General features: G+C 30.9%; 7 protein-coding genes across 9 annotated transcripts; 1 reads left to right on the forward strand and 6 right to left on the reverse strand.

Annotated features, from left to right (window-relative positions):
- Positions 1–4,141: 4,141 nt before the first annotated feature.
- On the reverse strand, positions 4,142–4,960 carry LOC125421098 (uncharacterized). The gene has a single exon (XM_048468882.2). The coding sequence runs from the start codon at positions 4,917–4,919 to the stop codon at positions 4,341–4,343; it is 579 nt and encodes a 192-aa protein (XP_048324839.2). The 5' UTR covers positions 4,920–4,960; the 3' UTR covers positions 4,142–4,340.
- Positions 4,961–12,766: 7,806 nt separating this feature from the next.
- On the forward strand, positions 12,767–15,914 carry LOC107411521 (CBL-interacting protein kinase 18). 2 transcript variants are annotated; one of them, XM_048469130.2, is made up of 3 exons: positions 12,767–12,952; positions 13,117–13,196; positions 13,729–15,914. In XM_048469130.2, the coding sequence occupies exon 3, from the start codon at positions 14,147–14,149 to the stop codon at positions 15,593–15,595; it is 1,449 nt and encodes a 482-aa protein (XP_048325087.1). In that variant the 5' UTR covers positions 12,767–12,952; positions 13,117–13,196; positions 13,729–14,146; the 3' UTR covers positions 15,596–15,914. The 2 variants fall into 2 exon arrangements, with proteins under 2 accessions (XP_048325087.1, XP_048325086.1); XM_048469129.2 differs by lacking the exon at positions 13,117–13,196.
- Positions 15,915–16,962: 1,048 nt separating this feature from the next.
- Positions 16,963–19,540, reverse strand: LOC107411517 (uncharacterized). The gene is made up of 4 exons (XM_048469131.2): positions 19,257–19,540; positions 18,773–18,911; positions 17,837–17,970; positions 16,963–17,727 (listed from the first exon to the last, which is right to left on the reverse strand). Exons 1-4 carry the CDS (start codon positions 19,418–19,420, stop codon positions 17,076–17,078), a joined length of 1,089 nt encoding a protein of 362 aa, XP_048325088.2. The 5' UTR covers positions 19,421–19,540; the 3' UTR covers positions 16,963–17,075.
- Positions 19,541–22,149: 2,609 nt separating this feature from the next.
- Positions 22,150–23,481, reverse strand: LOC107411522 (uncharacterized). The gene is made up of 2 exons (XM_016019121.4): positions 22,836–23,481; positions 22,150–22,729 (listed from the first exon to the last, which is right to left on the reverse strand). Exons 1-2 carry the CDS (start codon positions 23,022–23,024, stop codon positions 22,625–22,627), a joined length of 294 nt encoding a protein of 97 aa, XP_015874607.1. The 5' UTR covers positions 23,025–23,481; the 3' UTR covers positions 22,150–22,624.
- On the reverse strand, positions 22,920–29,253 carry LOC107411523 (uncharacterized). Of its 2 annotated transcripts, XR_009634638.1 has the most exons (13): positions 29,094–29,253; positions 27,750–28,543; positions 27,293–27,405; positions 27,041–27,160; positions 26,830–26,917; positions 26,182–26,273; positions 26,000–26,104; positions 24,996–25,105; positions 24,658–24,745; positions 24,520–24,555; positions 24,324–24,419; positions 23,800–24,143; positions 22,920–22,987 (listed from the first exon to the last, which is right to left on the reverse strand). XR_009634638.1 is itself a non-coding variant. In XM_048469128.2 (12 exons), exons 2-11 carry the CDS (start codon positions 28,480–28,482, stop codon positions 24,336–24,338), a joined length of 1,569 nt encoding a protein of 522 aa, XP_048325085.2. In that variant the 5' UTR covers positions 28,483–28,543; positions 29,094–29,253; the 3' UTR covers positions 23,628–24,143; positions 24,324–24,335. The 2 variants fall into 2 exon arrangements, 1 of the variants encoding a protein (XP_048325085.2); XM_048469128.2 differs by lacking the exon at positions 22,920–22,987 and having other exon boundaries at positions 23,628–24,143.
- A 19,637-nt stretch (positions 29,254–48,890) lies between these two features.
- Positions 48,891–51,060, reverse strand: LOC107411520 (CBL-interacting serine/threonine-protein kinase 11). Its single transcript, XM_016019119.4, has one exon. It carries the CDS (start codon positions 50,769–50,771, stop codon positions 49,449–49,451), a length of 1,323 nt encoding a protein of 440 aa, XP_015874605.1. The 5' UTR covers positions 50,772–51,060; the 3' UTR covers positions 48,891–49,448.
- A 13,271-nt stretch (positions 51,061–64,331) lies between these two features.
- On the reverse strand, positions 64,332–66,977 carry LOC107406587 (EPIDERMAL PATTERNING FACTOR-like protein 6). The gene is made up of 3 exons (XM_016013729.4): positions 65,904–66,977; positions 65,734–65,777; positions 64,332–64,938 (listed from the first exon to the last, which is right to left on the reverse strand). Exons 1-3 carry the CDS (start codon positions 66,040–66,042, stop codon positions 64,687–64,689), a joined length of 435 nt encoding a protein of 144 aa, XP_015869215.2. The 5' UTR covers positions 66,043–66,977; the 3' UTR covers positions 64,332–64,686.
- Between the last annotated feature and the right edge of the window lie 5,112 nt (positions 66,978–72,089).

Consider the following 72,089-nt stretch of genomic DNA (forward strand, 5'->3'; position numbering starts at 1 on the left):
CTTTAATATTTTATTTAAGAAAAAACAAAATATAAACTTGAGAGTGCTCTGGGCAAGGAAAATTTAAACAAATATTGTTTAATATTTGTTATTATAAACCCAAAGATATTTGTCTAATATTGCTCATCCGAATACTCCTAATGATTTTTTTACCAAAAATATATGTATACATATATATATGTACACGCACTTCTAATGATCTACTTGCTTGAATAAGTTTGTTGGTAAAGAAAACGACATCGAGATGTGCCCTGATAGGCTGTTTTAAGATTTGCGTAAGAAAAAGAAAATTAATAAACGATATGTACATTTTTTTTCTTTAGTTTAGCTTACAATTTCCTGCTTTCCATCAAATCAACGACCGACTTTTTTTTTCTTCAATTTTGGATATCCCAGAAAATGTGACAGAGAATTATTTATTAAGAATCGAAAAGAGACTCTGGATTGAGAGCAAAACAAGAAGTGAAATCAAATCAATTTGGTAAACCATATAATTTTGCCCACGTGTATATATTACTAGTCTTTGAATAGTATGTATTTGAAAACTATATATATCCATTTATAGCAGTTAAAAGCTCCAACCCAATATATATCATGACCAAATTGAAAAAGCTTCTTCACCTTAACCAATTAAGCCACGTTCCACAGTATCTGTTTTAATTAGGTGAACAATATATGTTGAATCCCTCATGGAATAAAAGTGTTGAAAACATGCATCGATCGATAACTTACACTTACAACCGAAGCAGTGCTTCATCATTTGCCGTAGTTGTATTAATATAAAGAATACTTTTAAGGAATTAATCATCCTCTTAAAAGCTACTTCTCTTACCAATTTATATTTGTCCACGTAAGAGTTTAGCCCTAATCAATTAATTTAAAAAAGCACTCTGAAATTGTAAGTCTTACATTCGCATTATATCTTCTTATCTAGTCTCTAGTTCTCTTTTAATATAACACGATTCAATATTCCAGATCATATAAAAAATGTATTGATAGAATTAAGCTTTATTCTTTTAAACAATATGCGCAAGTCCAAAAACTTTTAAACAAATTTCATTACACTGAATTATTTATTATTTGAATGATTAAATTGATTTGTGATAAAAATGATGAAGCACTATATATCATCCATATGACTCATATATGCATGTAGCTAATTAAAATGCATTTCAAAGCAGGGTTACTTAACTTGGAGAGTCTAGCATAGTTTAAAACAGTACTATAGGCTTAAAGACGAGCTGCAGGAAATATAGCCTAACAAGGCACGTAGCTAATAAGGTAGCACCAAACCCAGAAAACCAGGCAGCAATGTGTGTATATATATATATACATATAGATTCATCGTTCATGTATATATCATGGTAGGTAAAGAAAATGAGGGAAACCTAAAAAGGGTAAATTTGGATTATCTTATTTTAATTTTTATTTCCTAAACAAACATGCTTAAAATGCAAGCAAGGGTACCATCAGTTTCTATTCTGGCATGGCAAAGAGGGAAAAAATTGTGTTATATAATATGGAGTTCTTGTTTGACCCGTTTTCTAAGGCTAACTAGTTGCAACCCTCGTATTTTAAATTTCACGGCTCTTATCCCTCGTATTTTAAATTTCTTTAATTCTATTGCAATCTACCTAGGCTTTTGACTTTAGTGGTTCATGAAGATAAATTAACCACACACTTGAGCTTTGTTTTCCCAGGGTATAAATATATACTTTTTTTTTTTTTTTTGGGAATTTGGGGTTGATTAATTATCTTCCATGTTCCAAGAAAATGGAAGTATAGAACCAATGCGTATTAGTAACCTCAACAAGATTCTTGTGTCCAAAAAAAAAAAAAAAAATCAACAAGGTTATCATTTCACTAAAGGAAAAATATGGCCTTGGCATTTGAAACGGACCATCCCAAAAACACACATGGAAATAATAACAAATAAAAAGAAAGTTTCCTGCCGGCTTTACCCAATTTTGTCTTCAAAATTATTATTGTATATGAAAGGCGAAGAAAAAAATAATAATAATCTGAGATTTAATTCAAGTGTTGAGTGCCACCTGCTAACATACTAAAATATCAATTGCATCGGGACTTTATTATTTAATTATTTATTTTTTAGTTGAAGAAAAAAATTATTTTAGTACACAAAATTAATGGCTATTATTCATGATAAAAACAACCAAATTTATACTCACAATTTTAGATTAAATAATATTAGATATATCAATAAATCTATTAAAATGATGTTTATTAATATGATATGGCAAAACGATATTTTATTATTATTTTAATTAAAAATTAATATAATCTAAATATACATAAGTAAGTTTTTTAAAAAATAATTTTAAATTAATAAATTAATGACACTTCAATAAATATTGTGGTAGATGTTTTATTATCTCCTAGTATTATTTAGATGTTCCATCTTTTAAGCGGCTTTCTTGCTTCCAACTCTTGGAGAAGTTACCTTCACCCTATATTGGCGTGGATCCATGAAGTTTTCTACCCATAAAAATGGCGAACCCATATTCATTTGCTGGGCTATAATGTTGGACTGGATTCAATAATTAGCTCTTTAATTACGAATAACTTTTGTTTTTCAAAATTTTGAATCTTTGATTTGGTTAAAATTATTTTACCCTAAATTATGATGTCTCTCACACTTTTCCTTCTAAATTGTAAAAATTTTCACGCTGCCCCTCTTCTTATATCTATTGTTTTATGTAGTCTACTCATGTAAATTTTTTAATATGAATTTGTTCGACGAATTAACCATACTATATACACGACATAAAAGTAAAATAGAATAATTTCTCAACGAAAAATTTAGATGGGTTGTAAACTTGTGTATGACTGATATCATTAAATTCATCTATAGAAAATATTGCAAATTAGACTAAAATGATCCAAAAACAACAGTTCAAGGCAACGTGAGAATTTGGAGGACTAATTAGAGTGTTAGATAAATAAATGTACATATATATATATATATATATAGGTATATATATACATATATATATATATATATATATATATGTACCGAACTAATTCTATGGAAAACCTAATTGATTCCTCCTTTTAGCAATTGCACCTTACTTTAATATTTAATGCAAAAAGTTTTTGAAAAAAACGAATAGAAAGCCTTAGCAAATAGATAAACTAATTACTAATTTCAATTAGAAGCAAAGCATTTTTTATTTTTTTCTTGGTTGAGAATCATACTTAATTTTAATTAGTTATAGTAATTAATGCTTTCCTATTTGTTTTCAACCACAAAAGCATTTCTAATGTCGTAAGAAGCTTCCATTTATCCTTATTTTATGTTTTCTTCGTTTTCCCAACTCGTGCATGGCTTACAGGGGGAAGGCAAAAAGAGAAAAGAAAAAAAAAAATTAAAGATATATTTTTAAGTTAATAAAGTATTTATATATGAATTTTGATTCGATGAAACTAATTAATTAATTAGTTGATTTTCCATATATATTTAACACTTTACCCTTGTATATTATAAACTTGTAATTTTAATTTCCCTAATTTATTGTCACAATTTTTTATCATTTATAAAAAATCTTTCATATTCAATATTTCAAATCTACAATTTTATAAATTATGTAAATCTAAATGGTATATCAACATAAATAACTAATCTTATTTGATAAATTTATTGCCACAATTTATATAGATTAATTTGACCTTAAAAAGCAGGAAGGTTTTTTTTCCACTAAATTTATTTCTTTATTTATATTTTAAAATGAAATACGTCCTATAATGATGCATAGGGATGGGATAAAAAATAAAATAAAATAAAAATAAAAATAAAAGAAAATTACACTTACACTATACATACACATATACATAAACATATATAAATAAGCCACTATTTTGTACCAAAATAAATGTAAGCGGCTTTCGTACGCAGTTGGTAGGGACTACGGCATGCATCATTTTGTACCGACAATTTAAATAATAATAATAATTAGACTCCTATTTGCTTGATTACGTAGCTAATCTAGATTGCTACTGATTCTTAATTACATATTTATGTATAAATGGTGCCTATATATATATATATATATTCATAATACGTAATGCATAACAAGGAACGGAAAATTAAAGATGTCGGTATAAGCTTAATAACATATGCAATTGACTTGTCCAAAATATCAAAGTGGTATAAGTTAATTATTAATAGCTTTTTGAATGATCATTGGTTTCGTTACCAATTCAAACAAAAAATGTTACAACTAATTAACTTGATCATGACCACCAAGAGCTATAGCTTTTTAGTAGATCCGCACAAAACGACTTCAATCATAATTTACTGAAAAAATTTCAATACCTCATAATCAAGGATGAAGAGCGGCAGCTCTCGACCTATTATTGTTTTTATTATTCGTCCCACGACCAAACAAGCACAAGCTTGAACGGTGTTCTTCATATTGATCATCATTAACCATTCTCGAATCAACCGATAACCTCCGGCTGGCCATTTTACCCCGACCTCGGAATTTCCATGGTGTTATTGGAGAAGATGGCACGGAATATGATGTTGACCTAGTGGAAGACGAAGATGAAGCTGAAGATGATGATGATGACAAGGCCGGCGATGAAGGGAGAGGAGTAGTACTATTTTTACTTGAAGCATGTCGCTTGGGGAAAATAGCTTGTAAGAGGGTATATGACTTGGAGGGCTTTCTAATATTGGTGCTTTTTGATGAAGTGCTATAGCAATAGGAAGGTGGAGGAGTTAGAGGAGGAAGAGTGGTTTCTCTGAAGTGCCCAACCTTCGGAGTTCCTGGTTCAGATTCCCACATGAATGGAACTGAAACAGATGCTTCTCCATGGTAATAATATTCTTCATGTGAGAAGTTAGCCATGGACAATTCTTTGGTTAGGCGCTTTGAGAACTTGTTTTTCTCAGTCATGATTTTATGGGGTTTATAGGGTAGATCTGAGCTACCTTTAATCATTATTCTTTTGCTCTCAACAAATCAAGTGCCAATTGAAAGCTGACTTAATGACATATATACAAAGGAATTAGGCAAAAAAGAATCACATTTTTTTTTTTTTTGTGGGTAATTTGAATAAGGTATTAATTTAAGACTTGAAATTTGCCTACTTTTTCTTACATGTGATTCTCTAACATGCAGGGTATGACTTAAATTTATTAATTAAGGTCTTCAATTATATATAGAGAAAAGATAATTAATATATTTTTGTTATTCCAAAATCTAAAAAAAAAATTAAACACTTTGTCAACTTGCTGCCATATGAAAAGTGGATTGTGACTAGCCAACCTACTGAGTTTTTCTGCATATACTAATTTCAAAATCAGCTTTATGCTATTATATTTTAATTTGCTATGTTTTATGAAGCTTTCAAGGAATTTAGCTATATTAATTAATTAATTGATTGTGGAATTTGAATGAAATTCTACTTCTCCTACCTTTGGATGCCTGGCAATCAGAGAGTATGGGTGAAAGTAAAACCAACACTTTAATCTGCTCTTCTTTAATTTCTAGCTATAAAGAATATGTTCATGTGGCACACCAGAATATTAAAATAAACAAAAGAATTCAATAAGGAATCACTCATGCATATGGGTTTCATATATATGGGCTGCACCATAGATCCTACATATGGATTCCATATATAGCGGTAATAGAGTAATATATATATATTATCTCCCCTGAAGTTTGGTATAAATTCAAACCCATCTCTATATATTTGAAAGATTTTCAAATACTTCCCCTGTTACATTTACACCCCGTAAATTTTTAACTATTCTTTATAATTAAAAGCATATAATTGACATTTTTTTAAAACCACAAAGGATTTGATTGAAATAACTACGTCAAACGACCTCAATGGATGTGGTACCAATCAATTAAGGCAGTTTTTATGACAAGTTTAAATGAGATTGTCAGGAAATAGTGCCATTGATTACCAGAATAATTTTCCTCTAATTTGTTCAAAATCTTGTATCATATTAATTTAGTCATGAAAAACTGAATAGAAAGGCAGGCTAGCCGGCCGGCATGATATATATTTATTACCAAAAGTCAGCAAAGAAAAGAGAGAAAAAGAAACATGCAAGTGATTGACTGGCATTAAATTGCCTGATCTTATGTATCTGAAATTAATTAGTAGAAAGATGGATGAAATTAGTAGTTTAGTACTACTCAACGCCATATATACTCGATCAGCAAGAAATTCGAGCTTAAGGGCAGGCACGTGTAGCTCCCTCTTGATGCATGTGCCCCATATGGTCGCCCTGCAGGGGATGACTAATTGGAACTATAAAATTAATTTGATTGGATCTTTTTTTCCTTTTTTTTTATCCTTTTTTTCTTTTTTCTTTTTTTTTTCTTCTTTTTTTGGCTTGGTGTTATTATATATATGTTGCATGTGAAATAATTTCTTTTCCCTTTGTGTTTCCTTAAAGATCGCTAATAGGTAGGTGATTAGTAATTAATCTAATCCGTCATAATCATCATTAAATAATTATTTTATTACTACTAAAAATAATTGCCCTAAACCCCTATTCTATTTTTTATTTTTTCCCTCATTTCTGAACATGCCCTAAACTCTATTCGGCCCAATCGAATGGCAGGGGTTAAATAATATTATGGTAGGCAGTACACTTAATTATTGGAAGTCATCGAAGTCTTTTGTAATTAATATAATTAGCATGATACGGCTTTTAGGTCCTTGTAATCGTACTACTCATACAACCTAAAATTAGGTAAATCAATTCACCATAAAACATAAAAATTCTGCAAACCGGGATTCCTCTAAAATTTTTAATTCCTTGCTTTGAGAATTAAGCTACATGAAATATTTAAATCGAATCACACTGACCTCAAAGCACCAAAATTCCTGTATATTGGCAAGTGGTAACTAGCAAGACGTGGGAATTAATGACCTTTAAGACTACGTACTAATATTAGAATTTTTTATTTTTTACTTTTCTTGATGAAACTAACATTAAAAATAAGTTGCTTTAATTGGGGTAATTATCTATGGTACCATATATATATACATATATATAGCTTAATTAGTATAAAGTTATATATAAAAATGTAAATATATAAGCATGCATATAACCTAGTCAGTAAATTCGTGAATAATACGCGAATAATATACGTATATATGTATTTTTGAAAAAAAAAAACTTTGATTTTCTGTATCAATTTCAAATATAAAAAATATATATATTTTTAATCGAAAAGTTCAAAATACGTATTATTGTATTATATAAATAAATAAATAAAAACACTTAGTAAATTCATGAATGTAAATATATGTGCATATATATATATATATATATACCTAGTTTCTAAATTCGTGAATAATGCACGTATATATATATTATTTAAAAAAAAAAAAGAATAACCTACCATTTGTTTTTATCGATTTCAAATGTACAAAAAAACAAAAAAAAAACATGTATTTTTTTAATTAAAAAGTTTAAGACAAGTATTAAACATATTATCGTATTATACAAGTAAAAAAAAAAGTATTTTTGAAAAATAAATATTTTCAAAATTTTTCCCTCTTTTATAATAACATTAACAATGTATATAAAAAGATTTTTCATTTTATCCTTTTATTTTTTTTTAGTTATTCACTATTTTTTTTTTCAATATATTAAACTATTATTATCTTAGTAATAGTTATATTTTTATCATTTATATTAACATTCATTGATTTTAACACATATTTAATGCTCGTATTTTTAGTTTCGAATTTTTTAATATATAATGTATTATATATGTATGTACCGAATTTATAAACTCTTCTTTTACGTATTTTTTTTACCAAATTTTCATTTATATTTTTTAATAAATTAAATGATCTATAACCATATGTACCTTTTTACATATTTTTATCGTCTCATAATTAATTAATAATTATGCGCATACAATCCTCATAAGTCATAATATGTTTATTAATTCCAATCCACATCCATCTGACCATCTCTGTTGTTAGGCGGTAGAAAAGAATCATTCACAGAGTAACAACCAAACAAAAGAAACAGAAATTAAGTAAAGCATGCATAAAATATCCTCAATAGCAGACATACTAGAACATATATAAAAACATGATTTTTTAAATAGAAGAGAATCTCCTCGGCGCCAACTTAATTTGACACAATTACTTGTAGCTGCAATTACAGATTGGATAAAGCCCCCCCCAAAAAAAACAAAAAAAAAAAAACACTATATTGTTATGTATAGCATTTATATATCCTCGTTCTGAATAAATTAAGACAATGGAGAAGGAACAATGGGAAAGCATAAAAGTCATAGGATTATTGGTGGGAATGACACATCATACACCTAAATGGCCTTACGACCCTGTTTGGAATGCACGATGGAAATTGAATAAGAGATATTTCAAATTATGTCTAGCCAAAATTAATTGGGCCCGACTCAAAAAAAATCCAATCCGATCTATATTAGTTTTACATCTCAAATGGGCTACCATATATCTGTCTAGGGAATTTCTTTTTACACTGCCTTTTTACTTCTCCTACTACATCAATTTTTCAAAAATACCTTTTATTCATTTAAGAAATAATTAAGTGTTATTAATTACTGTTTAAATGTTTGGTAGATTCTAGTTGAAAAAAATTAAAATATTCAATGTGCATCAACCAAAAGAATATAGAAATGTTTAGCTAACAAGAACTAAATATACTTTTGACTTTAGAAAATAAGAATCTTTTTATTGTAGAAACATAGAATATTAATTAATTCATATGTAATATTTATATACATTTATGTAAAATATATTTGATAAAGGATATTTAAATATCCTTTAGAGCTCCAATCTTAATCATATTTTCCATAAAAAAAATTTTACCAAATATGTTTAAGGTTTGAATATTTTGTTGACTCATTTTTCATCAAGTATAATAACAAATAACTTAGCAAAAACAGATATAATTATATTTAAGACAATTCAACGAAGTTTAATGTCAAATTATGTTCAGTTATAATTAATTGAACATATTTTTATTTTATTGTCCGATTGATGCATATTGAACATTTTAATATTATTACGTTGGAGTCTGAAATTGAATAATTTATTTTAAATGAAAAATGAACTTTTAGAATTTATGTAAAACCCAATGTTGAAGAAAAAACAGTTAGTGTAAAAAGAATGCCACTTATATTTACAGCTAAATGAGAAATATTTATGTGATAAGCTTTTTTTTTTTTTTTTTTTTTTTTTTGGTGGTAAATAAAACTGCATTAAGCACAAAAAGGAAGGGGAAAACAGAAAAGAAGATTCATCCTCCAAAACAAACAAAACACTCCTCAGAAAGGATTTGAGAAACCAAAACGGGAGGACAGTTAAAAAGAAAATCATTAGAGCAAAATAAAGTAATATTGTCCTTCAATGCAGCCTTTGCCGCAAGATCAGCACATTTATTGGTCTGTCTTGGGGGTCCAAGAAACAAACCAATTCTTCTCCTTCAGCTTATTTTTGATAGCTGAGATGATCTCTCAAGATTCCCATTCGCAAGGTTCTGAGGGGTCTTTAAGCTGGTTGACAACTGAAAGAGAATCACAATACCAATCCACGTTAAGCCAAGCAAACTCCTCAGCAACAGTTAGAGCCCATTGAATGGCTTTAAGTTCAGCTATGTGTTCCCCTTGTCTCCCCTTGTCGTCCCTAGCTATTAAAGCAATAGCAGATTTACCAGTAATGCAGGCAGCATCGGTGTTGATGCTATGTGGTAAGTATTTAGTCATTGAATGCATTGATAACTATTATATTTACAGCTAAATGAGAAATATTTATATGATAAGTATTTAGTAATTGAATGCATTCTATTATTTGAATTTAAGTTTAAAATATGAGATATGGAATCCATAGCTTGTTTGAGATACTGGACTGGTCTACAGCGGACTATTTGAAATTCAACCATAATCAAATTTAATCAAATATGTGTGGATAAGACTTCAAATAATCTAGTCCTGTCCACAGGAAGCTACTTATAGATAAACATCCCCTATTAAATTGAAAAAAAAAAAAATTGCTATTTTGTTAGCTTGGGTTGGGTGTTGGAGCATAGTGAAACCTACATATTACATGGTTATTTAATTGATAACTATTAGAAGGTCCATTTTCAGTGATAAATTTTTAATATTAAATAATAAAAAAATTAATATCTCTAATTAATAATTGGCACATAAACAACAATTTATTGATAATGATTATTAGTAATAATAAATAGCAAAATTTTTAATAAAATCAATATATTCTTAGCTTTAAAAAAAAAAAAAAAAGAAACTCATATTTGGGAATATATGTGTGTTTTAGTAGGAGGGCCTCAACAATGCATCACAATATATTAATCCTTTAAGAAATATGTTATACTACTATTCGTTGAAAAAATGCCCATTGAATCAAGAAAATCTATTAAATAAGATTAAATCAGCTGGCATTTTTGTAGGTATACACTTATACTATGATTTGAAATACTAAAACAGAGAATTGTTGTAAATGAGAAAGAAAAAAACTTATAATATGATTTGAAATACTAAAACAGAGAATTGTTGTAAATGAGAAAGAAAAAAAAGAAAAAAAGAAAAAAAGAATGAATCAAGAAAATCTAAACGTTATGCAATCATGAATATTTATCTCTTTACAAATATTTTCTGAACAGACTCTTTAAAAATATGAAATATTTAGTCTAAAGGTACATGATACATGGGCATGACCTAAAAATACATGATATCTGGGCCTGACCTTTATCACTTTATTTAATCTCTAGTTAATTTGTTTAACCTCATGTCGTTTTATCACTTTATCCAATCGCTCTGGTTAATTTGTTTAACCTCCACAATATTGTCGTTGGGATAATTTTTTTTTTTCCTTTTTTGCTAAATATGTTGGGATAATTTTTAATTCCAGAGTCTATATATATATTATTTAATTAGGGATTTTTCCAATTTCATTTAATCTTTTATATATGATAAGTATTAAAGATTATTATAGCATGCTCAATGGCTTTAATAATTGCCGAAGAGCATATTTACCATAGTTAAAAAAATAAAAAAAAACTTCTCAATGGCTTTGCCTGTTACACTGATAGATGAAAAGACTATCTATTCTAGTCGATATATTAGACAGTATAATTTATTAAAACATTCCTTATAAGATATATTTTCAAAATGAAAAAAATAGATAAATAAATTATTATTATTGTTTAAGAAAAAATACATAGATACTATTAATTAACTAAGATTTAAACAGAATCATTAGAGAATGATTTTTAGAGCATTTCCAATAAAATGGATATTGGCTCTGTCCATGAAAAAACCTTTGCTATAAATAGATAGTTTTTTTTTTTTTTTTTTTTTTAATTTCTCTGGTGGTGCTTACAAGAGATCTTTATGGTGAGATGGTAAAAAAAATAAATAAATAAAAGATATCTAATAAATTTTCTATATGGTAAAAAAAAAATAAATAAAAAATATCTAATAAACTTTGTACTTATAGAAGGATCGTTATACGGTGTGAATCATACATTCAACATTTTCTCTTTTTTTTTTTCCTCGTCAATTGGCAGCTTCTTCTCTCTCCTCTCTTCTCTCATCTCCTCTTTTAGGGTTCATTATTTTATTTAAAATTTTAAACATTTATTAGAAATAAATATTGTTTATTAATAAACATTATATCTCATAAACTTTAACATATTTCAAATCATTTGCCATATAAATTCTAATAAATAGATTTGAGATGCTCTTAGATTAAATATACATTTATATTATAGATTAATTTTTTTTAACTTATATGTCATATCGAAAACAAATCACGAACCATTAGAAATACTCTTATCATATACATGTAAATACATATGGATTCCACGTTCCTATCCCAATTTTTCCACCTTCATCTCCTGGTTTCCTTTCTTCTAAAATTTAAATTATTTATTTTAATATAAACAATTATCATTCTTATCTAAACTAGCATTATAAATACGATAACATTGAGTTATTATATTTAAAAAAAATTGAGTAATATTTTATTTATTCATAATGAGGTGAATTTTGGAAAAGCCTACCAATAGATAATTTACAAACCAGCGAAACCACTAGTAGGAAGTACCCGATCAACATGATAAGACGGTCGAATCATACTGGGACCCCTCACCAAATTTGGTAATGTTCAATTAATCATATAACAAATATATTTCTATTTCCATTCTGGAAAAATAAATTTTAATGGAATCTTTCCTATTTATATGTTAACCAATTGGTCCGTTTATTAGCTTAGTTCCTTATCCAATATATATATATATATATATATATTTCTTAAGAAAAAACAAGGTATGCATATACAACCATGATATTATTGAAAAACAAAAAATAAAAAATGAAAAATTAGTAAGGTCTCTCACTCTCATCTACTTGAATTTTTTAAACAAAAAATGGAAAGAAAGGAAACTTATAATCATATTCATACTTATCTCTTTAATTTTCTTCCCTATATATCTATATTCTTATGTTATTATTTATCTTATACTTAAAAAGTAAAAAATAAAAATAAAAATAGAAAGACAGAAAACCAAAAAAAAAAACAAAAATAAAAATTGCCAAGATTGTAGTGTAATACGGTGCGTAGTCCAATGGGCTTGAATGACAAGGCCAGGCCCACTCATTTAAACGTAGTCTACAGTTCCTTGTATGAAAGGGAATTATTTTTGGATAATTTATTTTATTTTTTACTAATCATATATTTTATTTTTTTGATAAAATTGTATGAAGGAGAAGTTTCATCAAAAACAAAATGTAAAAGCTGCTTTTATTTATTATTATGTTATTTAATAAAATAAAAAATCTCTCCGATTAATTTAAGACCAGAAAAATCTCTCTCTCTGTTTGTTCGGCTTCTGCTTTGGAGATCCACACGAACTTCTTCCCTCCAACCATACAAAAAGGTAAAAATTTCCTAAATGTTTTTCTTCTTTTTTTTTTTTTTTTCCTTACAATTTTTTTTTTAAAAAAAATTCGTTAGCATTTTAATAAATCTTCATCTTCGTTTGAATTTTTCTGTCTTAGAAATTAATCCGGGATTAATTGTCTAATTAAACACTCATATTAGGTTACGAGCTGCGGTCTCGTTCTGTGTTCGTTGCCGAGCATTGAATTTTTTTTATTTTTTTGGGCATTCCAAATATTTTGGTACGTGAATTTTATTACCTCAACAATCTTATTTCTAATCGATTTTTCTGTTTGAAAATTTGTAATTTCTGCTCATATTCAGAAAAAATATAGGTGATCGAATTGCTTCCCTTTCCTATTCGTGTTTGTTGTTGTTCTGCTAATTCAATTGATTTCTACGTGCTTATATGAAAATTTGCGATTTCCAGAGATGTCTTTTTTATTTTTTTATTTTATTTTTCGGCGGAATTTTTAATTTTGGAGAGACTTGTTCTATAATCACTATGCGAAAAATTCTTGTTTGCTTGGTTTTGGCAACAAAAACTTATTATTTCTGTTATCGTATTTCATAAAAAGCTCGAATATGTCGTAGATTAAAAAAAAATATATATATATATATATATTCAATTTTATTTGGCATTTATCTTTTAGAATTTGATCATCATATGCAATTATGAAAAATCACCAGGTGAAATTGCAACTGTTAAATGTTCAATTTATTAGAAATTTCACTATTAATTCTTATTTTGTTATTATTATTATTTTTTTAAAGGTTCGGAAGTTGTGTGCTGCTGCTGAATATCCTTTGAGCTAGAAACTGCATTTGGGTTCTTTCAGCATTCTCTAATCCATATTGGGTAAGAGAGAAAATCCAGGGAATGCTGAAAGATGTGCCTCAATGCTTGGGACTCTGCTTTTAAACTCGTGGAGGCTGTGACTTTCATCGAACTGGTTTTCTATACCCTCCATGAGTCTGGGCCTATAAATCAGATTTTGTTCTCTCACAGTTCCCAAAAGCATTGTGGGCCCACAAATAGATATAAAATGCCTCTGGTGTTAATGCATGACCGGTGTGAAGACGGTTGAGCTGCTTTTTGGTATTATTTACTCGTACCCTGTGTATTATATATATAGGCGGTACTAGAAGAACCACCTAGTTTATCATTGTGTATTAGGATTTGAAGTTTGGAATGGAAAATAAGTCGAATGTGTTGATGCGAAGATATGAATTAGGGAGATTACTTGGCCAAGGAACCTTTGCAAAGGTTTATTATGGAAGGAGCATGGAAACTAATCAGAGTGTAGCCATCAAAGTTATAGACAAAGACAAGGTGATGAAGGTTGGGCTTGTTGATCAGGTCAAGCGGGAAATATCTGGTATGAGGCTGGTTAAGCACCCTAATATCATAGAGCTTTATGAGGTCATGGCTACCAAAAGTAAGATCTACTACATCATGGAATATGCCAAAGGAGGTGAGTTATTTAACAAAGTTGCTAAAGGAAAGCTGAAGGAGGATGCTGCACGGAAGTACTTTCATCAGCTAATCAGTGCGGTTGATTTTTGTCACAGTAGAGGAGTTTATCACCGGGACATAAAGCCGGAGAACCTATTGGTAGATGAGAATGACAACCTAAAAGTCACTGATTTTGGATTAAGTGCTCTTGCTGAATCCAAGTGGCAAGATGGGCTGCTGCATACCACATGTGGCACTCCTGCCTATGTTGCTCCTGAAGTCATTGGCAGGAAAGGCTATGATGGGGCAAAAGCTGATGTTTGGTCTTGTGGGGTTGTGTTATATGTCTTATTAGCAGGTTATCTTCCATTTCATGATTCAAATTTGATGCAGATGTATAGGAAGATTGGTAAAGCTGAGTTTAAATGCCCTAATTGGTTTCCTGCTGAAGTACGAAGGCTGCTGTTTAAGATCTTGGATCCAAACCCCGGTACCAGAATCACCATTCCCAAAATTAAGGAAAGTTCTTGGTTCAAAAAAGGATTTTACTCTAAAAGTACAAAATCTGATGTGAAAAATGAGGATCTATCTTCTACAGATACAGATACAGATATTGGTGCTTCAGGTCCCCGCGAGAATGGTAATACAGCTGCTGAGACAAAACAAGATTCTGTCATACCTCCAAACTTAAATGCTTTTGACATTATTTCCTTTTCTGCTGGGTTTGATCTTTCTGGCCTGTTTGAAGAAAATTCTGAAAGGAAAGAAGCAAGATTCACTTCCAGAAAATCTGCCTCAACCATCATCTCCAAGATAGAAGAAATTGCAAAGCGATTGAGGATGAAAGTGAAGAAGAAGGATAGAGGTTTGATGAGATTGGAGGCATTGAAGGAAGGTCGAAAGGGAATTTTGTCCATCGATGCAGAGATCTTTCAGGTCACTCCGACTTTTCATTTGATCGAGTTGAAAAAATCAAACGGTGATACGTTGGAATATCAAAAGATATTGAAAGAGGACTTGAGACCTGCACTTGCTGATATAGTATGGGTTTGGCAAGGTGAAGAACAACTGCTGCCATCCCAGCAGCTCCAGCAGGTACAACAACAGCAACAACATTTACAGCCTCAAGATCAGCTGCAACAATTACAGCAGCAAGACCAGCAGCCAGCAGTAGCAACGAATTAGCATCTTTCCCATGATATCTGACATTTGTTTGTACATTTCAGAAGTTTACTGATACCAAACTATTTTATCTGTTCCAGTATGCATTATGTCCCCCTCCTTTAACTTGCTTCTTTTTGCCCCTTAAGAATCGGTTCTTTTCTTCCCCCTCCCACCCCTCCCCTCCAGTTTTTCCTTTGTCATGTCCTGTAATTATAGTTCTTGCAAGTGTGTGTTGATGTCCATGTATTTAATTTTCTATTTTCCATCTACTTAAATTTTATAAATTGACCTTACAAAAATCATTATAAATGAAACAAAAGCCTATGCTTAATTCCCTTCTTGTTAGAGAATTATTGGTCATTAGATGTGTTGAAGCTTGTATAACCTTTTTTGTCTACCGAGCAAGAAACTTGTATAACCTGTCTAATTGTTAAATATTTTCACTTTGTCGCACCCATACACATTGTAATTGGCTCTACATACTTCAGCTTTTGTGCAAATCAAAAGTTTCCCTGTCGAATGCACATTTTTTGGCCGAGTCATGATATATAGTATTAGCTGATTACCCATCATTAAGTGTCCAGTATATGGTTTGTTATGTAACTGACTTTTATATCGTTTTTCTGTCTCAAAGATGTCGAGATTTGTATCTTGGAACCCAGGAAAGCCATACATAGAATTAGTCATAATTTTTTCTTCTCCTGTTATGATTCTCTTGGTCCAGAAAATTCAATCTCCCAGTTCTCTGCCTGAGCGAGAAGACAATACGAAGTATGTTTCTATTGTTGGCAATTCATAGGTTTTGTTTTCTATCTTTATGCATATGAAAAGCGTCTAAGAAGTGCAACAACCAAGCCTTTTTTGTTTAGGATAAAGTCAGATTTCTGTGAACATGAGTTTAGAACACACACAAATATGAACAAGTGTTGTGCCTTCGTGTCAGGTAAAGACAACTTGCTCGTGACAATCAGGTATAAAGCAGCCTCAGTTCTTGGCTCATATTCTTGGCGTTCGGGAATGAAAGCAACACACAAGTCCTATAATCACGTGATTGATTGTTGAGGCCAGTAATATCTCCAAATGTCTTTCATTCTTTAAAACTGTTTGTGAAAATGTTATTGTCGCCTGTGCCGTGTGTGTGGTTTTGTTCAATTAGAGATTAATAAAAAAGGCTAAAGGACTGACTTCACTGCTTGGACCAAAAAGGCAAGCCAAATCTAAAGGTTATTTGAATTTGAATACCCAAATCGTAAAGTTCCCTAATATATATATATATATATATATATATATATATTTTCCATATTAAAAGAAAAAAAAATGTTTCTTTCAGTAATTTTTTGCCCTTGGACGTTTCATAAATCATGTAATATGTTAGGAATTGTAGTAAGTACACACAAATTATTCTTGCTTTCCTTAAATTAAAATTTACAACGAAAAATAAAGCATTTTTTCTTTACTTGTTCCCAGTAAAATACTGCTGTTACAATATCTGTCCAACGTTCTATAATTGGACAAAAGTGGGCGATTTAGTCAAGTCGATGATCTCAGGAAAGGTAGTAGAAACTCTTCTCCTCTTGCCAAACGATGTAGTTCTGCATAAGGGAGATGGCGTCGTGATATCTATTATCTCAACATCACAAGGTACGATATGGACACTGCTTGGTAATTGACTATTATCAGCAGCAATTTGGTGCCTTCCAGATCGATCCACTTCAACGTTGCTGCTGCTGTCTTTAATCAATCCAGATATGCTTCTATCTTCAGCAACTTCTATAACAGATGAGCTACTAATATTTGAAGATGATCTCACTGGAAATGCAGTAAAAGTGGGATGCTCTCTACAATCTTCTCTCTCATCAATCGATCCATATTCTGTAGTCATGTTGCCAATAACACTGTGATGATCTACGGAATTGTTATTAATGATAGAATCTGATGACCTTTCTTCAGAAAATTTACTAGAACTGCTTGCTTCATCACATTCTTTGTTATCCAGATCATCTTCTTTTTCTGAGAAACTTTCAACTCCTTCACCATAGCATGGAAGATCATCCATGGGGCAAACTCTGACCTTCATATGTTTTGGCAAGCTTGGACAGCCAGCAGAATGTATTTTGTACTTAGTTGAAAAAAAGTTTATAGTGAGGTCCATGCTGGTCAAGTATGGAGAAAATATTCAGTATCTCATAGCTGAAACTTAAATGCACCTTTTAGTTATAGAAAAGCCATGTACACAAAGTTACATTGCTCATCAAAGCGTACCTCTGCCATGATGGGAGGGTAAGCATGGTGTATGCAAGTTTGATCTTATTGGCAATTCCAGATAGTGATTTAAAGCTTGCAGCTGCACTCCTCACCGCCAGCGATTCAGTTGGGTGCTGCCAAGCCCACTCAAACTGCAAGTTTAATTAAACACTATGTTAGAATATAGCTCCAAAGAAGGATTTTGACTGTATTAAATTTGGAACTAAGATGAGCAGAGCAGAAAAAGGAAATAGAAACTGCAAAAAAAGATCTTCAAAATGCAAAACCAACAAAATGGATCCATTATTTCAAACCAACTTCAATCCCAACAAGACTCACAAATCCACATGAAACGATCTTCCTCAAACTAAAATTGTGGTAACCGAAGTCCAAAACGTCCTACACATAGCCAGAGTTAATGCATTGGACTTGATGAGGAGGACAACAATATTAATCTTCAATTATGCCATCATCAGGGCCTAGTGGCCAATGTCCCCTTTCGTGGAAGGAAAGTGATGGGAAAAGTACAGGCAGAAGAGTCAATTAGCCAACAATAAGAACAGGAACCATCCCAGTGAAATAACAGGGCCAAAGTTAATGTAATAACCAGGATGTAGAAAACCCACTTAGTCAGATAGGCAAGAGACTCATTCAGTTCCAGGCTGCCAGATGAGAATGACTCTTAAGAATGCACATGGCAAAAACTACAGAGCTACTAAAAATCTCATAAAGGAAGGACAATCTGAGTTGATCATCTTACCCAAGACAGGTATAGACAAAACAACAGGTCAAATACAAGTTCTCAAGCAATTACGTGATTCAAGTGATCATCATATCCATTCATTTGACTATTACAGATTCAATAAGCAGAACAAAATGGTATTTAGATTACCAAACGACGCTGAGTGGGAATTGAAAAAGGAAAACATGAAGAAAACGAAGAAGAAGAAGAACCTGGAGAGCGGAAACGTTGGTTGGGAAACCGTAAATGCATAAGACCATTTCCCAAGGGCGTCTCTTCTTAGTCCTCCATGCACCGCACCCTATTTCACCGTTGTGCTGCCTGATACGACGCCGTGGATTCACTGTGAATCTGTAAATGATCCACAACATAATGGACAATACCCACAAAGGAATCAGTTCACTCTAAACTACAGCTACCAGGAAAATGTGTACATATATATATATATATATATATTATAATAAATTTCAAAATTCATAATCAAGAAAATCTACGCCCTTCTTTTCCCATTTCTTAACAATAAACTGTGAAAGAAAGATAAATACAGAAATCAAATAACAAACAAAACTGTATTACAATCAGGTAAAATTAATAACCATTTACTTATGCGCCCCCCCCCCCCCCCCCCCAAAAAAAAAAAAAAAAAAAAGAGGTAGAGAGAAAGAAGAGGAAAAGAAAGCATATAATATTACTGACCCGATGTAGGTGTGACCTTTGTGGCGTGGGCTGAGAGACACCAATAGATAGCATCCATAAAAACCCCCTTTTCTCTCTTTCTCACCTCCATCATCTCCCTCTTCCCCTTCTTTCCCAATTAGGGTTTCTGAGGCCTCTCTTCGCACCCTCCTCCGCCGCCCCATCTCTCTCTCTCTCTCTCCAGAGTGAGAAATTAGAATTACAAATTACAAATTTAAAATTCGACCGTTGCAATTTTTTTTTTTTTTTTTTTTTTGGTTTAATTTTTTGTTGGGTCAGATTTGGGAATTACATGCCTTTTTTCATAATTATAAAAAGAATATGGACGGAGAGATGCCTGGTTTTTCCACGTGGTATATCAGGAATGTGCCAACGCAAGACGGGTTTGGGTCCGACCTTTTTTTTTTTTATTTTTTTGTTAAAACAAATCTGATTTATGTTGCATAAAAAAAAAAATTAAAAAATTTTTTTTTTTGAGTGAGATAACATTTGATTATATTTGTAAGGCTTTTTGTGAGCAAATTAGCTTGGCAGATCGTAATCAAGCCAGATAAAATTATTGGTTAAATACAAAAAATGTCAAAAGAAAGATTCTTATTCGAAGTGCAATAAAAAATATAAAAAAATTGCCAAAGAGTACCACCAAACATTGTGGTCTATTTGTCCTTTCCTTCAAACTACATTAGAATTTAATCCCCTCAATAGATTGACTATTCACAATTATAATTTCCATTTTGGTTTTCATTTTTCATTTTTCATTTTTCATTTTTTTTTTAATGGTGTTTTCAACAAACGTAAAAATAGCTCTCCCAATAATAAAATAATTATTGAAAAAAAAATTCCATTTGTACTTTTTTTGAGTATATTCCATTTGTGTATATTTTATCAACGATGTTGTTTTTCCATGAAAAATAACAGTTATTCAAAATGATTCTTTCTACCTCTACCCTAAACTTGCTATACTTGGACATTTTGGACATTAAAAGGCAAGCATAATTAAATAAAAAATGCAGAAAATCCTAGTTCAGCAAAACAAATTATAAAAATTCACTTGGTGGTAAACCCAATCATTGTTGACTGAGTTTCCACAAAAATCTTTGAAATTATTTCTTGCTTTTCCTCCATAATTCACTATCAAAACTATTGCTTCCCCATTCTGTAAAACCTCCATTTGTTTCCCAGTAAAATAAATCAAAAAACCAAAAGTCAAGTAAAAATTAATATTGCCAAAATCTAAACAGCTTAAACTGGAGGAACTTATTTTTCAAAATTTCCTTCAACATCCCAACTCTCCAAATAAAAAATAAATAAATAAATAAATAAAAAGCTAAAAAAATAAGTTGATAATTGCATTGGTTGGCCACCTGGCCCAAAGGATAGGACAGGTTTGTTGGGTAAGCAGCCAAAAGTCAAAAATAAAGGAGCACCAAAATGCTTTCACATGCGAGGAGCCGTGTATTAGGAGTAACTTTAGGTAGAAGGTTGTTGAATATTATGAAAAGAAGATACCGAGTATGACCTACATATTCAATTTCTCCTCACCCGGACAACAAAACCAACTTGTAGTATCAAACAAAATTAGAGAATATACATGTTGAATATAACCCAGATTAAGTGCTTTAAATGTTGCATTACCCAAAAAAAAGGAAAAAAAGGGTGCTTTAAATGTTGTGTGCATTTACTGCCCGTTTGTGTTTCAGACTAGATTGGATTGGATTGGACTATTAAAATCTTATCCAATTACATTGAGCTAAATTTAAACTACTCTAATTTGATTGGTCTGAATTTAAAATAGTCCAATCCAATCCTCCAACACAAACCGGCCCTTACTGGTTTGATGCATCAACTGCTATATCACCGTATTTTGACACCTAGAAACTTCAAACTTTCGCTTGGTCATGCCCAAAGCGCTGAGAAAATTGAGCATTTAGTTGACTCCTACTTCAAAAAGTTAGCAGTTTGAGCTTTATATCCTAAAATAAGGATTACTGAAAATTCTTTTAACTCTATAAAGAACATGAATAATTCACAATTTACCACTGAATTGGTTCACCTGAAGACATATATCCAAAATTGCATAAACGAACTACACTGATTCCAATTTCCAAGTACCAAACATGAATCTTCTTGCATTCCAAATACCTAAACTCAACCACCAATCAGAAGCTGGTAAAAGAACAGGAAGACTTGTACTCCACATTTATTTTTCATTTTCTTGCACTATATATGTCAGCCAAGACAATAGGCTATAACCAGAATGATAAATTAATTAGTGATGGTAAGATATGGAAATTATAATCCAATAAAGGGATATTTCAACTGCACAGAGTATGCTTTACATCTATCCATCTTCTTCGATTTTAATTCAAGCCAAAAAAAACATGACTTATGAATACTACTGCAGATGAAGAAAGTGGATGAACTCTTAATAAACACATGTATAAAGTAAGTATAGTTGTGTATACATGCACATGTAATTCAGTATTTGTAACTCTGTATATGATGGCAATGTGATTTGCTATGTGAATTGCAAATTAGAATGAAACAACAATCCAACCAAAACCAAGGCATGTAAAAAGACCATTTCAAGGCATTAGTTGTTTCTGCTAAAATTCTAACCACCTCCAAATCAAGAAGTTCAGCGGCACAGGGAATTTCAGATAATTTTAACATTACAAGATTATCTTTTGCTATATTTAATTATAACCATAATTTTAGGCATCACAAAAGCAATTATGAGGAAGTGCACATGTTTAATCTTCAAATGAAAGCAACAAAAAAGAAAGAAACTAATTTAATAGAAATCTATATCGATCATAATACATCCAGAGGTGGCAAGATTGAGAAGTAACTTGATTAATTCCTTTATTTTATAAAATAGGAATCCAAAACATAATCAAATAAAACCCAACTCATTCCATTCACCACATAAGCAATGCCCAAAAGTTGTCCACTGCTTTGACATTACAAAATTTGCCCCATAAATACACTGATTCTAGTTATATTTTAGATTAACCACAAATTTGGCTTCCAAAATTAACTTAGGCAGAGAAAAAATTCATATACATATCAACCATGACAAACTTCTGCTGCTGTTCATAACTAAAAGATCTACAACCACAGCACAGGCTATATAAAGGCCGGATAGTGGAAGGCCAACAGTAGAATTGACATTGGAATGGTAAAGCATAAGACCATCAACAAACAATAATGCCATTCCAATTGGGTTTTTACAATTACATATATTACAAAGACAGTTTATCAATGTACCTTGTAAGTAACCAAATGATACAACATACTCAAACCCAAACCTGGATATGAACGTGATAATTTTCAGCACAGTTAGACAGAAAAAGCCCCCATACACATCAATCGGATGGCTTAGAAGGCTGGGAAACCAAATGCCTCCATAGATATCGACCACTAGCCATGTCCACACAGGTCCAAAACCCCGACTCCAGAGCAGAAAGAAGCTGGGAAACAAGCAAACAACCAAAAACGTTGAACAAAAATTGGAAACTTTTGCAAACCCAAAAAAACCAAATTAACCAACCAAAGCTAAAAATTCGAGCAAAATACCTTGGAGAATCGATTAGCAGGAGGCACTGAGGAATCAGAGAATTGGGTATCGACGGAATCGTCGAGATCTTGGTGGGTTTCGTCGTCGGTAAGAGATTGTTGGTGGGGTTGAGAGCTGAGGTTTCTGAGAACGAAGAAGCCGGCGAGAGTGGCTGAGAGGAATATAAGAATCAGTCTCAAAGGACACATTTCTCAATCAAGAGTCAGAGAAAGAAATTGATTGAGAAATGTGCAAGTGAAAATGGAAGAGAAACAGAGAAGGAAGGAGGGAAAAGTATAATTATAATTAATACGGATTAGGAGGAGAAAAAAGAAAGGTTGTGCAGTTGGAAGTATTTGTCAAAATGGGTTTGCAAAATCAGGTAATTAAGATGATTGACGTGGGAATTCTTTTTTGGGTGCATGCGATGGCTCCATTTTGACCTAACCTAAAATTCCATTTTATCTGTGTCTGAAATTAAAGTTTTATGATTATTATTATTATTTTATTTTGAATTCCTTGTGATTTTGGTGGATTTACACCTCCGCTTTAATTTATGTTTGACAATATAGACTATTAGTGGGTTTGTGGAGGTTCATCCAATTACCAACTGATGACAACTTGGGGAAATGACAAGTCCACCACGACCCCACTAGAAACCATGGCTTATTATTATTTATGTTGTACTAGTTGAGAATTATGATTAATTCAATTAATTTTTTAATAATAAGATTTCATAGAAAAACATTTTATATTATAAGCCATAGGCATGAATGATCCACCACCGACAATGCAATTTAAAACAGAGTCCATCAAAACCACTATTTGCTCTAGACAAAGAAAATAAATAATTAAATAAAAATCATTCGGTATAGAAAAAAACAGGGAATTAATGGAATTAACAAGAGCTGCCTCTAATAAAAAAATGGTTCACAATTTACAGTCTATAACCTGCCCAAACTAAACTACTTCCAAATAAAAAACCTGTAATTTATGACCTCCCGAAATTTTGAACAAAAGAGATTTTCCTTTTGGCAGCGTCCTGCTTGGAACCGCATAGCATGCTTCCAACTTAAAATTTGTAAATGAGTTATGCCGTCAAATGTTGCCAACTCTCCTGGTCACCCCTTGCACACACACACACACACACACAATTTCTGTGTAATTGAAGCTTTTAGACCCCAAAATAAATGCCAACCCAAAAAATGGCAAATGCTGCCTCCTCTCCTGGTCACTCTTGCATGCTGATAGACAATTCAGTGCAATCAAAGCTATTGACACGAACAGAAATGTCAAGCCAAAACATTTGCATCAAAGAAGGCCACAGCCTACATAAAAGAAACAGAAAGAACAAATTTACCTACTAACTTAGTTGTTTAAAAATTATATATATATATATATATGCGGAAACAATTCATAATAAAATAACTTTGCGTCATCAAAAACATTTTCAGAGTGATGATATGGAATTAAGGTTGGGAAATTATATTTGAAGAATAAAATTAAACCTGGCTGCAGATTTAGAGTTTGGCAAATCGTGCTATCTTGCTAAGCACTGTTCTTAAACATCGAATACCAGCTCCTGATTTTGAGCTAACCATCATCTGGAACGAGAATAGTATCAAGGGAATAAGGTCGATGATGTAAATGGAAATTGTGCATGTATGGATGTCTAAATACCAAAGAAACAAATACACTCCATACCACTGGCTGAACAACAGATTTATGGGCCTTGAGGCTCTGCAAGATCATTATGATAATCAGTAAATTGTTTGCCCCACATGAGAGATGAGATAATGCTGACCTCACAAATAGTGCAACTGAAAATTGCACTATGGTTACCTCTTCAATTCGCATTGCATGACGTGCCAGATCAATTGGGAAAACCATATCTGTCTTAGTTAAAACAATCTGGTATTTAGTTTGAGCTCTGTAAAATAGATAAGTAAACATAAAACTTGAGTAAGTACCATATTTCTAGCAAAGTACGGTCTTGAAAATTAATGAGCAATAAAATCATCATAAAACTTAAAAGTTAATGCTTCTTAAAAAGTAATTCCAGCGCATACAGATATGCGTGGGTGTTGATGTTCAATATCAGCCATCTTTTGGAAATGAATCCCAGAATTCAAGAAAGATAAGAAAAGAAAACATCAAACTACTACAATGTCCTTTTGTACCTCTCCATTAAGTTAATGAGTTCGTGATCCCTTGGCTTCATTCCCCATTTTGTGTCAATAAGGAGGCAAACTCGTTTTAGACCAACTCTTGTGGAAACATACTCCTTTACCTACAAATTAAAAGAATCCAAACAAATAGTTATTGGCACATTTACCTATTAGATATTTTCAGATACACTACATGCATGAATGAACAGGAAAGCCCCGGTAACACACTAAACAAATTCAAAGTCAGTTCACTCCAAAAGCTAAAATAATAAAGTTCCCATATACCCTAAGGCAGATTTAGGAAATAAGGGACAGGTGATAAGAGCAAAATATTACAGAGTTTTTACTCCATTAACAATCATATTGCTACTGAGTTAATTAGATATATCAATTATGCTAGTTTTTAAAATAATTTTTGGAATTAGGCATCCAAAAAGACAAAAAATATATATATTATAAATTTGCAAAATTCTTAATATCATATCACTACCTTGGACTTCAGCAAAAACTGGATCAGCTATTTGAACATTTTTAAACAATATGTTAAAAATTATACATTTACTCCCATGTGTTAGTTTTAAATTTTGATTGATTTTAACGTAAAATAACTGAAAACAAGAAGAAATGTTTTCCTAGTTCCAGGACAGGATTTTAGTGTTCTAGTCCTTTCAATCCAAAACAGATGGAAAGTTTGCAATGCATAAATGTTACCCTGTCATAACAATAACCTCCATTTTAATTATTTGACTAGGCAGGTCACCTCTCCAAAGTTCAATATAGAAAAGACACAAGCTCTAAGTGGATTGCCTATAAAGTATAGACCAATTTATCAAGTACTCTCCTACTTTCATACTCATCAACACCCAGAAATACCATTTTTGAGCCATTAGCCAATACAAATTATGCTTGACAATCACATGTCTGCTAACTGAGGTCATGTACCACAGGCCAAGCCTTTAAGCCCAAAATGGATATGAAGCAACCAAGAAAAGGTCAATTTTTGTTGGTATACTCACAAGCTCCTCCCAAGCATCCTTCACTTCTTCTTTTGCATAAGCAAAACCATATCCAGGTAAATCAACCAAGGAGAGCTTTGATCCCAGGTTGAAGAAATTAATAGTCTGCAGAAGATCAAAAGGCTATCATAAAACATAAGGAAGAAATACTGAAATCAGAGTTTGTAAGAAAGTTCCAATACCTGGGTAAGACCAGGTTTGTCTGATGTCCGTACAACACCCCACTGTCTGGTAAGAGCATTAAGTAATGATGACTTTCCGACATTCGACCTTCCTAAAAAGGGGCAGAGAATGTAAAAAATTATCTCATTTCAGAAGGCCAGATCTGGATTATGGTATAAAAGAATAGAGCTTCTTCTAAAACCTACAAATTAAGTAAGCAATGGAAACGAATAGATTTAGAAATTAATATTATAATCATTTCACGTTGTCAAGAGCATAGAATGCGCAGTGTATTACAGGCAAATAAAGGATATTTCATGTCAAATAAACAGAAAGATAAAGAAAGGTAAATCAAAGATTATTCCCTTGATTTAATAGCTAATATTTCCAACATAACCATTCCTAAAAGACCAGCCTATGTAAAACTGAGAGCATAATGTGCTAAATTTCTATGGTAATTGACTGCATAAAGGTAGTAATATTTCTTGTGAGTTGCGTGTAATTAATTTCGTAATAATCGATAAGCAAACATGCAAAAAAATTAAATTTCTAAATCAAATCAGAAATGAGATGGATAAAATTTGGGGAAGAAAACAGTCAGAGAAAATAAAAAGTTTTTGAATAAAACAAATCAAACATAAACAAAGGTAAAAATTTAAGAAATCCACCTGCAAATGCAATTTCGGGTAGATCAGGTGGTGGAAATGAAGAAGAAACCTTTGCAGCAGCAAAAAATGTCAATTTATTCCTGAATACCTGAGCATAACAGTTAGCACTGTCACTGATTTTAAACAACAAAGAAATGGGCACCTTAAGCAGATAAACTTGGAGCTTATTAACTATTATTAAGCAAAGAGCTAAATTGTAAGGATAACATACATTTTCTTCAATTCGCTCTCTTTCTGTGCTTGTGGAGAAGGGAATATTATCCAATGGGGCAGAAAGTTCAGTGTTATAGCCTGCCCTCCGCAGTTCAATCAATCGCCTACGACCCAACAACTGTAACTCAAATCATCAAAAATATAACACAATAATTGAAATAATAAAACGTTTTAGCCTAACCATCAAAAGAATTAAAATAAAAAATAAAAAAAGAGTTCAAACATTAGAAGACACTAAAATATAAATTACGTTGTCTTCCACAAAGGAAAGGATTGAGGGACTGGGTTGTATTGCACGAAATTGTGCATTCTTTGACATGTCAACCTTTTGCTCCAAATCTTTCTTCTTTTCTTTTGCGCTTTCTGGAGAACAAGTTAAAAAAGCTCTAAGAAAAAGATAAACAACAAAAGGGACGTATGTATATTATAAAAGAGGAAGATAATTACATTATGCAAGCTTATACAGTTTATACTTCTGAAATCATAGGAAAGCAACAATCCATAGTGGCTCAAGCTTATACTATCACTACTACAAAGCATCATCAAAAAGAACTTCCAACAAAGAAAAATCAGTAATACAAAAGGGAACTTTTCCAGAATGTTTAATAAGGTTCAAACTTTTGATTTCCATGATAATTAAAAATCAAGAAACATAAAAGGTAGCATGTAAAGCATATACAATAACATTGGGGGAGGATAAAACTCACCATCATCATTGATGTCATCATTTAGCCGTTTATTTGAGATATCATATGGATCTATCCGAATCACCCGCTTTCTCTTCTTTGGTTTCTCACCTGATGCCTCCAAATCTTCTTCTGCACTTCTTCTATCTCGAACTTTTTTCTTTGCAGAATTCAGGAGAGATACACCAGGTGATTTTTTCTCACTAGGATCCAAACCCTGACTTGAGCCCAAGTTACTCCTGTCATACTTCTTTGACAAACCAGCATAAGATACTTGTGCACTTTTCACCAGGTTCTTAACTTTACAAGAAGAACGTTTACTTTCAGAAGTATTATCCTCTAACATACCAGAAGTCCACATTGAGCGAGATGATACATTGCTGTGATTTGCCTTAACAAAATCATCCTTCACCTGGTTCTGTCGTGTCCTAGATAAAGCCTTTCTAATCGGTGCCTTTGCATTACCATATGATACTATCTCCCTACTGCTTTCTTGATCAGCATATATTCTCTTCCTAGCCCCATGAGAACTCCAAGGTCTAGGCTTTTTCTTAGCATCAATCATTCCCTGGCTCCCTTCTTGACCTGTGTTAATCTTTTTATCCTTAACACACAACTTCAAATTCTTCCCACCATATTCTCTTTCACCAAAAGCACTTTGGGCCTTTTTGTTTCCATCATCTAAGTTGTTTGATCTTGAAGCTCCAATTTTGAGTTTTTTATTGAGCTTGTACCTTAATGCATCTGCAGACATTCTCTACTAGACTACTGCTGATAAATGACCCAATTCAACAAACAAAAAACCACCTACCGCCCTGCCAAAAGATTAAAGTTTTAGAGGTAAAACATATCACAAGGAAAATAACCTCATTAGGCATAAACTTTAAAGCCCCACTCAATAATTCTGAAATCTAAAAACAGATGAATTGAATCCCAAAAACAGAACACATATAAAGCTAAATTTGGTTGCTTTTAAGAAACTAAAAAAATTATAGAAATTATTGCTTTTTTAAACATTTCCTCTGTTCTTTTTCACTTCGATTGCCACAAGAGTGAGAGAAGAAGCCAACTTTACAAAGCCCAAATGCAACCAATTTGTTCAGCAACATTTTAACAAAGGGCATTTTCATTTTCTTATGGAGTTAAATATATATATATATACATATATATATACGTATTTTCCAGCAACCAGAAACCAAACATAGGCTTAACAAACTTAAAACACAAAAAGGAAGTTGAAGAAGTAGCATATTAACTATGAAAAACAGGTTCAAAAAAAAAAAAAAAAAAAAAAAAAAAAAAAAAAAGGAATCCCAAAAACGAAAGCAGAGAGATAGAGATAGGAAATGGAGAAAAAAATCATACCTTCGAAGCAAAATGGTAATTTTTTATTACGACAGGCTATGAAGTAAATTTGCGGCGCTCCATTTCTGTTTCTGCCCTAAAACGAGGGTTTAAGGACGTCGAACTCTGAGATCGCCACACTCTTCAGCTCATTTTCTTCACCAATTCTAACTATGTGGTTATATTATTATTATTATTATTATGATTACAAAATTATATGGAGATAAATTTAATACAGACTAATAAAATAAAATATTTTATCGTATAATTTTTTTTTAAAAAAATATAAAGTATTTAGTATTTTTGTTTTTGGGTGAAAATTAAGTATTGGGTATTTTGGTTATTTGAAAAACCAATAAAATGTGTTAAAAAATTTTAACTTAATTATGGTAGCTAGTATTTTTTTGGGTAATTTCATATATTTTACTGTTATAATTTAAAAATTATATATATATAAACAAATATTTTATAGGTGTTGATTATTTTGGGTATTGGAAATATGAAGAAAATGTGTTAAAAAACTTTTTTACAAATTAATTCATATTTAATATTTGTTTAGTATAATGGAGCCTGCCACTTCCAAATTAGCATTAATTTAAAGAAAATAAATGTACAAGTCCAAAGGATTTGATGCATACATTATCCAATTCATTCCAACTATTTTAATGCTCCAAACAAAATTAAGCATCCTATTATCATCATGTAAAAGATATCCTAAAACCAGAAGATTCAGTACATCGCACATACATTACACTCTCACTCACATAGAGTATGGACTATATATCTCATCATCATAATAGAGAGGAAACTAAAAAAGAGAAGGTTCAATACACTGAATATATGTACACCCAGTGTATTGAAGTGTTTTTGAACCCAGAGAGGATATATTCATTAGCAACTACTTTGATGCCATTTAGGTATTCAATAATAGGCAGTGAGCCCTGAGGATGAATAAGATATTCACGGATGGCTCCAAGGATGAGTTTGTCTTGCCTCACCCAAAACTGAAAATCAAAGGTTTGTAGACAGTTCTCCATTATTAATTGTCTCTTTTTCTCCAAACACTTGAAGGCATAAGATGAATTTTTTTCTTTTTTTTTCTCTGCTAACACATCATACCTGAGCAAACACAAATGCAAACTCAACATCATATTGGCACCCAGCAAAAATTAACCAATTTCACCACCTTAAGGTATTGACATGAATCCGCATTGGCTTTCTCAAGGATATGCTCATTCAACCACTTCCACAGTAAAACAGTAATTCAACTAAAATCCTCTACAACATTTTCAATGACTCTTCAAAATATTAAAAAAAAAAAAAATGTTTTCAATAATATACAATAACTTTAAATTAAAGAGTTCTCTAACACCGCCCTTTTTTTTTTCTTTTTTTTTTAATTTACTTTCCACTTCTCTATGAAATATTTAGCATTTACTTATTTAATTAAAAAGAAGAACTCAAAGAGAGAGGAAAAGATATACGGTGAAAGATTTACCAAACTTATTTACAAAAGAACGCTTGTATATATAGTCTTATATGCACTCCAAATGGATAAAATTGCACCAATTGAAACAACAGCTAGAGACTTTAGCGACATATATGATGTCTAAGTGGTACTAAAAGCTAACAAGAAATTGAATAATCAAAATTAAAGGTTTTACCCTTTTGTAACTTATAAAGGTTTTACCCTTTTGTAACTTATACTTAAAAGACAGTATATAAATTAAATAAAAGAAAGTGTTCAAAAACATAAAGAGTATATATCAGAAAACGAAAAAAAAAAAAAAAAAAATCAAAACTAGGGGACAACTTGAGCCTATCAATATATTAATAGAGAACACATATCTATTGAAACCAACTTCACCTATCTATTGAAGCCAACTTCACATTTCCTGCTTGCTTTAAAGTTTCCCTACTGATATAAAATCAAAATTTGGAACTTATAATAAACTTAAAAAATAAAAAATAAATAAAAATAAAACAAAAATAAAAAAACCCGTTTGTATGATAGGCGTTGTTAAAGCTACATTTTCACTGACCTATATTTTCTCTTTGTTTTCGTATAAATCATCTTCCAAATATTAGATAGTGGCATAAAAAATTATACAACATTAAATTAAATTAATAAAATATTAAAATAAAAAGTGGATTTTGGAGAGCCTAAAAAATCAAAAATAAAAAGTTTATTAAAGCTTTTTTTTTTTTTAAAGAGTAGCTATTTAAAACAAAAAGCATTTTCTTTATGATAAAAAGCATTTTATAACATTCAAAAAAAAAAAATCTTTAAACATAAAAGAGTAGAATTTTACAAAATTCTCCAACAATGTTTTGTGTATTATGCTCTTTAATTTTATCTATTTATAAACATTTATTGCTATATTTATTTCTCTCCTTTTTTATACCTATATTCCCTGCTAATTATTAATAATTAAAAAAAATTGATAATAAATAGAAGCAATAAAAATTAATAATTAAAATATGATAGTATCTTGAAAATTTGTTCAATATTAAATTAAATTAATATAAAATGTAGTATATAGAATGGATTTGGCTCAGTTCCAACATTTAAAGAACAAAACCCATTTTAAAAAGTCAAAATAAATAGTGAATTGGAACATACTTTTACTTAACTATTTAAAACAAAGAATACAGAATGGGAGAGATTATTTAATACACTATGTGTATACACTTTTCTTCTATTCTCACATAAAGTGTGGATCCCATTATATTCGATCCACATGCTATGTGAAAGAGAAGATGTATATACATGGTGTATTGAATAACTTTTAAGCAACTTTCTTCACCAGGATCTTGTAGGTATCTGCTGCCGAACTGCCATAGTCATGACAGATTGTTATAACACTCTTAATGTCAAAATAGATTTTATTCTTTGGAAAATAAATAAATAAAATAGCAACAAAAGACAATTTTTTCACCATTAATTAGAAGATGAAGATCCAAAAAACTAGGGGCGTGTAGTGTTAAGTTTATGTTTGATGGTTTTACACTGACCTCCATTGTGAAAGTTTTCAACATGTGTATATTGAGGAAATTGAACATACTGATCAGAATTTTCCTCCTCCATAAGCACCGAAACAAATTAATAATAATAAAATCAAATAGGAAGGAAAGAAACTTGTAGTCACAAACCGGAGAATGGTACTAAGATGAAGTCAGGGGAGATACAAGTCAAATTTAAAGCCTGACAGAGGGCAAGAATTAAGTGAGAGAGATTTTGGGACAGATATTGAGATTGGATCTATGTAAGTAGTTAAGACTTTTTCAAAAAACAAAACTTCTAAAAAATAAAAAATAAAATAGTTAAGACTTTTTCTTTTTTTTTTTCCTTTCCTGCTTTTTCAACATGTATATATATATTTGGCTGGAGAAAGAAAAAAACGTAACCGAAAAAAAAAAATTATATATATATATATATATATATATACAAACTGAACTGAACAAAAACATAACTTACATAGATATATAGTTACCTTCAGCCTCCGCTTTTTACCCTTCAACATATTTGACTAGCCGGAGACAATATGATCCTTCAAATAGAAAATTAAACTATGAAAAGCATTTTTTTTTTAAATATATATATATATATATATATATATGAACGTACTAAATGCTTAAAAACAGTTAAATTACGGTCACCCTCTTTCTCTTTTTGCCCTTCAACATCTACCTCTCCAACATGATTTTATTTGGCTGAACGAAGCAATTTCATTGCTTCTGCCTCTTTTCAGACATGTCAATTATTTGGCTGAAGAAATATCAAATACTCGGATTTTTTATTTATCTACTTCTCTCCGCACCTCTTCTGACTGCCGCAGCTCTCAACTGCATATGCATAGTTTTTTTTTTTTTTTTTTTTTTTTTTTACCTCTTTCAAGGCTTTCAGCCCATCCAACTCAAACTATAATGGGCTCCAACAGTATACTAAAGGATTGTTTATTGTAATTTTTCCATATCATTGCTTCTAATTTATATATTTTTCTTAGAATTTATCATAATTTTATATAGATTAAAAAAACAAAAAATAAAAATAAAAATAAAAACTTGTTTGAGTGAAGCAGAGAGATATGTATCAAACACTAGTCACAAATTGATAGAGGGCACAATCCAAGACGCTTCCATAGAAATTTTCACATAGTTCCGTACGCTTTGATCGTCTAAGCTAAATTCTTCAACTCCATACCTTTGACTAAGACTTTCAACTCCATTCCTTTGAATAACACCTACACTAGCACTCTTTGCATATGAATAATAAATGCAATTTGGGCTACATAATCCAGGACAATTGGATGCCAAAACGGACATAGATTTACTTTTTCCCAAAAATAATGAATGACCATCCAAGCTAACAACTGGAATATGTTCAACTTGTCCTTTTGAACCTACCACAGGTTTGTATTTCTTATATGTTCCATTATTGAACCAAGTATTACTGTATCTATGCACCATTAGAATATCACCATTTGTGATTTCCACAATAGAAGCTTCCAAATCTGGAAACAGCCGATATATCTGCAAAACGATCCTTAACATTGGTGTAATTTTTTTGATATTGATGTACCGAGAAGAAGATTCATTAGAATAACCGCTAATTACCACGTCTTGGGACACAATTTCTCCAAAGAGGTAGACACCAAGTATGCCTTGTTTACAAAATGTAAAGTCATAAAATGTTATAAATAAGTCATAATCCTTATTTGAATAGGTCCAAAATTCATCACCGGATTTCAGATGGGCTATTTTATCGCAGCGACCGGATGAAGTGGCTAGTACCTCAAACTATCCCAAACAAGTAGGGTCTCTTGACAATATTAGCTGTGCAGGATTGGAAAATTCAATTTTTCGAAACGGTGGAAGATGAATGATGGTGCCGGAAAGTGGGTTTAAAACTATAAATGCCTAGTTTTGCTTACCAGACGCCCAACCATGAGAAGATCCTGACAACGCCTGTATTCATGAAATGGTATACGTAATTGAAAGTTGAAGTTTTTCACAGTGGTGAAATGGTCTAAGAAATTGTATCCACGCCACCTTTGTTTGTGTTCCTACGAAAGACTTACCAATTACAAAGGAAGTTGGTGGTTGATTAGCCTTATGCACTTCTCTTTATGATTCGAAGCAATGGAATTCCATTGTTTGCAAACTGTGCTGAACCTGATAAAATCAGATAGAATGACCAATTTGTCCAAGACTAACTCTAACATGTCTCTATGAAGAAATGCCCAATTCGGTGATGAGAAAGCTGATGAGGTCGAAAATAAATTGCATTTCCTTATTTGCCATTGCACCAACTTTGAACTTATTATGCTACACACTATGGTAAAAATTGACCATATATGTTTGTTTGTATAAGCTTTAGGTTTCTAAACCCTTCTGATATGCGGCCTCTCGCTATTCTTTGTTTGCATTCAAAGGTCTACTGTATATTTACTATTAAAAAGAAATATAGAATTATTTCTACTAATTGATATGTATACAAACAAGAAGACTTCTATTTCTATTAGAAGAGAACCTTATCTCTACTTTCTACGTACGACCCACCTATCTATTAGGAATGGTCCATACGTTGGAATATCAATGTCATCCTTGGGTAATCAAAAAAATATATGTATACATACACATATATATATATATATATATATCATTTTTTTTTTTTAACTTTTTGCTGGAATCAAAGTCCTTTTCGGTGTGTCTGTAGCTTCAAAAAAATAAAAAAAAAAAAAGAAAAGAAAAGAAAAGGTGTATATGTGTGTGAACCATCTTATTATAATTTAGCTAACACATGCATGGTTCTATCATTAGAAAATAAGGTTCATATGCATCGTTGGATCCGCTTCTTATCAGTTAAACATTTAAGATTAATGGTATATATTCAGATAAACTCATTGATTGATTGCTTACCGTTCTTCAATTCCATGAGGTTATCACTAAGAAAAATCTCCTTTTCCTTGATAGCTAGTAAAAGGTGTTTTTCAATAGCTTTCCATACAATAAAAGCAATGTTATGACCAAACATAAAATTGATAACATCCACTGACATGGTATTGAGTAGCCAAGTGATCAAGAGATCATCATTGTCTACTTTGAATATGCAAACTCCGTATTTTAAGCTTTTTGGATGTCCTCCAGATTATTCAGGCCTTTGAGTTTTAGATTGCCAATGTTATCTGCATTTGAAAAAGCTAGGACAACATAAATTTATTATCAAAATGTACCGTATTTATCGAATATGGTCCATTACATAAAGGCTACAATGTTTGAAATCCTCTCACAAATAAAATTTATATTTCATGCCATGTTGTCCAAGGACGGCCTCCAAATTATTTAGGCCTTCAAGTTTTGGGTTGCCAATGTTATCTGCATTTAAGACAGGACAACATAAATTTATCATCAACACATACCCACATGTATTTAACCCACACAAATACAAATGCAATGGGTTGCCAATGTTATCTACATTTGAGAAAGCTAGGACAACATAAATTTACTATTAAGACATACCCATGTGTATTTACTAGATATAGTCCCTTACATAAAAATTTATATTTCACACTATGTTGTCGAATATTATCAAATACAATTGCAGAGGGTTGCCAATGATATCCGCATTTGAGAAAGACAGGACAACATAAATTTACTATCAAGACATGCCCATGTGTATTTATTAGATATAGTCCATTATATAAAAGTTTATATTTCACGCCATGTTGTTCAATACTATCAAAACATAGTCAATACTAACAAATACAAATGCAATACTATCAAGACATAGTCAATACTAACAAATACAAATGCAAGGGTTGCCAATGTTATACGCATATAAGAAAGCCAAGACAATATAAATCTACTATCAAGACATACCCATGTGTATTTATTGGATATAGTCCATTATATAAAAGTTCATATTACAAGCCATGTTGTCCAATACTATGAAGACATGAGATACAGTCCATTACATAAAATTTATATTTCACACCATGCTGTCCAATACTATCAAGACATAGTATTGTGTATTTAAAGACCTTTTGATCACTAAAGTTCTAATATTATGTTAAGTTATCATCAATCTTAGAAGCTTAATCTGATAGGAAGCAAACCTAACAATGCATATCAAGTTTATTTTTCTAATACTATTTAGCTAGCACAGAGCTACTTCTTTCTTTTATTTTCTTCTTACCATATAACAAAACACACGTACACCTTTGAAACTCATACTTTTATACAACTATTCTCACAATCTCTACGTCACTCTAACCATCCTTCCGAAAATACTCTTTTTCTTCCTCACCTTTTCCTTCTTCCCTCTTTCTTCGCTTCAAACAAAGACCTTCTGCTAGAAAATTTTGACTTCCTTATTACTGACCCCTCCACCACTTTACCTTTTCAATTTGGAAATTTTTGAAAATTACATCCATGTGTTTTTTGCATTATTGAAGGAGCCCAGAATTATATGGTTTTCAGTGAAGTGTTTGAATTTTTAGTTCAAAAAATTTTGAATTTTTAGGTTAAAAAAAAAAAAATGGTATAGTACCTAATTGATTCGAAGGTGAGGTTTTCACTAAAATTCGTTCTTTGACAAACATTTTTAATTAACTAAGAATTAGTAAATTTGTTTTGCTTTTTTCCATATGAGAAATTTGTAGAATATTTGCCAATCAACCCAAAATGGACATATATATATATAGTGTAGCACCCCGTACCAAAAAAAAAAATACATGATTAAACAAGTTTGTCCAAGTGAACAATATATGGGTTCAAGATGACTTTTTCAATAGCCAACATTTTTGGTTTGACTGAGATACCATTGTGTAGATCTCATCGATACGAGTTCATAGACTGGCGGCACGCCAAATTCTAAATTACGGATAAAAAGTTATGGTTCTGGTAAGTTTTAAGCATAAATTTTAAATCAGTGTCCAAGCCAGTCCCCAGTTTTTGTCTGTTAGTGACCCAAAGCTTTATATAAGCCTAGGTAAGCATGTCAAACAGGAAACAAAGCCCAAAATACCCATTTCTTCCCCAAAACCAGATAAATTCTCTCCTCAGACCCGTGGATCCGAACTGGATCGTTTCGACCCATTTACCGTCGAACCGGGTCACTGCCGTTTTGCCCATTTCAGGCCAACCACACTTACACGCGCCAGCCAACTAGAAAGGTCACTTAAAGGCTAGCTCAGCTGTGAAATTTCACTGCAAAAAGCAGCTGGATGAGCCCAGATTGGGCCGGCGAAGTTTGCGGCGGCCGACGAGGTGGGTCACCGGATTTTCACATTTCTTGGCTGTTTCAAACCAACCCATACACCTTTTCCACCCCTCTAAACTCATTTTCGTGGTTATTTTATCCAAATTCCTCAGCGTTTGAAAGATCCGACAATGGGAAGTTCGGCCGACGCTTCAACAGTATTTTCCGGCCACCGAAGGAAACTTTGGACCAAGGTGAGCATACTGATGAGTTCTTTGTCTCTTGGGCTTTCCGTCAATGTAAATTTTGTGAATTTTGGAGGTCGTTTGATAATTTTTCCATTTTTGGATCAATTAGTTAATTTTCGGATAAGTTGGGGACTGTGTATGAACAAAATTGGTCAAATTAGTTAAAATTGGAGTTGAATTAGTGAAATTGAATATTATTAGGACCCATTAGGTAGTTATTTTTCGAAATATTAGGCTTCGGGTGAAAATCCCCAATTTTGGATACCGGATCCTAAGGAAACGCGGTATAATTGGACTGTCCGATGTCCAATGTATGTAATTTTGTAGTACTATAAATTATTTTGAGACATTTGGATTATACAAGTGTCTCTGGTTTAGTTGTTTGAAGCCTGAGAAATATTTTATTATATTACAGGCACTCGAGTTGAGTCTGGAGGCCATCCTGTAGAAGAGCAGACGTGAGCATCTGTAGTATTGTGAGTGGTTATTAGTTTTAAAAATATTTTGGGTATATAGTATAATATATATGTGGTTTGAGTATTATATATATATATATGTGGTTTGAGTATTTTACTTATACCTATCGGTGGATTTGAATGTTCATTTTATGGATACATAAGAATCTGCTTTTACATATATGTGTTATCATTTTATATGACTTTTGTCAATATTTTAAACGTTTGGCAATTCTAATGAGTTCATGAATGAACTTGTGGTATTTAAATATTTTGGTATTTGAATTGAGGTTTTAAATCACTTTGGAAATTAATCGATTTGAGAAAGCATATTAAAAATTATATGATTTTAAGCATATTCAAATATTTTATAAATTTTTAGATGCTTAAAATCAATTTCTAGTAAATATATTTCACTGTGGTATTTTCTTATTTTAGTAAGAAATCATGATTTGAAGTTTTTTTGAAATATTTAGACAAGCGGTTGAGCGTGAATATTAAATTATGATTTATGATAAGGTAGGATATTGTATCGGTTATTTTAAATTGATGTACCGTATAGTACCAGAGTTTGGTTCAGTATTATATTACAGCGCACTGGGTTTACCACGGTGCCGTGAGGTTGGTTTCATCCAACGGTTATCTATTATTACCACGGACTGTAAGGTCGGATTTATCCAACGATTTATAATAGGTTTATTATTATTACCACGGTGCCGTGAGGTTGGTATCATCCAACGATTTATTATTGCCATGGATCGTGAGGTTGGGTACGTCCCGACGGTTAATTGATATTTCCACGACACCTGTCATATATTGAGGGTCGTGAGATGGGTGTCTCCCACGAGTCACAGATTGGTACATCGTTTGGTACATTGTATATGTTTGTATATATTGTTGATTTACAAATATTGTGGTGATTTCTGCATTTTCATATTTATTTTGTGGAACTGTATTTATTATATTTTATGCTCAAATGTTTATATCTTGATTTGAGACATTTCATAATATTACAATGATCGTTCATTCATACTTTTGAGCATCGGTTTTTATGATATTAATTGGGGTACAAGTTTGGGTTTTATGAAATGATTTTTAAACGGGGAACTTTTCAAACGAGTGGAACGAGAGGTCTTGAGAGAAAGATTTTTCAGAAATAAATCATTATTTTTCTATTATATTATGCCACTCACTAAGATTTCTTTATCTCACGTTTTATTATTTTAAATTCGTTCCCCTAGGCCTAGGCAGCTAGTAGCAGTCTACCTCGCGCACAGTTTATCGTTTTGTTTCCTTCCACGACAGCAGCCGTATTTATCTTTCCTTTATCTACTGTTATCTTCTGGATTTATTTATTATTTATTTGTATTCCTAGACTTCGTTGATACTCTTAGAATGCTCTGATTTTAGATATGAAACTCAATAGAGACCATGTTACTTATGCGTGTAGTTATGGGCTGTAGTACAGTAGGTCGGTTGTAGACTTTACGCTGTTGTGGATTTATTTATTTATTTTTTTTTTATATGCATATTGAGGTATTACTGTTATCGCTTGTGTTTGTTATCCACGCTTTAAGATGAGGTTCCATTGGATATTCTCTAGGGATTGTCCAGTGGGACTTCACTAGGTGATGTCACCTGGATGATCCTGGGAAAGTTCACAGGGCGAGTCCTGTCATATAGTGCAAAAATAGATATATATTTGCTTTGCTTCTTTTTCGGTAAATTTTTTAGTAAATTTAAAAAGGATATTTTAGTACATTTTATGAGAAAAATAATACTACAAACATTATTTAATCTACTAACAAACATCTCAAATGTAAATATAGATTGCTATCAAAATCTATGTGGCATCAACGTACAATAAATTTTAAAATTGTTCTCCAATAAGAATACATATAAAAATTATATATGACTATTAATTAATTAAATATTTTATTATTTTTTTTTTAAGAATTAACTTTTTAAGGAAATTTTACTTTTTATAAAATTTCAAAATGTTTCAGAAATCCTGGTCATCTTGACATGTCTATTTATTTTTCTTATCACATTAGCTTGACATGGTATTTTGACAAACATATTAGATATTTTTTTTAAATGGCCGTTTATTTTTCTAATATGATAAAAAAAAAAATCTAGTAATAGACAGAACCATCGGAGGTGCTCTAACTACTAAGACTACTAGTGTCGTTATTTGATAGTTTATATTTAATAACACTTATCTTTTTAAATGTTTACTTACCAATTTTTAAATTATGTTGAATATGTTTGCCAACTAAATAATAACACATATAATTTTGATAAATATATAGGTAGACTATATAGTACCTGTAGCATTACTTTTTATGAGAAAGAAAAACTGTTCTAGGCTTTGTTTCTGGAAAAAAGAGAAAACCGTGCAGGGACAAATTAATTTAAAAAAAAAAAAAAGATTATTAAAGGGTTACTTATTTGCACGTTTAAAATGATGTATCATTGTACACATGGTCTAATATCATTGGAGAAAGTTTACCAAGTCAATAGCAAGCGTGGTGCACAATGTGTATCTAAAAATTTCTCTACAATTAAAATAGAAATTATTTGTTGTGATTTAAAATTAACAATAATAATAATAATTTTTTGCTTTTCCAAAATTTGTTTACTTTTTGCCCACTATTGAAAATGGAAAAGGCAGCTGTTCGTTTTATAGAAATGGAGCATACAATTCAGATTAATCATATTGTGCCATATCATTGGATGAGATGCAGTGGTTATAATTGTGTCAAATGGCCATTGTTAAATTAGGAACTATTCTGTTAGAAAATAGTGTCAAACTCCCTTTTATGATTTGAGAGAGAGGAGGAAAAAAAAAAAAAAAAAAAAACTCAACGCTAAGAATTAATAATAAATAATAAATTAATAAAGTTGCTAATTTTTTTTTTTTTTAGGAAATAAAAGTTTCATTAAAGAGAAATAGGAACTACATTCTGCAACAAGATGTCAGAGAGCCATGAAGGCTCTTCTTCCATCCAAACTATAGAATCAGTACAAGATAAACCAAACCTAGCCAAACGATGGCCAGTATAGATATTATATATATCAGAAAACGGAGCCAAAGGCTCTACGAAGCTTTGTTAACCTTTCTGGAAGTTGATTTTCTTACACAATCAGCAAATAATAGTTGTTCCACTCCCTTAGGAGGAATATCCAAAACATGCAAGCCCTAAAGAACAACTATGACTTAAAACAGCAACAAAGTCAGCTACGTGCATTATTACATAAGCAATAGAAAAATCAAAGATTTTGGGCAAAGATAAGTTTGCAGCTTTCAATTAATCCAAAGCAAGGGTGACAAGAATCACTTTCTTAATCCAATAAACAACTAGTAAGGAATCAGTTTCAGCTTGAAGTTTAATTACTTACCCCCATATTTAAAGTTAACTTTAGGCCATAAAGCAAACCCCATACCTCAGCAATAACACTATTAGATCTTCCCAGATTAACAACAATCCCAGAAATCCAGCAGACATGCATACTTCTCAAACACACCTCCAGCCCCAGCTTGGACAGAATTCTTGCAACTCCCATCTGTATTTAGCTTAACAAATTCTTCCTGAGTGCATTTCCAAAATAACCATCTACAATCCTTAACAGGTTTAGGATCTAACAATAACTTCATTAGACGATCAGGAAAACTGAAATTGGTCGTCAAATACAGCCTTACACCTCCATTTCCACAATAGCCAATTACAACCAAAACTAATACATTCTTCTAACGTATAGACTTCTTCCCATCACTCAAATCAAAAACCAGATGCTTTTTCATATTAACCTCAAGGCCAATTAAGACAATTATGATAGAAAACAATGTCAATTAATCTGAAAACAATAAAATTCCATGGTCTGCGGACCATGCTGAACCTGATAACATCAGAAAGATGGACCAATTTGGCTAAAGACTAACATATATCTCTATCAAGACATGCCTAGTTTGATGAGGTCGAAGAGCGCATACCACCTTATTTGCGATTAAACAATTTTAAAATTATGCTACAAATTATTTAATAAAAATTCGATATGTTTGTATATATATATATATATATATATATAAGGTTGGCTTTCAAACCTTTTGATATATATGCGGTCTTGATCTTGTCTGTTTGCATTAATTCAAAGGTCTTGTGCTCCTTCAATAAGTACATATGCGTAGAGGAGCGAAAGGGGCTGCCGGCAATAAGGACCTAGCGAAGTTTCCGTACAGGGCTGATTGTACTACTGGAAGAAGAATACACTTTCTATTTCTACTAAATACACTTCAAAAACAATCAAGGAAGCCTCCTGTTTCCACTAAGTAACATTATTTCTATTGCTCTTTTCAAAAATTACATTTGCATTCCTTACAATATTGTAAGTCAAAGTCCTTTCTGAAGTACAATAATAAAGTCCAGAATTTTGTATAAAGTACACCAACTCTATCTTTACTATACTGTAAGTCATCATAACCATAATGCATGCCATACCACAACCCCTGATACCTGTATAGCAAAATAAAAAAAGAAGCATAAAATGTGGATGTAACACCCCCTCCCGAAGCATGTCGGAATTTTTGCACGTTGACCGAGGTTGACTGTTGGCTGTTGACTTTGACCGTTGACCGTTGACCAAGGGGTCAAAAGTTGACTTTTTGTTCCGGTTGGAATTCTAGGTTGACTGAGGTACCGTTACGAAGTACACGTTGGCACGAGTTCGTAGACTAGTAGCACGTTGAAAACGGAGTTACGGTTTGAAAGTTATGAGCAAAACAAGTTGAGGTCCAAACTGTCCAAGGGGTGCCGGAGTTGACTTTTTATTCATGCAAGGTTGAGCTTTGACTCATGCATGGTTGTGAAGTGCTCGTCGATACGAGTCCGTAGACTAGCGGCACGTCCGATTTGGACAGGTGGTTTGAAAGTTATGGACCTGTAGAGTTTTTCAAACACCGTATTATTTTAATATTATTTTTAAACGCGTAACGATGTGCCACGTGTGACTTAATGAAGATGACCATGTGTCACCATGTTGAAAAGCCACATGTTAACCATGTGAAAAATCAAATTATTTTTATTATTATTTTAAATAATAATATTATTATTTAATTATTTTTATTTTTATTTTTCTTTTTCTTTTTCCTTTTCTTTTTCTTTCCCTTTTTCTTTTCTTTTTCTTTTTCTTTTCTTTTCCCCACGTGGGAAAAACACCTCCTTCTCTTCTCTTTTTCTTTTTTTCTTTTTTTCTTTTTTTCTTTTTTTCTTTCCCTTCTTCTTCCCCGAGCCATCAAAAAACCAGCAGACTTCTCTCTCTCTCTCTCTCTCTCTCTCTCCTTTGACTCTCTCCCTCTCTCTGTTTGGCCGACCGGTTGGCCGGATTTCAGTCGCCGGAATGCCACACGCGCCAGCCATCAGGGAAGCCCACCTCGCCGCGACCTCAACCTCCAAATTTCTCGGCCTATCGCCGCCGGACGCGCCCAGATCGGGCCGGCGAAGTCGGCGACTGCCGGTTATGTTTTTCCGGCAATTCTCGCCGTTTCCGACCAACCCAGCCCAACCCATACCTCTATTCCACCATTTTCGACCCCTCTGAGTCCATTTCCGGGGTTAGATTGCCCAAAATCCCCACCGTTTGAAAGATCCCTCAAGTTTACATCCGGCCGAAGCTTTCCGGCCACCTCCTGCTGAATTGGGGTCGATGGAGACCGGATTTGTAATCCTCGTCGCTCAAGCTTCGATTCGGTATATTATTCGTCTATTTTGGATAACGTTTGTGTTTGACCCCCCGGATACCGGGTATTATTTACCCAATTAAAATATTAATTTATTTGACTGTGTGTGAATTTTATTCTATGAGCACCGGTGAGTCGTGGAATTGATCCCATGGTGGATCATGGTTTAATTGCGTGCTCCAGGTGAGTGACCCACCTTTGAAAATGTTTTTGGGGTAAGTAATTGTATTTATGTGGTATTAATTTGATATCTGTAATTGATGCTCATGTGGCGTATTCTAAATATAATCGGAAAAAATATTATTTTATATATATATTTACCCATTGGTGCTAAATGAAATTTTGGGGTCATTAGAAATTCCCGATTATTATTTTATTGTGATTAAATGGTATTTGTTACACATGAGCAAGTATTTTCAGTAATTGTTTGTGTCTGGATTTTATATTATTTTCGGGCAATTAATTATGTTTAATTGGTATTTAAATTATGCTCATGCGGTACAATTTGGTTATAGTTTTATTGTTGTTTAATTTATTTATTATGCATGAGCAAAGTATAATTCGGTAATAATCGTACGTGGTTTTAAGTATTATTTTCGGGCATAATTGGGTTAAATATTTTATGAAAATATTTGGTTAAATTTTATAAATTATGCCCGCGGTATTTTTATGGTTGAACCTCGTACTTTGAGAAAATTGTGGTTTATTTGTTATTGAGGTTTCGTACCGATTTGTTAAATAAAAATATGTGGGATGGTAAGTGTGAGAATTTAATATATTTCCCATGGTAATTTTGGAAAACGGTACGGTTGGTTAATAATAATTATTTTAGATGCACTCACACAGTATTGGTGTTCTGGTGTATGGACACGTGGTAGCGCGCAAGTATTATGTGGTTTAGCGCGCAAGTATTATTTCTCCCGTGGTTGCCATTGGACTGGGCAGGCAAGTTTGATATTGGCCACAGCCGCCCCTCCCTTGGCCGGGATGATGGTTTCAACAGCGGTACTGTCGGGACGCCGAAATGCCGTTTGCAAGTTTCTCTCTTTAACCTCCCCGCCAGTCAGTGCTCGGGACGCTGGGTATCGGAGGGCATCACTGGTATATGGTGTGGTGCGTCAAGTACAAATTTTTCAGATAAAATTTCAAACCCCAAAGAGTATAAAATTATTTATTATAATTTATTACAGTTTATTTATATTTGGGGTATTTATTTATTTATTTGTTGTTTGTTAAATTATTTGGTCCCTTGGTTTTCGGGAAGTACGAATATCGGGTTTTGTGAAAATGTTTTAAAAGGGGAACATTTCCAACGGAGTGAATAGTGAGGGTTTTGAGAGAAATTGTTACCTCAATTGTTTATTTATTTATTTATTTTATTGTTCGGTATTGGTTAATTAAATCCTTTTATTTGGTATATTATTAATATTAAAGGTATACAATAGATAGGGTCACTCACTGAGATGATTAGCATCTCACACTCTTAAATTCCGTTTCCCTAGATCCAGGTTGGAGACGTTGATTGTTCGGGGCGAGTCCAACGTCTCAGTTCGTTGCCGAAAGTCCAAGAAGTATTTCTTTCCTTTTCCTCTTTATCTTGTATTGCTTCTTATCTGTCATGGTATAAATTCCACATTTATTATATAATGCTCTGTATACTGTATTGGACGTGTAGTTGTTATTTATGCACTGGGTTGCTGCTGTTGTTATTTGGAGTGCTGTAAATTTGTGGAACCATTTGTAGTATTGTGGGAGGAATAAGGGGATGTTTATAGAAGTGTGTTTTCAGTGCAGGTAATTTTTTGGTTAGTCCTACCCTTAAGGGAGGTGCTGCCGGATTTTCCGTTGGAAGGTTCGGTGGTATTTTCCTGGGATCAGGGCTTGTCTAGGATTCCGGGGAAGGAATTCTGGACGGGTCCTGACAGTGGATCTCACCAGTATGGCAACTGTTGAAGATCAAATATGTGATGGAACATTCAAGGATTTTAATTAACGTAATAGATAAAAAATAAAAGGCTAATGCAAAACAATAGTTGGAGTAAGTCCAATCCATTATTTATTAATAAAAAAGTCCAGCCCATTTAACAGAAATTTATTTAATATTTAAAATGAAAAAATTTACTACATCTCACATATGATAAAATATTCAACAAAAATATTTTTTTTGTAATTTACTTTGAAAATCATATATATATATATATATATATATATTGTATGCACATATTTATATACACATCAAAACATAAATTATTTCTTCATTTTACATTTATTTTTTTATACATATTAGATCAAATCAGTATCATATTATATATATAATACATATATTAATTTTTATGTGAATGAATCAAATTCCATATATGCAAGCACATATTAGAATTTTTTTTTTTCTGGGTAACAGACATTTTCTTTGGAAAAAAAAAAGAAACAAGATATTTTATTTCCACACAACAACACATGGAAAACCTTGATCACCCTATTTGGGGTTTCATTGTCTCTACATTCATAAATAAGATAAATCATAACCCAAAATTCTTTAACAATTTCACCTATATATAATACATATATTAATTTTTATGTGAATGAATCAAATTCCATATATGCAAGCACATATTAGATTTTTTTTTTCTGGGTAACGGACATTTTCTTTGGAAAAAAAAAAAGAAAAAAGAAAAAAGTAGACTAAGGAAACAGAATATTTTATTTCCACACAACAACACATGGAAAACCTTGATCACCCTATTTGGGGTTTCATTGTATCTACATTCATAAATAAGATAAATCATAACCCAAAATTCTTTAACAATTTCACCAAGCTTATCAAATATGATCAATAGATTCCAAGTTAATGACTACATTGAAACAATACTGAATTCCAGAACCAACTAAAAGGTTTACACGGTTTCCAATAACAAACAAATAAAATACAAATCCTAATCTTATTTTCTCTAAAATTGAAATAGATAAATAAACTTGGTCCAAATTGAAAGGCAGAAAAAACTCAATCTATACATGAACATACAGGAAGAGAATATAGATTTTGGTGGAAAATGGAAAGCCCATTAGAGAGAGAGAGAGACCACGGAGGATTGTTGAGGAGGAAGGAAGAATAAATGAGGAAAGAAAAAAAAATAAAATATAATATACACTCACCAGATGACCCAAGCGACCTTGAAGCACATCCCAGAGTTATTTTTCTTTTCTTCTCTTCTGTTTTTTTTTTTTTTTTTTTTTTTGTTGGGTGAATCTCAGCTTCAATGGAAGGAGGAATGAAGAATACACAGGAGAAGAAAGATTCAACTTCCCATACAAAAGTTGGTAGATACTTTAAAAGACGTTAACAACTCTTAAATTTCTTCAAATTTTCAAAAGACATACAAACTGAAGAGCACAAAATAAAATAAAACGCAAAAAAAATGGTCCTTTTTTAACCATTATAAATAGTAAAATATGATCAAATCCTTTTGCTCTTCTCATTTATATTATAGACTAAAGGATATAAGGTTGGCTTTCAAACCTTTTGATATATATGCGGTCTTGATCTTGTCTGTTTGCATTATTAATTCAAAGGTCTCGTGCTCCTTCAATAAGTACATATGCGTAGAGGAGCGAAAGGGGCTGCCGGCAATGAGGACCTAGCGAAGTTTCCGTACAGGGCTGATTGTACTACTGGAAGAAGAATACACTTTCTATTTCTACTAAATACACTTCAAAAACAATGAAGGAAGCCTCCTGTTTCCACTAAGTAACATTATTTCTATTGCTCTTTTCAAAAATTACATTTGCATTCCTTTAAAAAATTATTAATTTATTAAAAGAGTAATGATTCTTTTTAATAAAAAAAAAGTTTATTAATTTTTCATTAAAGTTTTTCACTCAAATATTGCACTTTCCACCTTTAACCACATAAAATTGCATTTCATATCATTACTTTTAGTTTTATCATTATTTTTGATTCTATGTATCCGTCATGTAACAATTTTGTTAAAAAATTAACCTAAAAAAAAAAAAATGGAAGTTGCAAGGTCCCCCAAAAAAAAAAAAAAAGGATGCATAATACAAATATATATAAATAATATAAAATGTCAAAATACGTAGAATTTAGGAGTGTATTTATGCGACATTCCTTTATTTAAATTCAGAGCTTGGTCACTATTATTTGTTTATTTATTTAATGGTAATTATTTAAGAATAGTTTACATTTTGTAATTCAGAAACTTGGCTCTAAAGTACACATGCAAGGTTTATGTAATTATGTGCAATAGCTCTTTTACCTTTTTCAGTACCAGAGAACACATAATTGAAATTATATGAATAAGAACTTTTTCTCTCAAGTTTGAACTCCAGCTAGCTGGAAACATATAATTAAAGAAGAAAAAAATAAAAAAATATTCTACCTAACCTGTCCCGCGGCCACCATACCCACCGTTGGTTTTGGTTCTACAATTATATTCGATTAATTAAAGTATATTGAAAGTAGCAAGCAATCAGGCCCGATTTCACACGCCACGTCAAATATTAAATAATAAAATATATAATTATTAAATTATTTTTTATAAGTATTATAATATTTTAAAATTATAAATATCTTTTAAAATAAATAATAAATTTTAAAAATATTTTTTAATAAATTTTTTATTTTTATTTTTTAATATTTATTATTTTACTTGTAATTTTTTTATTTTATATAAATTATTTATTTTTTAAATATAATAATAATAGATAGAAAAATATATTACATTCCATTAAATTCATATAATATTTAAATAAAAAATGATTTTATTTTTATATATATAAAAAATTAAATTAATTTTTTATATTAAAAAATTTCAATAAAAAATTTGATAAAATTTTTTTAAAATGTTATTTTTTTAAAATAAAAAAAATGATATATTAAAAAAGGTAATTTGAAATTGCCAGCCCAAAATCTGTGATGCAAGCGTTTTCACTCAAAACGTCTTTGATATCACAAGATTTTTTTGTCTCCATTTTGCTATGCCACTTCGTTTTAAAAGCAAACATATGCATAATTCATATTCATGCCCAAACACAAAAGTGTGATTAGGCCAACTCCATTCCACGCACTTCGCATTCCATTCATAAACTCAAGCTTGCCCATTAGGAGGCTCTTAGAATTATAAGCTCATCGGACACACCCAGAAACGGAGAAATTGGATATAATTAAAAATATATATATAATAATAATAATAATAATAATATGCAACTGGCACAATACAATATTTATGCAAATATCGTAACCAAACAACAATACAACACACAAAAAAACATATGTAATGCAATGGAGTCGAAGTTTGAGAGAGACATGAATCTAGCCCTTCATTACTCTATTGCTGTTACATATTTTTACAAATTATAAATATAGATATATATTTACACAGCTTTTCTCTCTATTGGTTTTTTTTTTTTTTTTTTGGTTACTAGGGAAAAAAAAAAAACACCCGTTTAATCCCCCTAGTAATGTTTTATTCCAATTACAAACGCCAACCCAAAAAAAAAAAAATGAAAAATATTTTAATTAATTTAATCGAATGATTTTCTTGCATCGAACACCAAAAAGTACCGGGAAAAACTATGACGGCGCCGATCATTTCCATACGCGGCCATTGCCATTCCAAAAAGTTCAATCAATCAAACTTGTTTTCCATTTTTTTTTTTTTCCCCTCTTTGTTTCCTTCCGAATCTGTATATTACATATCAACCTTGTATTATTTTTCCTTAGTTTTCGGAATCGGAAACCTGGTGGGTGGAACTGGATCCAGGTTCTTGACCCGTTAACCCACTAAGCAAAGGCTTGAGCTTGTTGTTCCACATAACTTTGTAAGCTTCAGCATCTCCACCTTTTCTCTTGGCCTCCACAACCACTAAATTCTGAGTCAATCGGTACACTTCCACACCAATCACCAAACTCCCATTTTGAGAAACCATCTCCAATCCCCATTCCTTCTTCTTCTTCACCCTCAGTTTCTCCACCTTACCCAATTCCTCAACTTTCTCTAGGATTCTCTCCAGTTCCTCCGACGTCACGAATCGATTCCTGTCTTCACTCGCCGTATACGAATCGTCGAACAATCCCGACAGATCCAAACCCGACGAGAACGAAATTATATCAAACGCGTTCAGATTGCGGATATCTTTCTGCTCTTGATCATTTTTGTCGTCCATCTTATCTAATTCCCAATCCTCATCGTAGAAATTGATGGGCTCTTTGTACCCACCCTTCTTGAACCATGGGTCCCTCAATATCTCATCGACGGTGATCCTCGTCTCGGGATTCGTGTCGAGAAGCCGAGAGAGAAAACGTCTGAGATCCGGCGACGTCCATTTGGGGCACCGATACTCTCCGATGTAGATCTTCTTGTACATCGCCATGAGATTCGGATCGTTGAACGGTAAGTACCCAGCGTTCAAAACAAAGAGGATGACTCCGCACGACCACACATCCACCTTCGCTCCATCGTAACCTTTCTTCGACAGGATCTCCGGCGCCACGTAAGCCGGCGTACCACACAAAGTATGCAACAACCCATCGGGTCGGATCTGGTTCGTCACGGCGCTGAGTCCGAAATCCGAAACCTTCAAATTCCCTTTCTCGTCGATCAGGAGGTTCTCGGGTTTGAGATCACGGTGGAAAACCCCACGCGCGTGGCAGTATCCGACGGCGGAGATGAGCTGCCGGAAGTATTTCCGGCTCAGATCTTCGGAGAACCGGCCTTTGGCGACCTTAGCGAAGAGCTCGCCGCCTTTGACGAACTCCATGACGAAGTAGATCTTGGTTCTGGAAGCCAAAACCTCGTAGAGCTTGACGATGTTCGGGTGGCGAAGACGGCGCATGATAGAGATCTCGCGCTTGATGTTGGACATCAAAGAGGTGCCGGCGATTTTCTTCTTGTTGATGATCTTGACGGCGACGCTGTGTCCGTTTAGGACATTGCGAGCGTGGTAAACCTTAGCAAATGCTCCGCATCCCAAAAGCTTGCCCAATTCGTATTTTCCGAAGAGGGCGTTGTCGGAATCGAGTTGACGTTCAATCTCTGGCATTTGCGAAAACCCCCAGAGATCGAACACAGGGTTTTGGGTCCGATCAAAATAAAATCCCGGAAGAAAATATACGAGAAAAAGAATTAAAAGTTTAGCTAGTTGATTTCCAAGCGTTCAAATAAGATTCACACAATGATAATTGCTGATTATCTTAGAACTAAGAAGCAAAAAAATTGAAATTGAAAGTGTATTTTCTGTTTTTTGGAGCGAGAGAAAATACAGTATAATTTAGGCTAATAGTTGTTGGAGTATTATATTTTTTGCGGTGAGAGAAGTTTCAGGAAAAGTTGAGCTGTTTCTCTGTCCATATAATGGTTAAAGACTTGTCAACGATGACACAGAAGCGCGTGACTTTACGCACACCTACATGTCCTTATCAACGCGCTAGGGAAAACGAAACAACCATGCCGGTAAACAATTTTTTTCTGCGTTTAAAAATAAATAATTATTTTATTTTAATGGAAATTTAATTTAATCGCTGTGATTTTAATTAAAAATATTATTTATTCCGTTTCAGATTTTTAACAGTTTTTTTATTATTTTATACATATTTTTTTAAATAATTTTTAATGTTAATTTTAAAAAATTTAGATGAAATATTTTTTATAAATAAATAAATGAACGATTTCATTTGCTTCCACGTGTTTTTTAGGTAGGTGAACAATAAAAATTTCTCACGACTGGTAGAAAGCTGCCACGTTGGTGCCGTCCCAAGGTTACTTACAGTGTTCCCGCCTGACAATGTTTATGTTTTTTTGTGTTTAGAGAAGGCAGATACAGAGAGATTTTCTTTTCTTTTTCTTTTTCTTTTTCTTTTCTCTTTTGCCTTTCTTTTTATGATAAAAAATATTAAAGGGTTTTTTGGTATGATTATGGTTTAGATTTGAAATGATTGTCAATGCATTTATTGATTTCTGTTTAATTAGCATTTGGAGGGAGTAGGAATTTAATTGAGGTTTATGTGTGAAGAAATTTAAAACCTATATTTCAAAAGCTATACTTCCAGCGAAGACTCGTTAAAAGAGCAACGTTTTTTCCTAAAAAAGACAATGAAAAAGGCTAAAGAAGTGCGTTGGTTCAATCATCGAGCAATTGGAAGCCTACATTACCAAATTATTTATCCCAACGACTATATGACACATTTCCTCTTCTTCTTTTTTTCAAAAATTTTGTCTTTTACTAAAATTAACAGTGTAATCTTCTCAAGTTTAAACATATTAAATTATTAATCAGTTAAAAGTTTTAAGATTAAATATCATTAACTGAATTTTTTATAAATATTTCTTTTCAGTATGAAGGCCACCGTTTGTTTCACATGCATGGTATTCGAATGAATGACCTGAAAAGAGAAACAATTATTCAGTGTGGTAACGATACGTGTATATATATGTATATATATATTTATATATTTATTATATATAAGTTGGGTAGTGTAAAAACAAGTAGCTATTTGATCTTTGCACGGCATCTCCTGTGGTATGCTTTTTTTAATTTGAGATCTATCATTTCTGGGTTCACAATAAAAATGCATTAATTTAAATTGATTAAAAAAATTTACTTTATCTTGTTTAAAACTTCACCATTTTTAATTTACATAGTATTTTTTTTTTAACAACAACTTAATAAGTATAGATATAAAAAATATACTAACTAAATCAACTTTAATTGATTTTACATAATAAATCTATAACTTCGGAAACTTAGGGTGTGGTTAGAGTTTCTTTTAAACTTCCAAAAATGGATTATGAAACAATTTTTTACAAGATAAAGTGTTTGTAAAATATATATATATATATATATATATATTTTAGTAGTGAATTTTTTGTGTACCGACATCTTTATAGGTATAGGTGTGAAACCATATTAGTTGAGCCAATCTCAATTAATTTTACATAATAAATCTATTACTTAGTTAACTGAGGTGTGGTTGAGTTTTTTTAAACTTCCAAAAATGGATTATGAAAGAATTTTTCATAAAATAAAGTGTTTGTAGATTATAATATATCCTGTATAATTATAATATGCATGGCACAGCAATGTCGGCAAAAATAATAATAATAATAATAATAATTTAGGAGTTAATTTTAGTTAGAAGAGACGGTGTTTAATTAAAGTCAACAGTATATGAATGTGGAGATCAAGAAGTTTTAAGTTGACAAGCTACTAATTATGATAATTAATATTATTTTTATGCATTACATCATATAATATTATATATATATATATATATATATATATAGGAAGAATGTATTAATTTCTTATAGCATATATATTATATATAATAAATGTGATAGAAGACATTTCCACAATTCCAGTTTATATATTATAAATTAAAAAGAGTGAGTGGGCCTGGAATTTTGCACTCCGTTGACACGAAGGTATGGGCTAATTACATTTTCATAAAACAAAAATAAATGAATTTTTTTTAACTAAAAAAAAAGTTATATATGCATTTGAAAATGAAAACAATTTACTAATGTTTGGACCTTGGAAAGATAAAAGCTTCTTAGAAATAACAACTTCGGTACATAATAAGGGAGATATATACAAGACAATATAGATAAAAATAAATTTCATAAAATCCACACTTTAAAATAACTTTCATAATCTATTAAAATAATAAATAAACCCTTCAACTATAATTATGAATAACAAATTGCATCCTTTAAGCTAATTAAATACTAAATATTATTTTTATTTTTTTAAACAAAATATTATTTTTATTTGACAAAAATACCTATTCGGCATATTCACCATATTCTTTTCTAAATAGAACCAAACCTTTTTATTTTATTATCCTTTGCAAAGTTTAAAGCGCTTACAACGACATTTTTTTTTTTTAATCAATATTTGCAAAAGGTTCAATTGTATCATATTTATTATTGAAAAAAAAAGATTGAAAGAGTCAGGGAAGACATTGTTAAACATAAACAATCCAAGGCCAAAAAAAAAAAAATGAGATAACAAAGAAGAGTGAAAATTGGTGAAAAATAAATAAAATAAATTTTTTTACCTTTCATATAAAAGTAACAATTGCTAAATTTCATATAAAAGTAGCAAAGATGTGAAGCAGAATGGCCAGATAAATCCAAATCGGTAATCTGAAGCTGCAGTAACGAAACTTGCAGTCTCTTTTAGAATAATTATTCTCTCCGATTTCAGATCTAAGTTTCAAAAACAATATTACTATTAATTTAAAAAACGTAATTTTCAACCATAGACATCATGCAAATTCGAATTTTAAAATTTTTAATTGTTGAACTTAATATTTTATAAGTGTAATTTTGTTTTTATATACAATTTTATTAAATCTTTATGTTTTTCTTTTTAAAAAAAAAAATTGTAAGTTGTTAACAGTTTAAGGGTTTTTTTGTTATTATTTTCTACACTATTTGTAAGTCTCAATGAGAATTCTGTGCATTCTATCAAAAGAGAATTCTGTGCATTGTGAGAATTCGTTGGCGGTTGGCGGTAGACTAGTGTGATTAATTTGGACGGTTAGGTTTGACATTGTGGCTTTTCTAAAGGGATGTTGGACCGTTAGTTCTCTAGTTTTTAGAGCTAGCTTAACAATTAAGTATACACATACACACACACACACACACATACACAAAAGCTTTTGGAAAAATAATTTAATTTAATTGTTTATATTAGCCTATTTAAAAACTTTAAAATCTCTCAATTTTTTACCCAAATACAAACTTTTAAATCTCTCTCTTAATTAAGTCCCCTCTTATTTGATTTTCAAATTAATAAAAAAAGAAAAGAACAATTTTGATGTTTAGAAAAATAAAACTTATAAAATCATGAACATCTTAATAAATAAATAAAAAATCATAACAAAAGTGCAAGCAAAGTCCCCCTTTCGATCCATGAGATATACGGGCAATATAACAGTGTATTGAATAATGCCGTTGTTGTCTACCACTTACTAAAAAATATGTATCTATGTCAAATAGAATATTTATGTATCGATGTAATACTATACCTATGACAGATATAGTATGAAGTTGCCCATGCACCATATAATTATATATATTTATGGATCGCAAATCTGAAGGGTAAAGGACCAAAAAAAAAAAAAAAAAGAAGCATTCCAATAACATATTCTGAAATTTTAATTGCATTATCAAAAAAATTTCAATACAATTTTCATTTTTTTAACTTTCAGAGTTACCTTGACAATTTTTTTCTAAAATCCATTGTCATCTCTACGATCTCCACAAATTCTTCAAAATCTTGAATTTTCAAGAAAATCAATATCTCTGGCGCTACCAAAATTTGTTAATCGATTTGGTTTTTTGGGTCTTAGAAAATTAATGGATGAGTTTGTCTCGACGAATAAGAGGAAGAATGATATCCAAGTGAGACGGTTTAGTCTCATCACCATTTTGTTTGATGATGATTGTCTTTTAGGATTGAGTTCATAATATCCTCTACACCAACAATCTTTAGGTTATTTTATTTATTTATTTTTTGGTAATCCTTTGTGATGGGAAACTGATTGATCTTGTTGGCATTCTAGGAATGTGATTTATTAGTGGCCACCACCGAATGGATGACCCAACTGGTCACCAACGATTTTTTACCATGATTACCAATTAAAGGAGGTCGGAGAGAATTCCAATCTTTGCTCCGATGTCTTGTTGAAAATAATAATAATAATAATAATAATTGGGCCCTCAAAAGATAACTACAAATATTTTAAAATATAATATATTTTTTAAATATAATGTTTAGCCTTTTAAATAATTTATTTTTCATAAATATATTGTAAAATGTTATATTGAATAATAGATAATAAATTTTGTATTTCTTTGCACATCTAATTTTAATTTTAATATGTATATATTAAACTTTTGATAATACTTTTAAATTTGCAATTAACTTTATATATATATATATATATATATATATATTTTCTGAATAGAATTTTAAGATTTTATTATTTCATTTACTTTATTTTTTATTTTGTTCTTAAGATTAAATATTTATCTTAACTAATATTTTTTTTTGTTTTATTCGAAAAAAATTTCTTAGATAAATATTTCAAGCTTATTATATGTAAAAAGCTTACATTTCAATATTTAAAGACCAAAAAAAAAAAATCATAATTTAAGAAGAGATCATAATTAGAATCAGAGTCATTTTACCCCCAAAAAAAAAAAAAAAAAAACTAGTGTGAAAGTCATCGTTTTCTTGCTTGTAACTCTAAAAATTAATAAATCTTCATCTTCTATTATGATATTTTTCTTTCTACCTAAATTAATATGTCCCAAACCTGCCTCATTTTAGTTAGAGTTTGTAAAAGTTGGCTCCGTTAAAAAATTAGCATTCTAAATCGGCTCCCTCAGTGACATTTTTTATCCGCCCCGGTTAAAAAACATGGAATTTCAATGGAAAACCATTGCCTTAAAAAACAACATAACACTACCTTTTTTTTTTCTTTCTTTTTTTATAGTTATGGTAATCATATGTCAGCTAAGGTTTGTGGATTAATTTATGAAATAAGCAGCAATAAAAAAAAGTACTATATTGAACATAATAAATAATAATCTTAATTCTTTTGGTAAAAGTTCTTTTTTCTTTTTGAGTTGATTTAAACCCAAATTTGATACGGAAGACAGACAGTGAATTTTAGCATTAGATTGCCACTGAAGGGACAAATTCAAATAACCTTAGTTTTTATTGATGCTAATTCTTTTTTCTGGAAGATTCTTATCATCAATTGAAGAATTTTTTATGGAGGTCGAAGAAGGAAAGGTGTATAATATCTATATACATATGATTATAATATTAGATATTTTATATGGATAGTTATAATTATGTAACTTATTTATATGATTAATTATGACAATTATGGAATTGATTGCAGTTGCTCGAATATATTCACTGTAATATTTTAATTGGTCTATCAAATTGAAAAATTTATCTCTTTAAAAATTCAATTGATTTATTTATTATTTTATTACTATTATTGCTAGTATAATTTATTATTTATTAATTATTGTATATATATATATATATATATGAATTGAAGAATAAATCATGACTTAATAACATACATATTATATTGAGGGGATTAAGACTTGAGATAACAATAGTATCTATTTGATAAAAATCTAATGGAAAAAGTTTAGATAGGGATATCTTTGTGATAATATCCATATATATATATATATATATATATATTTATTTTTATTTTTTTGGGGGGTAAATAAATGTATAAATATTCATTGCTTAATGGTAAGGGCCACTCGTGTGGCTGGTAGGAAAACAGAGGACAACATCGAAGAAGAAAGCAAAAAAACAAAATGAAAAGTTAGTTGTTACAAGTCACAAGTCGTCGTGCAGAGTGTAGGAATGAAGTGGCAGATATTGATTGGAACACAACAACACTGGTGTATATGTGTGGGTTCCACTATGGGGATGACGGTTAGTGAGCATTGTCCAGAGCACAAGTGGTTCACGGTTCTTCTTGTGGTGACTGTGAGCGGTAAGAGGCAATTTCCATCAACCAATTGGCAGGATCGCAGGTGGGTGTCAAGCAGAGGCTTTCGAGGAAACTCAAAATTGACCCATTTGGTTTTGACTCTTTCCCCTAAGCAGCAGCAGGAGGACAAGGATTGAACAAGTGTATAGATCTAATCAGTGCAGTGTGTAGGCAAGCATGTTGTTGTATTTTAATGTTCACATGAGCCAATGGCATGTGTATATATTGATGGAAAGACATATTGAGAGAGAAATATGAAAGTTATAGGCTATTTCTAATTCTGCCTAAATACGCTGCTTTTAAGTTGTGAGTAAAACAAAAGCAAGTGTGTTTTTTTTATGTCTCTCATTTCCCCGTCACTATTAGATACGGATACAACCCAACATCCGCGGCGTCTGCTTTGTTTTTAACTTTCAACCATAATTTTGTGACCAACTGGACCACCCACGCGCGTTTCAATCTCTGTCTGTCAACCACCTCTTGCCACATTGCTCCCCTCTGTTTATTTTTATTATTATTATTTCTTTTTAATTTAGACTAATTGAACTTTCTATCAGTTTCTGTTAGATTTTATATATTTTTTTTAAATCATTGTTAATTTTAATAATTAAGAAATGTAATTATATTTTAATAATATTATTCAATTATAAAATCTTTATTTTTAAAAATTATTTAACATTTAGCTGTAAAAAAGTTAACGGGACCAAACTGACTAATGGATCCATATTTATAGATTAAAAAATGAAATAAAAAAGATGTTAATGATTTTTTAAAAGTATGATATGTAAATATAATTATGCAAAATTAAATAGGTTTAAATGAAATTTATCTTCTTTTTGTTTTTTAGCAGTTTCTAATCAATTAACATATTCTCTTTAAAAGTTAATTTCTGATGATAAAAATTAAATAAAATAAAAAAACTTTATTTGTGAAGCTTGATTTCAAAAAAAAAAAAAAAACTTGATTTCTTGATCAAGGGTATTGGGTAAATTTCTTTTCAGTTTATAATCAATTAATATTATTCTTTTTAAAAGTTAATTTGTGATGAAAAAACAAAAAATAAAAAAATAAGGGAGTTAATTTGTGAAGCTTGATTTCAAAAAAAAAAAAAAAAAAAATGATATCTGGATTGAAGGTATTGGGTCTGAAAACACATATCAATGAATATATAAGTGGGCCTGTGGCCCACTACGATTACCTAAAGAGCTCGACTTTGATGCCGTATAAGGCTACCCCATTTTTTTTGTTTTTTTTTTTTTTGGGTAATTTAAAAATGGGGTCAACCGGCTTCTTAGCACTGCTTCTACCTTCAAGTGGCTTCCCATTTGATTTCATTCTCGTTTATTTATGTCCTTCCACCTTATAATTTCCATATTATTCATTAAAAATTTTTCTAATTTCCATATGATAAGGATATTAATCTATCATTGGAAAAACTTATGATGCTTGCTCATTTCATGTTAGATGTAACTTTAACACAAGATAATTAGACTCGATTTGGATTTGGCATTGCTGTAGCTTTATTAAAAAAAAAAAAATCAACTTTTATTATGCTATAGAAAGAACAAGATACAGAAAGAATGAATCAAGTATTTAGTATACTGTTGTTTTAAAATTGTTGTAGATTTCAAATTTTGTATTCAAATATTTAGTAAATAATAATATCTAATCAATGAAGATTTATATGATAACTAAAAAGGACATTGATAATCATAATATTATTCGTAGTATTATGAGTAAAAGGTTTTATAAAATTTATTCTTATTTTATTATTATATGTAGTGTATATTATTAAAAATTTATATATCGTTTATATTATTAAAAATTATCTAACACAATATATTTTTATTCACTACAACCATATTAAAGAAGAAAATATATTCAATATATCAAAACTTAACATTTATAAAAATTAAAAATTGAGAAAAATTATATTATTATTAATATTAAAATTGGTATTTTAATGATAGGCAATTAGAGAAATTAAAATTGGTATTTATTTGTTATTTAGTGTGCATTTTCTACCTTTTAAATTTCAAAAATTTAAAATTTAGTGACAAAACTGTTAAATCCTAAGATTTAACAGTTTTGACACCAAATTGTATTTTTTTTTTTTTTTGGGGGGGGGGGGGAATTTATAGGGTATTAAATCCCAAAAAAAAAAAAAAATTAGAGACCTATGACAAATTTTACCTCAATGAAAGGCTAGTAAAGTGCATTTAACCTTTTTTTTTTTTTTGTAATTAAAGTCTTTTTAATTTTACTCAAATTCTTTTGTCCCCCTTCAAAATAAATGTCTTCTCCTTTTTTCTTTATTTTTATTTTTAAACACAAAATATTGTATTGCCTATTTTTTTACTCAAATTGTGTTTTTTTTTTAATAACTCATATTAATTCTTTATTTTGTGATATCTTCTACATTTTTTCCCCTTTACTCAGTTTTTTATTTGTTTTTTAATTTATTCATGCATTCCAATTTTCATTCTTTTTGTATTTTGGGTTATCATTTTGTGTAAAAGAAAAATAAAGATGAAGAGTACCAAAATAAACACAAAAGATTTAAGTAGAAAAAATATAAGAGTAATACAATAATGGAAATTAGGTTAAAAGAAAGAATATAATTGGTAAGATCATAATTGCATAAAGACACGTTATTAAAAATAAAAAATAAAAAAGGTAAGAAAAATAAAAAGAAAATGAAAAGTGGTGTCCGTTGCAATATTCAAAAGTAAAGAGAGATAAAAAGAACTAAAATGCATGCTAGATAGATAAAATACATATCGAAAAAATGAGAAATAAAAAAATGGTTTGACTTAAAATATAGAAAGATATAGTTTTTTTTTTTTAAAAAAAAGGAGTAAAAATACCCCAAAAAAAAAAAAGCTTGAGGAATAAAAAAAAATGATAATTGTTTTAAAAAAAAAAAAAAAAAACACAGACTACGCCTTAAATAAAAAGGGAAAAAAAAAAGAGAAATGAGTCATAAAAAATTTGAGTTTAAAAAATGAAAAAATAAATAAAATTAAATTAATTAAGAAATATATATATATATATATGAGTATATATATATAGCAAAAAATATAAGAGTAATACAATAATGGAAATTAAGTTAAAATAAAGAATATAATTGGTAAGATCATAATTGCAAAAAGACACGTTATATATATGAAAAAAAAAAAGTAAGAAAAATGAAAAGAAAATGAAATTGGTGTCCGTTGCAATATTGAAAAGTAAAGATTAAAGAGTAAGGAGAGAAAAAAACAAAGAACTAAAATGCATGCTAGATAGATAAAATCGATATTGAAAAGATGAGAAATAAAAAAGAGTAAAAATACCCACAAAAAAAAAAAAAGGCTTGAGGAATTAAAAAAAAAAAAAAAGTAAGAAAAAAAAAATGAAAATGAAAATTGGTGTCCGTTGTAAGATGTATATATATATATATATATATATATATGTATATATACAAGTTCTGGCTTTCTCTTCTAGGAACGGAGCTTTGTAAGGGCTAATTCGTTCTTAGCTGTCCTATCTTCTGAGAAGCATACTGAAGGGAACTACCGGATTGAAATTCCACTACAAAAGTCTCTTTCTCGGCCTAGTGGCTTTGTGGGATTTGAACTCTTTCTCTTTTTTTTCTTACCTAGCTGGTGTAATTTTTAAAACCTCTTTGTTCATAGGAATTACAGAAAGCTTTTGAGGATTGTTCCTAGAATGTAGAATCCTCTTGTTTTTGTTTTCTCCTAGGTTTCCTTTTCCCTCCTCGAATCTCTCAATCAGAAGCTGGAGAGGAGAGATGGCATATAAGAAGTGGAACTCACTCGAATGGAGAGTGTGTAGGCTCACTCACAGATCAGGGGCTAGCACGGCAAACAGGGGGTCTTCACCGCTTGGGAACCAATATATATATATATACTAATTCAAATATTCATTCAAATTCCTACATTAGAGAATTACTTTATACACACACACACACACACGTGTATGTAAAATACTCCACGTGTATTTGTAAAAAGAAAAGGGAAAAATATGGAAAATGCAGAGAAAAGAAAAAAAAAAAAAAAGGAATTTAAGAATATATATAAAATACAAAAATGTAAGGAAAAATAAAGACATTGAAAATTCATGAGTAAAAAAAGAATAGGACAGAGAAAGGGAAATTTTGTTTCCAATGATCCATCCAATATAGAAGGGATCGGTTTGAATGGAAAATTTTCTATCCTTCCCTTTTTTCCTCCATATCAAACATCATTTTTTCTTTTTAAAAACAATACTGTATAAAGATAAAATGTTGACATCGTTTATTTCCTTATGAGACATGTGCCATGTACGTGCTCCCCATTTAACCTCAAAATTATAGGGTAAGTTCGATAAATCACCTAATTTTATTTCTCATGCTCAAAATTCCATTTTTCATCACCAAAATCCCAAATTTTGCATTTATTATTCCAATCCATCAACTTATTGTTTTCCAGTAATATTTGCATCAAAAATTAGAAAATTGCATAATTTAAAAATACTAAAAAATAAATAAAATTAAAAAATACAAAAAGAAAAAGAAAAGGAAAAATTAAAGAAAAAAGGAGAAGAAGAAGAAGAAGAAGAAGAGATTGGTTTAATATGAGTGAGTGCATGCCATTGGATCTCCCATCAGAGAAAAAGCGAAGGAGATGAAGGAGTTTGGGCTTTATGGAAATTTCACAAGTCAATTTAAGTTGATGATAGTGAATTTACGATGACACCACTTATGCAACAGAAGGCGAAGCTCATAGTGGGCGTAGAGGCTTTTTTTGGGTTCTTTTCGGTGGGTTCTTAAGCTCTCGATATTGGTCGCTGGCTTCGGTGTAGAAGCTCGAAAATATAACAATTTCTGCAAAGGAGTAGAATTATAGGATGGTGGCTGCGATGAGGATTTTTTTTTTTTAATATATATTTTATATTTTTTAAGTTTTTGGTTCCCAAGGTTAATTCCCTTTTATTTTTAATTATCAAATTTTCATCCTTATTATTTTCCACTTTAGATAGACAAAGAAAAAAATATGAATTCCTCACAGAACAGTTTTTTTCACATTATAAAATTTATTTAACAAACAATATTTTTAATGAATTTTCTTATATCCTAAACATATCTATTGATAAAACATCATAAATATTTTTAAATACTTAAACAAATATCTTTCAAGTTATATATCTTGGATGTATCAATATTATCCATGTTATTTATATTGTCTTTTTAACAACAGTTAAAAATATAAGTTCAGATTATATAAACCAGATGAATATATGTGCTTTGATATACATATATTGGATAAACCAACATCATTCAAATTATATATACTATATTTTTAACAACAAATGAAAATATAACTTTCGATTATATAAATAAGATTCGATAAATATGTATAGGACGATCCTATGTTTTCTAATTTTACGTGTATTGCACGCTTAAGGGTAAAACTGACATATTTTATAAATGCAAGAAACAAAAGTAAAATTTAGTATAGATGTACATATAATATAATGTGTCTAATAATTTTTTTAATGTGAAAAAAATTATTCCTTTTTATAAACTAGTTTATTATACAAATTGATTAGGTAATTTACTCAATTTGCCCTTAAATTTTGAAGTCAAAAGGGGAGCACGTGCATGGCACATGCTTTTTAATACTAAGAAATAAACTAGTGTTAACAGTTTATCCTCATGCAATACTATTCCTAAAGATTAGGAGGGTAAAAACACCAAATACTAAAGTGAGGAAGTAAATCGCAAAAATTTAAAAAAATAAATAAAAAATTGACATTTAGGTTTAAGTCACTGTCAAAATGTTCAAACCCTAGCTTGGTATATTTTTAATTTTTAATTATAAATTGATGATATGCATAATGGAATATTAACTAATAAACCATATAGATTTAAATGTATATTAGATACTATATATATATATATATAGCCATACTCAAATCCAATCTATAATATTAAAATTAACATCATCATTTTTTTTTTTTTAGTTTTTGAATCATATCGAAAATTAAAATTTAAAATTATATTTATTAATCATCCAATCTCAACAAGATTCAATTTTTTTTTATTTTTAATATATTACTAAATCTATATTTGATCAGTTTTTAAAACTTAAATCAACTTAATTATTAAAAAAAAGAACGGTTGTTAAAACTAATTGATTATCCTTATATGAACTTGATTATATATATATATATATATAATTTTTTTTTTCTTTTGTAATAATAAAATTACGAATTTAAATGGTAGATCGTAATAAAAGGCCATAGTTCTTATTGACGATTCGGTATGAAAACAAAGCGACATATTGAATTTCCAAATTTACTACATGCAATTTAGACGTAAATAAATGTACTTTTGATGCTTAACCCACAAATCTACAAGCTTTTTCAACAGCCATTTTCTTTTTCTTGGATATAAATAGTGGCCCTAGTGATCCAGTAGTGGGCTGGGCAATAATAGCTCCATGTCGTATATTAAGCTAAAGCCTACTCTATACGTTTTGCCAGTAATTCTAGATCATTGCCTGGAATCGGGACCCCACCTCTCTCCCTTCCTAGAAAACAAAAACAAAAACAAAACTGCCAAGGGTCCCACTGTTTTCTTTCTCTGTTTCACCTCACATGTTTTATTTATTTTTTTTTTTAAAAATAATTTTTATTTATTGTTTCATGCTATTTATTGGTGCAAATAGTTCTGAATCCAATGAATGCTATGAAACTCTCACATTCATCACTAATTTGGATCAAACATAGAGAACCAAAACCAGTTCAATTTAGACTTCTCATCCACTTTCCCATGTTTATGGGAATTAAAAAAAAAAAAAACCAGCATTTAATGATTATTTTGGGGTTTGAATAATTTGAAAATGAAAATATAACAAAATATGAATAAATTGTAATTAAATCCCATGAATAAGAGTTTGTCTAAGACCCACCACAAGCTTTCTTTTCGTTTCTTTTTTCTTACCAACCTTGAAATTTATTACATATCCAGAAAAGTTGTTCACGATAAGGGGGGAGGAATTCCTACCATGCAAACCATCAAATCGATAAAACAAAAAGTGAGCAAATTAACACCATTTTTCATGAAGTTCTCAATATAATAGTAACAATAATACTAATGTTAATGTATATATAAAACCTTTACATATAACTGAAGTCTATATATAGATATATAGATAATATATTCCTGTAATGACTAATAACCATGCATATAGAAACAAAAATTACTAGGACAATAATTAATTTCTTTTTCTTCACTATATATTTGTCACTCAGCATATACGATTAAGAGAGTAGGTAAGGCAGAGAGAGAGAGAGAGAGAGAGAGAGAGAGAGAGAGAGACTTTTGTAGGAAGCAAGAAAACAAAATAAGCCCAAAAAAAAGAAAAACCATCATATTCATGGCATGTACAACTTGTTGCCACATTTGCACCTCCATGCTTCCGGATAATACTCCGCCGTCACCGGAGTTCCGGGAGGGACGGGCACGTGAACCGGCTTGCATGGCGTGCAGCTGCCGCATTTCGCCGTGCAGCGGGGCGGCGATGATCCAGGTCCACTTAAATATCTTCTCCCCTCAATCCTTAATCCTGCCTCACTTTCCTCCTCCAACATCATCATTTTCTTGTTAACGGCGGGCTTTTCAAGTTCCTGGCAACAATATAATCATTTTCCCAATAATTAGCACAAAACACATTAAATTATTCACACCCATGCCATATCACTCCTTTCCGTACAACTTCAAATTTTTTTATTTTTTAGTTTTTGGGTTCACGGGATTATGTTATAATTTATAAACCAGGTAGGTATAGCTGCTTAGAAAAACATGGTTTTTGGTTTACTGATTAGCCAGCGCACCAGGCGCAAGTTACCATGACTGACGAGTGGTTGTGGAAAACGACAGAGTTTTCAGCTAAGCTCTGCTAAAGTGCGCTCATTTAACACAGTAAAAGAAGGACCAGTAGTACTATTATCATGGTCAATAATCAGACGGCTCGGTCCCGGACTTAGCTACAATTCCTATTTTAAGACGAATTTTAACATTATCATTTTGTTTGAAAAGTATGGTGGAAAAAAAATAAAAATAAAAAAAGCAAAAAGAAAAAAAAAAAAAAAAATATATATATATATATATATATATATATATATATATGTAAATTGTACTCTGCTGTCATTCTTTGCCGACTTTTTAACACTATGAAACATATTCAACTTTGTACTGATAAAAAAAACCACGGTGAGGATCAATCTTGTCAAAACTTTTGGCAAGGTATGGTTATTATAAACTTGTCGTGTCGTGCTGCTACTATATATACGCTAGAAATGAGGTCAGAGATTCTGGATATATGAAAAAATGGTTCATATAAATATCTAAGAAGCAATGGTTCATATATATGTAGTTGTACTATAAAATACTATATACCGAATATTGAGTTTTTAACCTACCTGAAAATATGTATCAACTTTAGCAGACAAGGGACACCTGTTATCTGCAATATTTTTACAAAGAAAACAAGATCATTAAGAACATAATGCGAATGGTTTAGTCGAAGATTATCTTTATTAAATACGGTCATTAAGATTAGCAAGATGTTTTACTGTATTTGTTTGCTTACCTGGGCAAGTAGTAGTGGTTGAGGAAGTGATAGTGCAGAAGAGTGCTGAGATTGAGAAGAAGAAGAAAATGAAGATGGAAAAAGAGCGAAACGATGGAGGTTTATTAACAAACCTTACTCTGTTTCTCTTCCACTCCATGAATAAAAGAAAAACAGAATTTACTGAAAACTTCCTTGGAAACGAGTAAATAGAGAGCAGAGATTTCAGATATACTCCTGAGATTTCCCTCTCTCTCTCTCTCTCTCTCTCTCTCTCTCTCTCTCTCTCTCTCTATCTCTATCCTTTTTGAACCCTTTTTAAGATTGGATTTTCTTTCGTGCGAGAGAGATAGAGAGAGAGAGAGAGAGAGAGAGAGGGACTAATAATTGTCGAACATGATGATGAATTATTCCACACGTTCAATGCAAGTGCAACTGTCATATACCAAAAATCAAACACCTAAACATCGACTTCTGAAGCTCCTATGTCTGAGATGAAAAAAAAAAAAAAAAAAAATTCCCTTTTTCTAAACACTCTCTGATTTCTGTAAAGTGGGGGTGGTTGGTGATGCAGATTGAGATTGGAAAAAAGAGAGAAGAAAAGGGTAGGGAGGATTATTGGACGGTACGGCTAACACCAAATGGGTTGTGGCAGAGGCCTCAGCTAGTGGTGCAGAGACACATATAGAGAGAGATCGATATCTGAGAAAGAGAAAAGCAAAGAAAAGAGAGAGAGAAAGAGAGAGAGAGAGGGAATTAAGGAAAAAGAAGAAAGAGATGGTGAATCTTTATTCGGATCGTCGCTTCCTAAGCTTTGCCATGTTTGGGGTCTCGGATTCTCCTGCAGGCTTTCCCTCTCTGTTTTTTCAACGATTCCCAAACCCAGAAATACAAAAAACAACCACTGGCTCTGCTACTCCTTCTGCAGTCCACTCCTCCACTCTGTTTTTTAAACCCACTCCAACTTTCTTTTTAACTGTTTCTTCTTTGTTTTTACTTTCCCTTTTGTTTTTCTTTTTGTATCACCAATCTTTTTCTTACTTGGTCTTATAAATTTCCCCTATGTTTATTATATGGTAATGAGGAATAATATTTTAGTAGAATACCAATCACTACATGACACAAAATGGTTTGAGATAGAAATTTGGACTGCCTCCATAGAACTATTAATTTTTATTAGTTTGGTTTGGAAAATCAAATGGCAATTGAGGGAATCATATTTGGGAATATTTTGGTACTTGGATTAACGTGTAAATGGTAACTTACAATTCAAATGGTTACAAATCCTGTTAAACCCTTTTTCCTTTGGACTTTTGGGGAAAGTAAAAAGTACAACAAAGTGGACCCTTGAGGGTGAGAAGGGCATTATGGGAATTAGAATTGATAATAGTATTATATCTAATAATAATAATAATATGAGTTGCTGTAATTTGATCAGAAGTACCATGAAGCATCCCAAGCCGTTGATATGATCCGACCCAATTAATTAACAAAGGATCGAAGAGCTAATGGCCACTAATCAAAATTTCTGGACCGTCTTGGCTCTTTGTGAATCAAAACTTGCAGATTCCAAAAGCAAAGAGGTATGGACAAATTGTCCAAGCAAATTAGGAAGACGATTGTGACAGTTTGGTGATATGTTGTGGATATGCCCTCCTCTTTTTTCTTTTTTTCTTTTTTTCAAAATCAAAATATAATTTTAAGTGTGTGTAACATTTTACAATTGTTTTTTTTTTTTGGGAGCCCAAATTTGCAATCAAGGTGAACTTTTTTTTTTTTTTTTTTTTCCTAATATAGTACTTGAGCTCAACTTTTTCCATCTTCCTGATAAGCTTTCAGAATGTTTTTTTGTCTGACGTCCACTTCCTGGCTAAATTTCCGAGAATGAGTCAGGATTCTTAATTTTCTATAGCCATTATATATTAATTCAAAGTTATAGTTCTCTAAACCAAGCAAAAAGCGTCGATTACAAAAAGCTAGAATAACATGGTAAAATAAAACCTGATCAAAATATTCTTTATTTTGTATGTTAATTGCAGCATTAAGGGTTACGTTAATTTTTTTGGTATATGAGTTATCGTTCACTTTTTCATGGTTTTCTAAAAAGAAAAACCTCAAAATTACAGCAATCTTACATTTGGGTTTGCGAGAAAAAAATTATATATCTATATGCTGCCAAAATTCTTCTGAAAAGCACCATTCTCTCCCACATGCTTCTTTCATATGACATTGCAAATCGATTGCAGCATAAAAAGTTGGATTTACTAAATTTAACCATTTTCCAGATGAGGAAAAAGTTCAATTTTTTTATATGGTAGTTGCCGTGTTCGCGATCTCTTCCATATATAGAAAAAGATTTTGTGTTGTAAGGAAAGAGGGAGTGATATGAGGCACCTCTATGTTTTTCCTTTCCCTAACGTTACATGGACAATCTAGACAACGATCTATACCCACATGTACCAAAATAACCCCTCCACATACACACAATAAAATATTTTTAACAATTATCATCACTATTACCTTGAAAATAAAAATAAAAAAAATACACCCACATATATATTACATAATTTATATATATCAAAATATAGCAAACATACTTATAAAAATGAAAAAACCGAAAAGACATAGTATTTTTGTTATTGTTATGCAACATCAACAACATAGTTGTCTATATATGTGATAGAGTTTCACATCAAAAGTTAAATATATAAATTTAAAAAAGAAAATTTTGATGAAGAAGTAGGTAGAGAGGCAATTTTCAATATAAGCAATAAATGTTAGGCATGCAAAACATGCATATTATAGACTAATATAATTAACAGAGTTAGGGTGGGGTTCGGAAAATTGGATTCTTGTGCCATGATAGTAAGGACACTTATAATAATAATAATAAAGATAATAAAAAAGACATAAAATTTCATGTAGATTGTAGAAGTCCAAATGTCCATAAAAATGAATAACTTGCAGCAAGCATGGTTGTAACCAGATCTAATTGTAGTAGTAGATGTGGATGTGTAGAAAAGGAACAGTCTCTGCCTTCCCAACTTGTTGCTATGCTTTTGTTGTCATTTGGAGGGCCTCTAATATGCATTTGCCTTTGCCTTTGTTTCTTTGCCTTTCAATGTCTTCTTCCTAGTAACAAGAAGAGCCTTTGTCTCCCACAGTCTCCATTAATCATATGGCTTTCAAAAACTCTGTGAATTGACTGTTGCCCCCACCACTTGCTTAGGGGTTTGATAGTGATATATATGGGAAATGTGAGGCTGACATATGCTGCTAAACCATCCTTCTTTACAGAGACCTAGCTAGCTCGATATCTCAATAATTAAACTTTGAATAAAGCTGACACCCTATTCATTTGTTTTTGATAGATGGAACTTGTATTCTTCTATCATATATTATGATAGACTTATTTATATACATAATTGCTGCTTGCACTCACCAAAAAGAATAATTGCTACTTGCAATTTACAAGCCTAAGAAAATGGAAATCAATACTATCCCTCGTTTAATTTATCTCTATGATACTGTGTTAGTATTTCAAAATTACTAACTTCATTGTATTATTGTACACAGTTCATAGTTACCGGACTCAATAACACTTTGGATTTTTAGAGTTTTATAATTTTGCTTTTCAATTTTTAAAAGTAGTTATTGAAGCTTTTAAATTTTTAATTTGTTATAGATTGATCTAATTTTCAATTTGATAAACGAATAGATAGTAGTATTTATAAATAGAGCATTTTTATATTTGGATTGAGGAATGTTATAATGTGAATCCTATAAGTGGAACCGTTAGTTATTTGTTTGTCAAATTGGAGATTAAGCCAATTTATACCAAAATGAAAAATTGAGAGTTTAAATTGTTAATTTTAAAAATTAAAGGATCTATATTGTAAAATCATTAAAATTGAAAGTATCAAAATTAAATTAACCTTACTTATCATGTATATATAGACTTTGTCACTATGTCTATATTACTTTGTATATTGTATAAATGCAGCTATATATTGATAAATAAGAAAGGCAAGTCTGTTTTTTTTTTTTTTTTTTTGGAGAAAATTTTATTTTATCAAAAGTATGACCCTGGTATATTCTATTTGTTTTGAGTAATTGTTTGATATATGTAATGGCCAATTTCTATTGTTTATTGTAGATGAGCCTACACGTGAAAGAGAACGTTGATCAACTTGATATATAATTGCAATCTCTTCCTATTAATTAACTTAATTAAACTTCTAAAATCATTGGTAAATAATTAATTTATTCTAAGGTCCACTAGCAACAAGAACTATAAGCCAGTAATACTCATTTAATTTATATGCATGGAATCTATAGCGATCCTTATTAATGTAGATATAGATATATATAGGGGACAAAAAGAACAAGAAAGAAAAAAAGGATAGTTAATGTCTGTTATTTCTGAACTGTTATTTGTAGTACTAGTGCTTCTCTTTATCAACTGAGTGGTCCATATGCTACTTAATTAAAACACCAGTAATATCTTTTTGAAAAATAGGTACGCTTGAAGAACATATATAAAGGATCAATCATTGATCAATTGTGGAAAGCAAAAATTATAATCTCTTAGATCTTTTTATTTTTTTATTATTTTTTTATGTTTTCTTTTTTCAAAAAATAAAACTAAAAACGCGTCTAAAGTAGAATAGGACCACCAACTTTTGCCAAAACGAAACTTGTATATGGTCTTTTGAACCTGAATTATGAGTTGATTATGCTTGCTTGAAACCTGCGGGTTATTTGACTCCAAAAAAGGTGATAGGATTATCCCAGCTTCTTTTTTGCTAAACTTATCAATCTATATACTCTTCATATATAGACATAAAAAACAAGAAAATTGTTATCTTTTTATAAAACGCTGTTTTTCTTAAATATATATATCTTAGTACGTACTTCTTAAATACACCATGCCACATGTTCCTGTATATTATAGTCATGTTTATAACTTAATTATCAATATGACCATATGTGTAATCCAACACAAATATTTGTGTTAAACAAAACCAAAGAAACTTACAAATCTATAGAAAGAATTATATATATATATATATATATATATATATATGTGTGTGTGTGTACGGAAATTCTATGGTGAGGACGGTCCGCATGAGGACCGCATTATTAGTGACGGTTTTTCATAGTATTAACGATGGTTTCTTAAAAAATCGTCACCAATACTATGAAAAACTGTCACTAATACTGTGCTCCGCATGAGCACCGTCCGCACCATAGACAGACTGTATATATGTATACATATAGCAATATGATACATTAAAATAATGTTAATTTGTTTATATCCTGGTGTAAGTATTTGTATAAAAATGGAGTAGGTTGGTAGACAAGAGCAAACATGTGGGGGAAGCATTATGTGTGAGTATATATATATATATATATATATATATAATATTATTTCTTTGGAATGGCTTTGCTCTTATAAAAACAATTAAGGGTCCCCATGTTGCCATCTTTTTCATTTTGAGCATCGTTTTCATCAGCTTCACCTTGGCTTTTTGCATCTTTGCAATATTATTCATCTCTGTATATTTCTCTCAATTGTACTTAGTTCATGTCCCCTTCAACCATATATATACATTTATATGTACATATATATACACGACATCTTCCATATCATCTGAAACCTTTCACATGCATGATTAAAACCACTTAACTTTCCTTTGCAAGTTACTAAGTCACGCGTGACACTGGTTGTATAGTTACTCTTACTAATTAACCAATGGTATTTATATTTATTCAGGATTCTCTTTATTATCGATGGTAGAGTTATGAAATGCACTTTATTATCAATGATAGAGAGAATTTTAAACAAATTTTGTTCAGAATTTTTCTGATAAGAAAAAGACTATGTATATATATATATATATATATATGTATAATTTCCTTCTTAATTTACTAAATTTATTAATAAGCAGTAACAACTTTCCCATCTTCAAGTGATGTGCTTATCAAAATCTTAACATGTAAAAAGATTGCTCTAGTGCGTGCATGCTGGCCTCTCCGTTGTATCACAAACTTACGGTGAATGTTTCTTGTTTGAAAAGATATTTCAGCGATCAAATACAAAAATGTGTGGAGACAAAGAGAAAACGTATAAATGTAAATATCGCTAATTTAATTAATAAAGTTGAGGTTTTCTTATCAGAATTTGTTTTTTCTACCAGCAATTTT

Source organism: Ziziphus jujuba, chromosome 10 (assembly GCF_031755915.1).
Source record: "Ziziphus jujuba cultivar Dongzao chromosome 10, ASM3175591v1".
Classification (NCBI taxonomy): Eukaryota; Viridiplantae; Streptophyta; class Magnoliopsida; order Rosales; family Rhamnaceae; genus Ziziphus; species Ziziphus jujuba.

Excerpts from the sequence above, each read along its gene's own strand:
- LOC107411520 (XM_016019119.4), bottom strand. The coding sequence starts at position 50,771 with ATGCCAGAGATTGAACGTCAACTCGATTCCGACAACGCCCTCTTCGGA.
- LOC107411522 (XM_016019121.4), bottom strand. The coding sequence starts at position 23,024 with ATGTGTCCTTTGAGACTGATTCTTATATTCCTCTCAGCCACTCTCGCC. Across the intron at positions 22,730-22,835 it reads CTGCTAATCGATTCTCCAAG|CTTCTTTCTGCTCTGGAGTC; the intron begins GTATTTTGCTCG and ends CTTGTTTCCCAG.
- LOC107411521 (XM_048469130.2), top strand. The coding sequence starts at position 14,147 with ATGGAAAATAAGTCGAATGTGTTGATGCGAAGATATGAATTAGGGAGA.
- LOC125421098 (XM_048468882.2), bottom strand. The coding sequence starts at position 4,919 with ATGACTGAGAAAAACAAGTTCTCAAAGCGCCTAACCAAAGAATTGTCC.
- LOC107411523 (XM_048469128.2), bottom strand. The coding sequence starts at position 28,482 with ATGTCTGCAGATGCATTAAGGTACAAGCTCAATAAAAAACTCAAAATT. Across the intron at positions 26,274-26,829 it reads ACCCGAAATTGCATTTGCAG|GAAGGTCGAATGTCGGAAAG; the intron begins GTGGATTTCTTA and ends GCCCCTTTTTAG. Across the intron at positions 25,106-25,999 it reads AGGATGCTTGGGAGGAGCTT|GTAAAGGAGTATGTTTCCAC; the intron begins GTGAGTATACCA and ends TTTAATTTGTAG.
- LOC107411517 (XM_048469131.2), bottom strand. The coding sequence starts at position 19,420 with ATGGGGCGGCGGAGGAGGGTGCGAAGAGAGGCCTCAGAAACCCTAATT. Across the intron at positions 18,912-19,256 it reads AAAGGTCACACCTACATCGG|ATTCACAGTGAATCCACGGC; the intron begins GTCAGTAATATT and ends GATCATTTACAG. Across the intron at positions 17,971-18,772 it reads CCAACGTTTCCGCTCTCCAG|TTTGAGTGGGCTTGGCAGCA; the intron begins GTTCTTCTTCTT and ends TTAAACTTGCAG.
- LOC107406587 (XM_016013729.4), bottom strand. The coding sequence starts at position 66,042 with ATGGAGTGGAAGAGAAACAGAGTAAGGTTTGTTAATAAACCTCCATCG. Across the intron at positions 65,778-65,903 it reads AACCACTACTACTTGCCCAG|ATAACAGGTGTCCCTTGTCT; the intron begins GTAAGCAAACAA and ends AAAATATTGCAG. Across the intron at positions 64,939-65,733 it reads AAGTTGATACATATTTTCAG|GAACTTGAAAAGCCCGCCGT; the intron begins GTAGGTTAAAAA and ends TATTGTTGCCAG.